At 42.4% G+C, this 60,948-nt stretch overlaps 5 protein-coding genes and 1 long non-coding RNA gene across 10 annotated transcripts; 3 read left to right on the forward strand and 3 right to left on the reverse strand.

The window, feature by feature from the left end:
* Positions 1-3,634: 3,634 nt before the first annotated feature.
* syt5a (synaptotagmin Va) lies at positions 3,635-8,647 on the forward strand. The gene is made up of 10 exons (XM_070847995.1): positions 3,635-3,708; positions 3,796-3,887; positions 4,206-4,220; positions 5,261-5,442; positions 6,359-6,445; positions 6,567-6,734; positions 6,900-7,067; positions 7,171-7,288; positions 7,396-7,529; positions 8,438-8,647. Exons 1-10 carry the CDS (start codon positions 3,635-3,637, stop codon positions 8,645-8,647), a joined length of 1,248 nt encoding a protein of 415 aa, XP_070704096.1.
* A 6,671-nt stretch (positions 8,648-15,318) lies between these two features.
* LOC139216871 (ferritin, middle subunit) lies at positions 15,319-17,223 on the reverse strand. Its single transcript, XM_070848100.1, has 4 exons — positions 16,894-17,223; positions 16,257-16,403; positions 15,902-16,027; positions 15,319-15,774 (listed from the first exon to the last, which is right to left on the reverse strand). Exons 1-4 carry the CDS (start codon positions 16,993-16,995, stop codon positions 15,619-15,621), a joined length of 531 nt encoding a protein of 176 aa, XP_070704201.1. The 5' UTR covers positions 16,996-17,223; the 3' UTR covers positions 15,319-15,618.
* Positions 17,224-20,058: 2,835 nt separating this feature from the next.
* aldh16a1 (aldehyde dehydrogenase 16 family, member A1) lies at positions 20,059-28,289 on the reverse strand. Its single transcript, XM_070848560.1, has 17 exons — positions 27,946-28,289; positions 26,786-26,885; positions 26,532-26,658; positions 26,277-26,434; positions 26,104-26,181; positions 25,452-25,639; positions 25,200-25,358; positions 24,931-25,089; positions 24,639-24,795; positions 24,297-24,372; positions 23,947-24,052; positions 23,624-23,751; positions 23,266-23,436; positions 22,168-22,360; positions 21,853-22,038; positions 21,568-21,693; positions 20,059-21,408 (listed from the first exon to the last, which is right to left on the reverse strand). Exons 1-17 carry the CDS (start codon positions 28,033-28,035, stop codon positions 21,229-21,231), a joined length of 2,382 nt encoding a protein of 793 aa, XP_070704661.1. The 5' UTR covers positions 28,036-28,289; the 3' UTR covers positions 20,059-21,228.
* Positions 21,364-26,282, forward strand: LOC139217246 (uncharacterized). Of its 2 annotated transcripts, XR_011585598.1 has the most exons (5): positions 21,364-21,439; positions 23,259-23,420; positions 24,671-25,133; positions 25,219-25,649; positions 26,119-26,282. It is a non-coding gene; the product is annotated as an uncharacterized lncRNA (long non-coding RNA). The 2 variants fall into 2 exon arrangements; XR_011585597.1 differs by lacking the exon at positions 26,119-26,282 and having other exon boundaries at positions 25,219-25,726.
* LOC139217245 (histone acetyltransferase KAT7-like) lies at positions 26,856-48,925 on the forward strand. 4 transcript variants are annotated; one of them, XM_070848563.1, is made up of 16 exons: positions 28,267-28,860; positions 30,594-30,738; positions 32,245-32,490; positions 36,550-36,831; positions 36,955-37,037; positions 37,434-37,520; positions 39,433-39,531; positions 39,633-39,743; positions 39,849-39,893; positions 40,540-40,731; positions 41,400-41,489; positions 41,691-41,831; positions 42,329-42,422; positions 42,676-42,822; positions 45,048-45,154; positions 45,317-48,925. In XM_070848563.1, exons 1-16 carry the CDS (start codon positions 28,846-28,848, stop codon positions 45,413-45,415), a joined length of 1,983 nt encoding a protein of 660 aa, XP_070704664.1. In that variant the 5' UTR covers positions 28,267-28,845; the 3' UTR covers positions 45,416-48,925. The 4 variants fall into 4 exon arrangements, with proteins under 4 accessions (XP_070704663.1, XP_070704664.1, XP_070704662.1 ...); XM_070848562.1 differs by lacking the exon at positions 28,267-28,860 and adding an exon at positions 26,856-26,929 and having other exon boundaries at positions 39,633-39,893; XM_070848561.1 differs by having other exon boundaries at positions 39,633-39,893.
* Positions 48,926-50,255: 1,330 nt separating this feature from the next.
* On the reverse strand, positions 50,256-52,027 carry LOC139216316 (protachykinin-like). The gene is made up of 5 exons (XM_070847409.1): positions 51,905-52,027; positions 50,778-50,874; positions 50,595-50,627; positions 50,394-50,447; positions 50,256-50,290 (listed from the first exon to the last, which is right to left on the reverse strand). Exons 1-5 carry the CDS (start codon positions 52,025-52,027, stop codon positions 50,256-50,258), a joined length of 342 nt encoding a protein of 113 aa, XP_070703510.1.
* Between the last annotated feature and the right edge of the window lie 8,921 nt (positions 52,028-60,948).

Genomic DNA, 60,948 nt, shown 5'->3' on the forward strand with positions numbered 1-60,948 from the left:
TAGGATGACTCATGATAAGACTTCATGATATGGTCTTGCATGATAGTATGTAGCATCAAGTGACAAAGTTGGTGACAAATAGTCAAGTTAAAATCCAACTTTTTACTTAACACTTCATCACAGAGGACCAGGTCAGCGTGTTACTGAGCCCTACAATTTAATCTCTGCTTTAGTGATCATATTTTCCTTATTCTGTGTTACAGACATGGTTTTCAAGATGTTTTCTATTCTGAACATGAATTATAAAATTTAAAGCAAAAGTTCCACCTTTGGGGAAATGGTCTTATTTGCTTTCTTGGCGACAGTTAGATACCAGTCAGATACCACCATCTGGTTGGACCTATAGTTAGCAGCTGTTAGGGGGAAACGGGTCGAAACAGCTAGCCTAGCTCTGTCCAAGTGAAACATAGTCTGCCTACCAGCACCTCTAAAGCTCGCTAATTAACATGTTACCCCTTTTTTGTTTAATCTGTTGTTGAGGTGTTCAAAAAAATAACAATTTGTCATTTCTCTTTGGGTCATGGGAACCATTATGGAAACTGTAATTCAGAGCGCATATCCTTGCCCTGTGGTGTTCCACAAGGGTTAATTCTCGGCCCACTTCTGTTAAGCCTGTGCATGCTCCCACTTGGCCACATAAGTCAGAGCACCAGCCTTGTTTGTCATAGTTATGCAGATGACACACAGAACTAATGTCTCAAAAGTTCTTGCAATACATTCATGCTGTTGGTGTCAAGAAGCCACTGAGTCTCACAATTTAGCTACGTAGTGAGCAGATAACGTAACGTCAATGCAGGAAATGTGAGACTGTTGTGGATATCAAGATTTTCCTCAGACCTGAAGTTACTAAGAAACTAACATTAAAAACTAGAAACTAACAACTAATTTGTATTATTGATGGTTTATGCAGTTAAAATGTATTATTTTGGCTTTTTATAGTGTTGTTTTTAACTTCTCTGTTAAATTGTGTTGTTTTAATGTTATACTGTGTTGTCTTTAACTTTAACCATATGTACCTCTAAAGCTAAAACAGATTTGGATACACTTTGACAGAGCCGGGCTAGCTGTTTTTTTCCAGTCCTTGTGCTGAGCTGAACTAGCTGGCACCTTTGTAGTAGCTCCACATTTACAATTTAATATAGGCACAACAGTGGCATCAGTCTTTTCATTTAACTCTACTGTCAGTTAACTAGTTGTCATCTATCCACACACTCACACACATTGAGGTCTCCCCCTCTAGTCCTCTACTTTTGCAACCCAGGGAAATAAAGAGATTAATATAACACAGCTCGCCGCCTACATCAGGTCTCACAAGGAAATGCAATGTGTATGTACATCTGTGTGTGTATGTCTCTATTTCAGCGGTCATAAGGGAGGATAAATAACAGAGAGGGAGACAACAGAGGGGAGGAGTGAGGGAGAGATGATGGCAGGATGGGCGGAGAAAGGGGAGGAGACCCAGAGAGGCAAACTGTCCTTAATTTGTTTAAGCCGAGGGATTTTTGGATTACCTTTGGCAATTAATCTTGTTACATCGCTGCACAGCGACAGAGGGATGTCTACTGTGGGTGGGGCTTATGTGTGTGTGTTTTAATGTCAGTATGTGCATGAGTGCACATACTGAAAGGTTGAGCTCTTTAGTCTTTAAAGACAATAACATGATTTACAGAAACTGATATAGATATATATTTATATCTTATTTCATTGCTGCTATCCAGGGTCACAAGCAGGGATTTGGCAGAGGGTAATCTCATGTTTCTGTGTGCTCTTCATACACCTTTTAGCCCTGGTGCTTTACTGAAGTAAATTCACAGGGTTAGGGAATTCATGATTTTAATAATTGTATAAAGGTAATAATTGTTCTATCTTGTACAGGTGTGAAGATCTTTCATGGAAGACATTTTGACATGTCACAGTAGAAGAAGCTCAAAGTGTAAATAATAAAATCACCAATAGCTGAATTCCATTTAGCTGCTTCAGTTTCAGAGCCCTGGTATTGTTCATGCTTGGCCACTGTCACATTGCCACAGCTTACTGGGACATCTGAATGGTGCAGAAACATTGTTAATGTTGTTAGTAACACCTGTGCTTTTCTTGCTATGACGAGTCAAAATGCTGCCATCTTGGAAATCAAACAGGGAGGAAGGAAAGGTAGAGGAGGAAGAGAGAATGAAGGAAGCAGCAAAGGGAGTAGGGGCAGACGTAGGAAGATGAGGAGGACCAATGAAGAAAGGATGCAAGGGAGGAGATGTAATGTAATTACTGTGTTTATGTAGTAATGAAATATCATAGATTAAGCTTGAAATCAGAGAGCTGGTCAGACTTATGTGTACATATAGGGAAGCATAGATATTTGGAGCTAACGATGCATTATTTCAAGGTGGTTAGCCCTCATGCTAACCCTGGAGTCACCAGACAGAAGCCTAAATTAGATACCTGTGTTGCATCACTATTTGTACCGGAAACAGTATAAGTTATAGCACATATAAAATTAACTGAATTTATTGTTTTAGTGTTAATATTGGATTTTATAGCTTTAGAGCCATTCTGCCAACAATGTCTTGTTGTAGGGATGGTTTAGAAACGAGATGGGGTCATTTTCTGTATCTGTGTCATGGGTTTCGCCACTGCCCTGCCCCCAAGGAGACTAGCAGCAGGTCCTGAGTCATTCCAATGGGAGAAGTGAACGTGCGCACAAAGTCTTTTGTCCCATAGACACTGAAGAAAATATTTTTCCCCAAGTCACATATCTTCCAAACTGTCTTACACTGCATTGGCATTTTTCAGGAGAAAATTAACTTTGGTCGAGACTTTTCCAAGATCAGGCAATGCAGATTTCATTTATGAACTGTCCCTGACGCTATGCTGTTGAAGTATAGCATTATTCCCTAACAGTTTCAACATTAACCAAAAAAAAAAAGAAAAAAATGTTCTCATAGTGTATTTTGAAACTATTTCTAATAAAAAGCTGCAATTCTACACATGCTCAAACAGGTTATTTTCCCATTATTTGATGAAATTGCAATGGAATTGGAATTGCAAGTTGAAGGTGCTTTCACGTTTTCCGACTCAGCTGCTTGTAAATACAGTTTAAACATCATAATGTGAACAGGTGAAGGCAAAATAAAACCTCTCACTCAAAGATTGAGTATAAAATCATGTTTTTAAAATGTTTTTTATGTTTTATTGAAGTACAGATGTTACAGATGAAACAACCCAACAGTATAGAAAACAGTTGAATGCTTATATTCTATAGTATTTTATTGTGCTGTTGCTACTCTTACTGAAGGATGTGAATACTCCCTTCACAACCAGAATGTCGCACCATGATGCTACTTCTCTTTCTGCAAAGCCTCAATAGAATAAAAGCACTCGTTCTTGATGAGGATAGATTGTCTTTGTGAGATGTTTCAAACTAAAAAGTGAATAAATGGTGGAATGAATGCGAGTGAAGCGACTGAGAGAGGATTACAGAGATTACAGGCGAGTGAAAGGTCAAATAGGATAAGTGTTTGAAAGAAGGACACATCTGAAGAGAGCACAAATGTGTTGTTAGCTCCAGGGGGGTTCAGGGTTTTGTGGTGGTTTTACTGACCATTTGTTTTCTGCTGTCCTTTGATTTCACAGAGCAGTGATGCGACTGGTCAGCGTGGCTGGGATGCGGCACCGCAGGGCGGCCGAGGAGGAGGAGAGGGAGGAGGAAAGGGAGCGGGAGAGGGACAGGGAGAGGGACAGGGACAGGGACAGGGACAGGGACAGGGACAGGGAGAGGGACAGGGACAGGGAGAGGGAGAGGGAGTTCCAGCCACCTCCCCCTTCGCACCACTCCAACCACCAGTTCGTCAGCATGAAGAACAAGTTCTTCAATGAGCTCACGCACCTGCCAAGTGAGCACAAGCACATGCGGATACACACACACATACATGGAAAACACACACATAATGTACACCCAGCTGGGCCCTGGGGGGTCAGCTTATTTTACACATACAGGTCAGTTCACTAGTTCACTAGTCATGATGAGCAATTCTGTAAAACAGCAAACTGAAGCAGCTCACAATGCAAACCTGTGCATCCAGACACACATCTATTAACAACAGACCATCATCTGACCATCCTGTCATCTCATATTCAACTATCATATGATTCACGTCTTTATTTTGTCCTCTCTCATTTCCTCACGTGACCACTCTTCTCTGCTCTTCAAGATCATAAACTCAAGAGTAAGTCCATCTTTTGTCTTCTACCATTCTTTCCTGTTTTGAAGGAACATACATGCCTAGAGGTGGCAAAAAGTAGCTCTGTTGAGGTTTAAATGACTTCTGCAGGAGAAGTTCAATGGAAATTATTGTAGAGGAGTCTTGTATTATCGATACGCATCTCTCACCAGCCTTAAAAAAAAATCTTTGTTTAGGCTCCTTTGCCAAATACACGAAAGCTACTTCCATAAGGAAAAGACAAAATTATGAAAAGGTGAGACTGATAAAAAGAAAAATAACTTGAAGCTAGATAATAGATAATAAGTCGTAAAGGATTAACCACGGTCAGGCTGCATCAAGTGAAAACGTATGAACCTTTCAGGAATTTGAAAAACAAATCCTTTTTTAGCATGACCCAATAGTCTTTCAATAGTTTTATAATAACTATGTATCTAATATAAGAAGAACAACAGCAGACAGATCCAGTTAGAGACTAGCTGGGGAACATAGTTGGAGCTGGTAGAGACTGTAAGAGAATAAGGAGTCAATAGAGTGAATATCGGACTTAACATTCATGAGATGACACTAGCACAACTCAACATGTTAACATGTTCATGTTTAACAGGTTTAATGTTTACCATGCTCACCATTTCTAATTAGCACTAAACATAAAGTACAGTTGAGGGTGATGGGAATGTCACTACATTTGCAGGTATTTGGTCATAAATCATAATAGGTCAAAGAATATATAGTAAATCATTGGAATTCATCCTCCATAAACCATAAATGCATGTCCACAATTCCATGCTTATCTCTTCAAAAGTTGAGATATTTCAGTCCAAAGCGGAGGCCAAGCTAGAGATGAACATTCTAGTAGCGCAGCTGAAAAGTTTCAGACCTATTTACCACCATGGAAGGCTTTTCCGTTACTTAGAAAGGGTTTTTTTGAAAATGCCTCACAAGTCCAGCTTACCTCAGAAGGAACTGAACCCTTCACCCAGGCAGCATCACCGCTGACTCTTATCAGACTACACAGCGCCAACATACCTGTCTTCTTCCTCCAGTGCCCATGTGGGCCGTGGGAGCCATTGTGGTTGTGGTCCTCGCCCTTGTCGCCTGTCTGGGATTCTGCATCTACAAGAAGTGTATCAACAAGGACAAGAAGCCCAAGAAGGCCCGTGAGAGGAAGGCAGGACGAGGGCGCAGGAAGAAGGACAAGGAAGGGGAGGATGGAGACGACAAGAAGGTGAGAAAAAAATGGTACCGCGCAGATAACTCTCAACTTTTCCCAAGTTAGCAGAGCTATGAAGTAGAAGTTGAGAGTTATGTTTTAAAGTTTGACTGAAAAAGCTGGAGCCGGCAGCCGTCTAACTGAGCATAGCAAAGAAGTGCTTCTCACCTTTGACCTGAGTCCTTTAAGGGGTCAAAGAGACAACTGGGGAGATGAGCACCAGAGGAAGTACTGTAGGTCTGACTGCATCCTCCACAGGCCAACAGATGGAGCAGAGCCGAACTGTTTTGTGCCTGAATGCAAGCACTGCTTCACCGTCCACAGCTGTTTGGACTTTATCCAGGTAGAGACTAGTAATGGATGAACTGACAGCTTAGACTGGGTCAGAGCTGCTGTTCCCTTGTGACTGGACAGGGCTTGGAGAAGCTATCGTAATAAGCAACAGTGTAGAATGTATGTGTCAAGCATTTAGTTAAAGCTTTACTTGTTGCAAAACTCTGTTGTTGACCTGTCTGTGCTTATGAACCCGAAGCTTGTTCGTGATTAAAATTAGTGTGATATTTAAAAGGTGCCTATTACGCACAAAATCACAGTGAAACCCTCAATTTTGACCTGTGGAGTGAAAAGTAATGTTCACATCCACTGATGAACATGTTGGCTGCATTTCCTTCCTCATAAAACATTTTCAAAGCATTCCTTTTGAAAACCTGTTGAAGAAGTCCGGGCCCACTCATGAAAACATAGTAACCCCACAGGGTCCTGTTAACACCTTTACCTTATGTGGGTTATGTTGACTCTGAACACATTTGCCTTATATCAGGAACCACAGTGCTTTGCAGAGACTGCAACATACCACTGGAGCTTGAATACAAAATATGTGAGCTTAATAAGCTCTGTCTGTTAATTGCAAACCTTGCTGTGTGTCTTCCAGGAGGGCGAGGAAGGGAAGGAAGAGGAGGAGAAGGAAAACTTTGGCAAACTGGAGTACACATTGGACTATAACTTCACTGACAACCAGGTACACACACACACATGCACTTTGTATTTTGCGTACACGGAAAAAATGAATGAGCCCATTATTTCGGGATTTGGGAGCCATGAATGCCTCCGCTTAAACTCATCTCCCCCTTCTTCTCCAGCTGATAGTAGGCATCCTCCAGGCTCAGGACCTCGCAGCCATGGACTTAGGTGGGACCTCGGATCCGTATGTCAAAGTCTACATGCTGCCAGACAAGAAGAAGAAGTTCGAGACTAAAGTCCAGCGCAAGAACCTCTGTCCTGTTTTCAATGAGACCTTCACCTTTAAGGTCTGTGCAGTGATCCTGGAGATGATGATGCTGACTATAAAACACTTAAATGAAAATGTTTGGATCATATCATCAGTGGCATTTTGACAGTATTCATCATGAACATCAAACAAGCGTTCAAAGCACATTAGAGTTTATCTTTTTGTTAACTCCATCCCTCTCCAGATACCCTATACTGAGTTGGGTGGTCAGACTCTGGTGCTGCAGGTGTTTGACTTTGACCGTTTTGGTAAGCACGACGTCATCGGTGAGATCAAGATCCCCATGAACTCCATAGACCTTGGACAGCCAATACACGAATGGAAGGATCTGGTTGGAGGAGAGAAAGAGGAGGTACATGATGACATCCATTGAAACATACAATAAATGTAAGCAGCATTTAAAACAACCTGTGAAATATGACAACTTGTCCGTGTGTATGCTTTGTCCCTGACAGCAAGAGAAGCTGGGTGACGTCTGTATTTCCCTTCGTTACGTCCCCACGGCCGGCAAGCTAACGGTCAACATCATGGAAGCCAAGAACCTGAAGAAGATGGATGTCGGAGGACTGTCAGGTGAGATACTTGCATGCATGCTTGCAGTTAAGACTGAGACTGGTAATGGACAGCAGTTGTGGGTTTCCTGCCAGGATCCATGGTCTGATATCACGCGTCTCTCTCAGATCCTTTTGTCAAGGTGGTGCTACAGCACAACGGGAAGCGGCTGAAGAAAAAGAAGACGTCAGTCAAACAAAACACTCTGAACCCTTACTTCAATGAGAGCTTTAGCTTTGAGATCCCCTTCTCCCAGATCCAGGTTTGTATACTTACTCTTTTTCAGACATTCCAATAAAGACTTGAAACACGTAGCAGCATGGCTCTAGGTATGGCAGTGGGTCCATTGAGACTGAAATATCTCAACAACCGTTGAACAGATTGCCATGACATTTTGCACATATTTTCCTCGTCCAAAGAGAATGAATCCCACTTACTTTGGCAATCCCCTGACTTTTCCTCTGGCACCACCATTAGGTTGAATTGTTTGGCTTTTAGCTAAATGTCTTCACAGCTATTGGGCGGACATACCTGAAATTTGGTACAGACATTCATATCCCCCTGAAGATTTTTCTAATGCCGTCATCAGGTCAAAATTTCAATTGCTCCAATACTAATGGCAATGTCATGAGCCCCAGCTGTACTTGTTTTGAGTTTTATCAAATTATAGCATTCTAATACGGTAAACTAAAACAGAGAACATAGTTAACATCAGCATGTTATGATGGCCATTGCAAGCATGTTAGCGTTTAAATCAAATTCTATAGCTCCAAGTCTGCAACACAAGCTTCATGTAAAAAAAAAAAGAATGGAAAAAAAAAGTGAAGACCATGCAGATATTTTCAGACTGTGGTATTCCTCCTAACAAGTAATTTTACCTCCATAAGTAAAATCAGTGGAGCATCCCTTTAAGCATCTACTAATATAAGTGAATACAGCTCCCCTTGACCATTTCTGGAGCTGAATACCCTTCTGAAGGGAAAGCTGAAGTTAGTTGCTGAGAGATGCATGACTTCTACCCTCCAGTAAAACAAGCATAAATCATTCTTATTGAATTCCACCAGCTTAGAAGAACAATTCACCTCCACCTATGAGCCTGAATGAAATACACACATACAGGAGAATCTGTTCTCACTGTAGCTTCTCTTCCTCTGCTTTCTCCACCCACAGAAAGTCCAGTTGCTGCTCACTGTGTACGACTACGACAAGCTGGGCAGCAATGACCCCATCGGCAAGTGCTGGATCGGCTACGGCGCCTCGGGCGTCGGGTTGCGCCACTGGTCAGACATGCTGGCCAATCCCAGACGTCCGGTGGCCCAGTGGCACACGCTGCAGCCAGAGGAAGAGGTGGATGCTGCTCTGAAAGCCCCCATCCGCTAAACACACTCTCACACACACACACACACACGTGTATACACCACCATCTACCAACAAGCGTGCTTCAGTTTAACATCATCATTCATTTTGTAATATTTAATTCTGGGATGTCTTCATATGCTTACATGTGTGCTTTATATTGTTTTGATGGCTTACCATAGGAATGGACACAAACACACCATGTAAACACACTCAAACACAAACCTACAAACCTTTACAGCTAAACGTGCACTGGGTCATACATACGCTGAAAAAAAAAGTTAAATGACTCAGCTGTTAATATAATAAAGGGGTATTCCAGCAATTTAGTATTCAACTTTCATAAAGTTGAGGGACTCACAAGAGACAGATAATAAAAATCAAAGCATAGTTTTACTTCCTAAAACCCTTGGATATCACACCTCCCATAATGCAGCTTGATAGTCTTGGAAAGTCTGTCTTTATGCCCTTAATGCTTCATGAGACATCATCAAGGTTGTTTGCTCAGCAGTTGTTTTCACAGGCCGAGTAGCTCTCCTTATGACGAGTAAGCTAAACATCCTGAATCATGTAGTCAATGTCCTGAGGTTTTTTTCAGCATAGGTTTAGTGTAGTACTGTCAAATTCATTTTGATACTATGGTATAAAAAAAAAATCAATTCTCTCTGTCTGAATAATTGTAAACTGCTGTTGCAGAGCTGAAGTTTGTATTTTCCTTATTTCCCTTATTCTTCATGTTGCCCTCTTTACCTTCTTCACCCTTATCTTCCAGTCAAAACTTGATCTTTTCTGTGAAATGTGTTGTATTTAGTTGCATATTTTTGCTGACTATTGGTCGGCCTCTCCTCCTTCTGTGCTTGTGTTTGATTGAGATCCTGCCTGCAGTGTGCTGATTGGGCATATTGATTTGTGTGTGTGTGTATGTGTGTGTGTGTCGTATGTCATTATGCTTGTGGTCCACTTTCAATACATATTATGTGATTGTAAATAAATAGCCGAATAAATAAAACGTTTCCAAACAACGACAGATGGCCTGGCGGATGGATGGATTTGCATGTGCACATAATACCCTCATGTGCGAACATGATATTCTTTCATTTGCACACAAGCAGAAAGTCCCACGCACACAAGAGTTAAATCAGTTAAATGCATCATTTATGGGTAAAGTTCTCCTTTGAAAAATCAAGCTGAAGCATGAAACATTCATGATATAAAATGCTTCAGAATGGGATTAAACCCTCTAATACAGTTAGTGGCATAGTTACACCAGCATTCAGAAGAACTGAACCATTGACTGTCATTTTCTGAGGGTAACTAATCCCTCACCCTGTGATTATTCCTGTCAATTGTCCCAGTAATCCAATTAGTCGGAATTCTGGACAAATTGTCGACTTCACGTTCCAGAGGCGTTGCAGCCCTCACTGAGAAATTTGATTTCAGTTCAGTCAGTTTGCGTACATGTGTGTGTACGTGTGTCCTGATTCAATGCAGTGAGTGAAAGACTGGATTAACAGTGTGTCCTCTTTAGTCCTTGTCTCACGTAGCGAGCCAAACATGTGAGGCAGGAATTAGAGAGGAGGGGGGGTGGGTGGGTGGGGCGTACAGGAAACATAATTACTACAGACAGAGAAGAAGAAACAGAAGGAAACCACTGCTTAAAAACACTATAAAATTCATTTCATCCATTCATCCATACAGACGCCTTGGAAATCAGTTATCAAGAAAATTAAAGTCCACATTCAAGGTTAGAAAATTGGTGAATTACCCAAAGATAAGAGAAACACTGAAACACATTCATGAAACAAATAAATAAAGAACACACCACTGGATAAAATTGATTACTTTTCTGTACTTCATTTATGACCCAAAAGAAATGTAAAGATGATATAGTACATAGAGTAACTAAGTATATAGAGTAACTAAGATGGATATTACATAAGTATTTCACCACTAAAATGATTGCCTTTTCATAAAACTCAATAGAAAGGTGCAAATATTTTTGAAATAGGTTCTACATGACCAAAGAAAACAGAGAAGAAGGACTTTTTGCTCAAAAGGTAGAAAACCTACAATAACCAGAATGCACTGTGCTGCTATCCTCACCAGCTGGCGGTGTTTGACTCTCTGTGGTAGCAGCCTCTTCCTCCTCCTCCTTAACCACAATTCATCCACACTGTATTCCAGCTCACATAAGTAGCCCTCAATGACTGATTACAGTATGAAACTATTAAATGGCGGACAGACAGAAAATCTGTCGTTCAAACAACATCATTCTGCAGGCTTTTGCAAACTGGAAAAGGAAACATGGACGAAAGTTAAACACTGTTCATTTGCATATACAGTCGGCTGAAAATGGGCAAAATGTCCCTTTAACTGTCACCTAAAGGATAGTTACATTATAACATCAACATGAATTATTGAAACTGGACAACAAACAGCCATCTAAACTTCAGACATAGGTGTCGCTTCCATCTCTACACATCTGTGCACTCTATTTTGGGGGGGTGACCGGGGGGGTGAACTCTGATAAACCTGAAATCCACCACTAAAGCTGCAAGCTTCACATCTACCATTATGCAACACTGTTACACTATGATTTAGGGTGCCATAGATAAAAAGGTTCAGCTAAAAAGTAAAGCATACCTTCCTTAGAGACATAAACCCCATTAGGCTCCTGGTGACTGTGGATGGGAATGGGTCAGTTGTCTGTATTTGTAGAGCGCCTTTCTAGTCATTTCGAAAGCACTCCATCCTCATTCACCCATTCACACATCATTCACACAGGCAGGAGGAATCTAAGTCGGAGGAGACTATTCTTTCACACACTGAAGCTGCTTCAGGAGCAACTTGGGGTTCAGTGTCTTGCCCAAGGACAAGGACATGCTGACTCATAGCCGGGGATCGAACTTCTGACCTTGTGATGGATGGACGACCTACTCTACCTCTGAGCCACAGCTCAGGAGAAACCAGCAAATTTGCAGAATAACAGTAATTAAAGCTGCAAGCAGCGTTGGAGGGCCCTCGCACCTTCGTGCACGTTGGGGTGTGCGGCGGCTTCGTCCTGTTGCCGGACACCGACCCTTCCATGCAGCTCAGAATTTTCATGTATTTCGGACAGTGCATCAAGGAGTTACATGTCACTTCCTGTGTCCCCTATGTGGTGCTAGAGAACAGCCACTTATCACGTCCTATATTTCAGCATATGAAGTGTTGTGACAGCCTTGCTGATGTGTCTGCTACCCTGCTGGTCTCCGTCCTGACTCTGGAGAAGTGGGCGTCGAGTTGCCTGGCCACACCCGTAGGTGTGGTCCTACCTTATAAAAGGCCCTCTCTCTCGCTCGCTCGGGCTGAGTTGCTGAGTTGCTGGCTGGCCACATGGCCAGCAAACCTTTGTTGTTTAGAACGGTCATATTTCTGTTAAATTACGTTGTGGAAGTAAATATCTCCTTGGTACTTTTGTGTGTACTCTCTCCTTTGTTGCGACCTGTGAGCCAGGGTTGTAACAAATGGGGGCTCGTCCGCGACCTTAAGATTTCTAGTATAGAAATGTTTGGTGCTAGGGATTTGTAAACTTATGCAGCTAGGAGTTGTGTATTGTGCCTTTGCAGGAATTGTCTACCATGGTAAGTATGGAGACAGTGACTGCTGCTATTGCTTGAGTTTTTTGTGGCTGAAGTCTAAATAAGGCATTGGTTTTGGAGGGAGTCACACAAAGTTAAAGGAGATCGTAAGTGTGGAGGCAGTGTGAGTTGATGTTCAGGCTCAGTCTGGCCACACCTGTTGTTAACCTGCCTTTTTTTTTTGTTGTTTGCCCTGATCTGGTGTATGAGACAGCCTAGTGGAACTACTTTCCCGATAGGTATTAGAACGATGTCTATTCATGGACTCGTTGTTTTAGTTTGTTATTTTTGTGCATTAGTACGGCCACAGCATTTTGCTTTGGGTACACCTCCATGACAGTCTAGGTAGGTCACCATTTTGATGGTTGCTTGGCCAAGTCATTGGGCTCTGTGTATAAGTTTCCCACCAACTCTGGTGCACAAAGACTAGGGTTGAGACAGTTAAGATTCCTGGTTAGGTAGTTAGCCTGAGAAGAGGATGTTCTACATTGTGGCTGCCGCACTGGGTTAAGGATAAACTTTTGTGGGTACATTTTTGTGGCAGGTTAACGGAGGTTGGTTTAGCCCTGGGTTTTTTTGGCAGGGAACATTTTTCAGTTAACTATCTAGTCTGTGGTTTAGCTGTTGTTGGTTGAATCATGTCTACTTTTGAGGATTTTTTGCAGAATCCCAGTGAGGGTCTGTTAAATGCTGACACTAAGGATCAGTTGTTAAAAGTGGCAGAGCATTTTGAGATTGATCTCCCCAGTCAGGGACGTAAAGATCGTATTCTGCGTATAATAAAGGACAGTCTGGTTCAGTTGGGGATTTTGTCTGCTGCAGTTAAAAGTAGTGACACTCAGAGGATGTTTTCTCCCCAGGTTAGTCTTCCAGAGCAATCTGTGAAATTTGTAAGGCTTGTTGCTGCGACAGGAGTGCCTTTAACTTTTGAACAGCAAAAGGCACACAAAGACTTTACAGCACAAATTGGAATTGGATAGAGACCAAGCTATTCGTGCGCAGGAACATGCTGTTGAAATTGAGAGGTTAAAGTGTGAAGCTGAGCTACGGCAGGAGAAAGAACATCAAGAGTTTGAGCGTTACAAGTTGGAATCAATTAAAGGGCAGGATTCTTGATTCTCTAACAGAGAAGGATCCAGATACATTTTTCTTGCTTTTTGAGAGGTTGGCTAAAAAGAAGTGGAGTGATTCGGAACAGACCCTGCTCCTGCTTCTGTGTGTTTTGACTGGGAAGGCCCGGGAAGCTTATTCTGCTATGCCTATAGCAGACAGTGAAAACTATCTTAAAGTGAAAATGGCAGTGTTAAAGGCGTATGAACTAGTACCTGAGGCTTATCGGCAGAAATTTAGGAGTGTAAGAAAGTCTGAGAAAGAGACCTATGTGGAGTTTGCGCGTGAGTTGTCTACTCTCTTTGGTCGATGGCGGCTGGCTTCTGAGGCCCAGACTTTTGAACAGTTGTGTGAACTTGTTTTGTTGGAACAGTTTAAAGAAACTCTTCCTGAGCGCATGGCAATTTTTTTTTTTGAGTGAGAAATGCTAAAACTCTAAATGATGCTGCAGTGAAAAGCAGATGAGTATGCCTTAACTCATAAAATGCGAGGTGACTATGCCCGCAGGGATGGTGTTGGTAGTGGTCATCAGAAGGGTTCAGGAACAGATGTGTTTTCAAAATCCGGTAGCAGTGGTAGCAAGTCAGATTTAGGTCGTACTTGTAACTACTGTTTAGGGAAAGGTCATTGGAAAGCGGAATGTCCATAAAACTGAAGTCTCAACCAGGTCAAAGCTTCAAATGATGTGAATGAGTTAGAGACATTTGTATGAAGCAGGTAAAATGGCTAAAACCAATCTGAAAAATTCAAGGAAAAATGAAGCGCTTGTATGATCGCCAGGCTGAAGTGCATGTCTTTTGTCCAGGGGATCAAGTTCTAGTAAACCTCCCTGTGGTGGGTTCTCCTTTTCAGGCAAGGTTTTCAGGTCCTTATTCTGTTGTGAAACAGGTTTCAGATTTTAATTATCTCGTTTCCACTCCTGACAGATGGAAGACTACACAATTGTGCCATGTAAATATGTTGAAACCTTATTTTCCTCGTTCCAGTGAGAGAAAAAATGCTGAGCCAATTCACCAGGTTGGAGTGGATTGAGTACTCTTTGGGCTCTCATCTTTATGGGAGGGGGTGTGACGGCCTTGCTGATGTGTCTGCTACCCTGCTGTTCTCCGTCCTGACTCTGGAGAAGTGGGCGTCGAGTTGCCTGGCCACACCCGTAGGTGTGGTCCTACCTTATAAAACGCCCTCTCTCTCTCTCTCTCTGGGGCTGAGTTGCCGGCTGGCCACATGTCCAGCAAACCTTTGTTGTTTAGAACTGTTTCTGTTAAATTACGTTGTGGAAATAAATATCTTCTCGGTACTTTTGTGTGTACTCTCTCCTTTGTTGCAACCTGTGAGCCAGGGTTGTAACACTACACTGTGAAAATTCATGCAAATCAAATGATTGCCAATAGGTGGTGCAATGGCTGCAGTCGCTAATTGGCATGTAGATGTCTTTAGGCCAGGACTCTTAAGCATGACAAGTTTGGAACAGATTAGATAATGTACACTGAAGTTACAGCAAAATCCTGTTTCATGGTGAACACGGTGTAGGCATGCGCAATGAGTGTAGTTCAAAAATTGTTCAGTAGATGTCCTCAGACTGGGACTGTCAGACGTGTTCAATTTGATAAAGATAGTCAAGTTACAACACTTTGAAGACTTAATAACTTTTCATTGTTAGTCTTTTCTACATGCTGATCAAGTTTGAAGTGGATTGGATCAACCCCCTCAGACTAGTTCATTCATTTACAGCCCCTGTAAATCGCCAAAAGTTGCACCACTTGGTGCTCAGGCCCTAATTAAAACTGGCCCCATATGTACCAGCTGAAACATTGAAGTTTCACGTACACACCAATGTGTTGATAATAATGCTCCAATAATGGAACACTTACTACATACATGGGGAAGATGTCGGTTCTGGTCACCTACAGATTTCAGTTCAATATGTAGACTGATGTGGTAACTTAATAGAACAGATGCAGACAGTCCAGCTCAAAAGGTTTATTCAGATTAACAGGTCAGAACAGTCAGTTGTTAAAATGTCACAAAGGCTTATTAGGTAATGAAGGCAAACCACAACCTGATACACATCCATCCTTCAAGACATTTAAAAAGAATGGCGATGCCACCAGGACATACGAGATCTTATCAACTTCACTGTATAGGTCAAGATTAGATAGCATTACGTTTTAACAGATGAATCAACAGATGGAGCAGAAAGGTGTGTTTATCTTAAAGCCTGCATGTTGTGAAGGTTCACTCCAGGTTCAAATTGGGACTCTGCATTTAGCTCTGGCCACCAAGGGTGTGCTTGTCAAACAGGTACTCTGCCATCTTGTTGGTGTGCGCGTCCATGCGGGTGAGGTTGGAAATGTGGTCACCCAGCTTCTTGATCGCCTCTACCTGCTCGTTCAGGTAGTGGGTCTCCAGGAAGTCACACATCTGAGGACAGGATAGGAGAGCATGCGTTTAGTAAAAAGACAATTTAGAAAGCTTCACACACACGTACTAATAGTTTACCCCACTTTTGCAAACATCTAAGCATTAATAGACTCTTCATACTACTTACATGAGGGTCTCCATGTTGAGAGGCCAGCTTGTGCAGGTCCAGCAGAGCCTGGTTGACGTTCTTCTCCAGCTGCAGGGCGCACTGCATGGCCTCCAGCCCGCTCCCCCACTCATCACGCTCAGGTTTCTATGGAGGGAAGAAGAAAATTAAGCCTTGTGTACATAAGGACGATGACCTGAGTCACCAGTGCTACTGCTGTCCATCACGCTGTCATAACAAGCTCAGAGGATTAGCTCTGGCTCGTCAACCAACACCGTTAGCCGACACATCAATAGAGTACAGATATTGAACAAATCAGGTAGCAGCAAATGGGAGGGAACAAGTCAGTCAAAGTTTGTTTCCATCTGTAACCAACCTTGACGTCCTGGAGGAAGATGCGTCCTCCTCGGTTGTTCTGGAAGGCAAGCAGCTTCTGAGCATGCTCCCTCTCCTCGTCGCTGTTCTCCTTAAAGAAACTGGCGAAGCCTTTGAGGGCCACATCGTCACGGGAGAAGTAATAGGCCTGCGAGGGACAAGAGGATGAAAACGGTGATTAGGACACATCACCCATCATTAGTTGAAAAATAAGGTTGTGACAAACAGTAGTTATGCAGCCAGGCAGTGGTCAGGCTGCATGAGTCATGACTTGACAGTCCAGCCAATACAGACACAGATAAAGGACTGAATCTGAAGACCATGGAGGGGGGGGGGGTTTCAAAAGAGGCATCATAATCATGACAGCGTTTTCTTCAGTGGAGGAGGTGGGGTCTGAAACACTCCTCATCTGGCAACCTACCAATCAGTGATAAACAACCCCAGACATGCAGACGAAGCTACTACTGAGCTGCTGCTTTACACAAGTGTTACACACAGTACACTTACAATTAGCTAGCAATTATTCCTTCAACGTGGTGTCTGCCAGCCAACGGAGGTGAACGGTAAACTCATCACTCACATGCCTATACTTGCACATTTCTAAGTGTCATGTTAAAAACAACATCGTTTTTACTCACCATAGAGGTGTAGGTGTAAGAGGCAAACAGCTCCATGTTGACCATCCGGTTGACGGCGGCCTCGCAGTCGCGGTGGTAGTTCTGACGCACTTGGGACTCCATTTTGGCTGGCGTTTGTTGTGCTTTTTCTTAACAAAACGGTACAAAAAAAATAGAGCTTAACGACGACTTTTGTTTTTCAGTAGTGTTCAAGTAGAAAAGGTTTCTTGTGTCCGGAATGTAGAGTAGCTGGAATAAGAAGCGGGACGAAGGAAGAAGTTCCGTTCAAACACTGTTGAAGCAAGAACTCCTTAAGGTTTTCTCCCCTGGTGTGAAATGGCAGAGCCCCTCGCTCCGTGTATTTATACGCCAGTCCAGACCTCGTGACGGACGTAACGTCTCTCTGCACATTTCCGCCAATCACTGAGCTCGGATACACGTGACAGTGACTCAATGGTGAAGTTGCATTTTTTCTTCCTTATTCACGCAGTAAGGTTCACTTGAAGCACATTCTCTTAAAGCACATGTCTGACATGACGAAGCACTTTTCAAACTACTATGACAGTGGACAAACGGCAATATAGTTCAATTGAAATTCAAATACAGGATTAGTTTCAGTGTATATTTGCTCATAGAAACAGCATAGAAATAAGTAATGCAAAAAAGAACTTCCAAGTAAGTCATTTGGTAGTATTTACTATATATGTTATGCTATAGTCCTAAATTAATATTGAAATAGGAAAATATTTCCTCTCAAAACACAGTTTCCAATGATTTCCTGCTGTACGATCATTTGTTTCCATGCAGTTTCAGAGTCTCTGTTCGGTTTATAGTGTTCTTTAAAATTTGATAGCATTTTTATGGATGTAAGCTGACTGGATTGTTGGCCAACACCACCCATACATCTAGGTAATCTATAGCACTTTGTTAGTGATATTGTAGTTAACTTTGGGCCTTTAGGTATACACTGAACTTGCGTGAACCTTGTAAATACAGCAAGACCTCTGCAAACCGCTGATAAGACAAGTCCAACCAAAGTGGTTTTTATTGCATCAGTCAAGTCCACGGCAATGTCGCGAGACACTGCTGAGCCTGAAAAGCCTGAGAAGACCTGTCACTGCTGAAACAACATGGAGCCCAAAAGCAAAAACGCTTTATTTACATTTTGTTTAAGACCAAAACAAGTCTACAGGGGTAATTCTCACTATCTTTTCAGTATATGGTAAATACATGGAGGGAAAGATTAGACTAAAATAAACCGGCACAGCACTTTGAGCCAGTAATTTTCCACTTGTAGATGGAACCTAAAGACCTTGTCAGTCTGGACAAACGCCTTGTTAAACACCTGTGCTTAAACACAAGGATGCTGCTTCTGTTTACGTGACACTATTCTGGGTTCGAGGTGTTGGCCAAAGAGGGCTAATGTGTGCATATCGGGCTCATAAAGTTCAAGGTGCAGGCAAAGTTCAGGTCTTAGAGCAGTTGCTTCTTTTATAGCTTAATGTCTCTATTCACACAAAATAAAGCATATATAAAGCTGCTAAAAATCAAAGTTGCACACTCTTTTCTCTGCTGAAGAAAATACTTTTCTGCAGAAAAATGTGACCAAGAAAAAGATAAACATTGTACACACCTGTAATGTACACCAGACCTGCCACTGAGGATGCATGACAGACAATAAGTGTGATATGTTCATATTTTAATACATTCTTCCCATTGTTGCTAGTAGTTAGAGCTGGAGGAGAGAGCCAGCGCCACATTCCGGCAGATGTTTTTTTTAGACGACTAACTCTGTATGGTTATGCAACACATTTCTGAGTTTTATAAGCTTAGTTTCTACAGGAGTTATGAAAACAGCACGGTCCAAAGAGCCAACCTTTAAGATTCACTCTTTGTGGGAAAGTTTTCAACCTGTGTTGAAAATTGTTAATTTCAGTAAAAGATGCAATCACTGTAAGAGATCCTATCACTGTGGGCTAAATCCTGACATGACCATGCTCATACCTAAAAAATACTGTGATGTGAATAGTTAAATTTTGTATACAACAGTGACAAATGTAAGAAATCATGGCATGAAGACAGGAGGACATGCAGAGCTTAATGCTATCAGATTCCCTATCGGCACACAGTTTGTTCTTCAGTCTAATAAGTCAATATCATCAAACTTAATGTGGCTCTAGCAAGATAAGAACTTGTCCTTACAGCACAATGTTTTATATCACACATTCTCTTGCTTGAGAAAAGTGACTCAGCAATTTAGGCATCCTTCTTTTGTGCTGCGTCACATAACACAATTAGTCTTGTGCAAAAGTAGTACAGGGTTCAGCCGAGGATTACGCCGTGTCATTGTTGTGACTCAGCATCCCACAGTTTCAAGGCCTCGTTCCTGGCACTTTGTTCTGCTTGAGCCTGAGCGGCACTGAGAGGGAGGAGGTTGGAAGTTGACGGTTGTGCTGGCTGGAACCAGTTTAGGAAAATAGAAAAAGGAAGTGAAAAGGGAACCAATAAGTGGACATGATTTACTGAAAACTTTAATTAAAGTGTGTCCACTCCCATAATTACTGCCCTTTTTACACGTTCCTGTGTGCATGTGTGTTCCTAGTTATTGTTACAAAATGAGTCAAAGTCAAGTTAAAATTGATTGAAATAACATGAAGAATGGATGGATGTTTCTTTTCATACAGTTGTCATTAGTTAGTTCTATGAGAGTGAAAAACTTCAGTTAAATTAGTTAAATCTGCCAGGGTTTTTAGAGACTGCCCAACAGGCATTGGACTCAATAGCAAGTTAAGCTTTTGAGTGTCAATAATGTTTCCATGCTAAGCATCTACTATTTTTCTTTTGTGTGAAAAGTCTATCAGACTTGTCCTTCATGTTGTTTTCTTCCTATAATGATCTCACTAATGTCGGTATGCTTGCTTTGCTAACAATGAATGCTGTTAAACATGTTTACTATATTCACTATCCTGGCATGTTAGTGTGCACAACACAATGTAACACAATGCAAAGCTGAGGCTGATTGGAATGTCATAGGTTTTGCAGAAATTTGGTCTTAAACTATTGTTGAGAACACATAAAGGAATCACCAAAGGTATTATAATTCATCCTGAGGGAGGCAGGAATGTCTGCAGTGGTTGAGAGATTCAATGAAATAAATGAGCAAAAAATGACAAAAGAGTTTGTAACTTCATTTAAGCATCTTCTTTTTATTATGGCTTCTACAGAGTGAGACCTACAGTGTTATTCTCTGGACACACACATACAGATTTGAAAAACTAGATTTCACTGGGAATGTTTGGCAAGTAAAGCTACAGCATTATTGTACAGTAATAAAGATAGTGATTTGGTACAGTACGCAAGTATATTTAGACCGAGCTGACGCAATCGATTGATTTTTGCTCGGTCATCGGCAGAATTCTAAGGCAGATAAGGCTTCAGGTTGTAGGCTGAAAACAGGGATGCATTTGTGGGAAAAAAAAGAAAAAAACAGCTGAGATATTTTATTGAAACAATGATGGATTCTACCATGTCCCTCATATTTTATGTCACTTCCAAATACCTTCTAAATACTCTCTGATCCAGGGCTCTGACCTTAGAGCTGAGATACTTACTACTAATAAATCAAGCAGAGGGGTAATAACTGATTAAAGAAAGAAGTATACAAGCACAGGACAGAGGTAGAGAGTCAGAGGGTCATGTGTTTATGATTGCAGAAATAGCATAGCAAGTCATAACAAGTTTGACATGTGATCGTCATTAAAGTAAGTATTGAGTTTTTAGTTAAATCCGTTCAAATCCCCTGCCTGTCTGTTTTAAGTGCTCTATAATTGTTTTTTTTTTTGGGTAACGTTCAACCCAGACAGTCCCTGTGGCTTCTCCTACCATGACCCCAAAATGATATCTGTATTATATATTTAATCTCTTGTTTTCTCATTCGGCACACTCACTCATAAACTGCTAAATAAATCCCTGTTGTCTAACCGGGGGCCTTCACTGCTGTCCCTGAATTCACCTTTGTTCATTCTGACAAAAACAGACTGACTGCTGTTTAAAGGGATACTGGTGTGATTTTCACATACATTTTGATGCTCTTAAAAGAGAATTTACATTGTGTCAAATATTTTTTAGTGGTAAATATACCACCATTATTATAAACTGCATAAGAGCAGAATAAGTTTGACAGGCATAGCAACAGTAACTAAGGAGGGTGGGTCAATTACAGAGGGCATTTGTTGTCCGTTCATTTCACAGTCACGGTTAATGTTTAATCCTTCATGTCACAGTTTCACTCACAGGCCAATGTTAAAACTTTCTTTCTCGTCTCTTTCATCATTCATTCTTCCTCCCTCTGTCTCCTTATGCGGTAGGGATCCAGACACTCTTCCACTGGACGGCATTTCTCCACATCTCTTCGAGCAGCGAGGGATGAGACTGAGTCCAGTCCCTCCCTCCAGCTTTCCCCTCCTCATCCTTCTGGCAGAACAGGCGCAGGGTTTTCAGGGGGCTGGTGCAGGTGTGCTGCAGGTACTGGCAGCCCTATGGCAAGACACATCAGAGAGTGACGGTAGTAATGTGGAAAAAGGCTGGGGGAGGAGAGTTCGCTTCGAGTTTTAGGTGTCCTGTTCAGTTGAGAGTGAGGACTTAGTTGAATCCTCATTTAACACACTGGTGTACGTGCTGGTGTTTAGCCCTCACCTCAGCGCTGCCCCAGTACCAGATGGCCTTGATGACGCTGTGATTAGCCAGAGCCACGGTCAGTTGGTCTCTGTTTCCTGCTACAACATTTACCAAACCTGCAGGCAGGTCTGACGACTGGAGCACCTGAGGATGAGATTAGTGTTCACAGGTACATAGATGGGTGTACACAGGTGTTGTCAGGAGCGCTTAGTGAGCCCACAGCCAACCGTGCTCCATAAGTCCACATGCCCTCCTCCTGCCTTATCCAACTTGCTGCTGGCACATTTAACATCTTCAACTTACCTGAACGAATGCCAAGGCTGGAAGCGGATACTTTTGACTGGGGACCATAACGACAGCATTCCCGGTGGCGATGGCTGCACCGAGAAGCGTTACCATGGAGAGGAGGGGATTCTTGTCGGGGAGGACGACCCCTACGACTCCCAGGGCTTCAGGGAGGGAGAGAGCAGAGCCAGACTGTGGCAAGGGCTGAGGGAGCGGGACACAACAAGACGTGAGTTTAGCAAACGCTACCAACCTTCTTGACAATCATCTCATTTGCTCATTATTGGAGAAGTTTTTATAAACTTTGTATAATATTTTAAAAAAAAGCCTCACCAGCGCTCCTCCTTGGATTTTGTCACAGTAAGCTGCCCAATCACTGAGCCTGGCGATGCTGAGCTCCACCTCCTTCTCAGCCTCGTCCATCTGATTGCTGATTGACGACGCTATGTCTCGCCTCTTTGCCTCCAGGCCCTTGGCCAGAGAGTAGAGAGACTGAGCCCGTACAGACGGACTCTTTTTCATCCAGCTAGAGGAGGGAAAGAGAAACACTCACACGTGATCTTCTGTGTTTCAGGTTTAAACTCTAAAGGCTGGGAATGATGGTTAAAATGTAAAAGTATGAATGCCCTGCAGGAAATCCACATTGCATATGTGTGCTGTACAAAAAGACAAGAAGAGTAGTTTCAATGTAATCAAACTCTGTTGATACACTTTGTTGACATACTGCGAATGACTCAGCTAATTTGGACTGAAGTTGGACTTGACTGGTGACAAACACACAACCCCTCTGGGTTGTGAAACAGCTTGCTGCCTATCTGGATTGTACACGTGAGTCCTTGTGAGAGTTTGAGCTGCTGGAGCTCTATGTGTTACTTATGGTGGAAACGTTGAACATGACGATCTGTCTGTCTCTGTGAGACTGATGCATTGTAACATGCACATCATGTACAGTTTCTATGGATAAAAGCTCAGGGAATAAAACTGTTCATCAACTTAGTTCAAAAACAAAATTTATTTGGCATTGTTGAATAGTTAAGGCAGAAGCCATCCCATAACCACCACCACCCACGATTTGTCTAATGTGAATATTTGTTTTTTTTTAGATTTAAGTGTACTGAGAATCATCAGGATCCCAGTGTTCTGATTCTTTTCTCAAAGTTTTACTTTGTTGTTACGTTCTTTCATTTCTACACAGTTATCATTTCTTTTATTTCATTTATTTCTTATTTGCTTTTGTATTATTACTCAGTTTATTATCTATATCTAATCTATAGAAAGTCAATTCTTATTAAAATGACTGAGAATGAGAATTTAAACTAAAAAAAAATAAGTGTGTGAAAACACAACATCTAGCTATGGTATTTGTATTTTTGGCTGGACTTGCAACAGTTTGAGTGTAATTTGTGTGTATTTGTGTGGTAAAGTTCTCACCCAGGTTGGACTTTGACAGCAGCCTCCACAGCGTTACGGATGTCTTTCCGGCCTCCATCGGGATAGTAGGCTGACGCACCGTCGCCCCACTCTGACTGCACCGCCACACTGCAGCCAGACACTGATTTACATGCCTTACCCCCGACAAAGTGCAGGTAAGATTTAGGGGCACTAAGAGGAGAAGAAGAAGGGAGGACAGATGTGTAAAAAATTGGTAGAGGCTCATCTCCTTAACTCTGAATAGATCATATCATGCTGCTATGTCAAAGCTTCCAATATATTATATCAATAGCGCTTATTATGCAGCTATGATGCCTTAGAAACATTACTTAAGGTAAATAGAGCATTCCAAACCCACCTGGCAGGGTCTGAGTTATCGGGAATGATAGCTGGGGATGCTGCTGTTCCAAACTTGGAGTAGTCCATAGAGACTGGGGAGGTGCGAGGGAGAGGAGAGGAAGAAGGGCGTAGAAACTGGTACAGACCCTGGCAGAGTGCAGAGAGCAGTCAGCACACAGTACAGTACCAGACTCTGTCTACATATTGGCTAGTAACTGTAAATGCAGTGCATGGAACCCCCAAACTGACAAAAAGTACCAAAAAAGGTGATCAAAGCCAGTTTTGGGGCTCCGTATGCGTCTCCTGTGAAAGAGTTAATTGTGATAAACGACTGAAACCCACCTCCTGTCCTCCGTCAGTGCAGGTGCCGCTGTCTTTGTGACCAGAGATGGGCAGACAGGGGTCAGACACAGAGTGGGAATTCACACACACTGAGCCGACTGACAGACTGAGGAGGGAGGAAGAAGAAGAAAATATCAGCAGGGAGTAATAGACCCTTTTTGTGGCAGACATTCTGACTTTTGGAGAGAAACCAGGCGGGAGAGATATGAAACATTTACTAAAATGGAGGTTTACCAGTAAAAAAAGAAAAACGGGCAAAAAAGATGAGCAGGCAAAGAAACATACAAGGAAAGTAGGTGGAAGACAAAAAACAAATAGAAGAAAGGAGAGCAGAGGAAGAGTTTCAGTACCTCTTAGCTGTCTCCAGAGCCAGGGTGAGGTCTTCAGTCCAGATGGAGGCTGCCTGGCCATGAGGACTGTGGTTTCCTGTGTAGAAAGAAGACTGTTAGTGGGGATGAAGTGAAAAGTCAATATCAATTTGAAGTGTAATACTTGAACGGAGAAACAATGGAAATCCAATGTTAAGGCACTATAAGCTCATCTATTTTTTTTTTTTTTTTTTTCATTTCAATCACTTTGACAATACGTCTCACATAAAGCTGAAAATTAACTGTTGATGTTCAGAAGTAGCAGCAGCAGCAGTAACTGAAGTGTCTAAAATCAGATAACTCCATCCACAGAGGCTTGCTTACCCAGTGCCACTGCTTCTGTGTTGCTTCTGAAGGTCATGAGAGGCAGCAGCGGTCCAGGAGAGGGGCTGACTATGAATGGAGAGGAGGGGGCTGCCCCGCAGAGCACCGTGGGAGGGTACTGAGCCCCTGAAGGTGGGGCAGCGCAGGACTGAACCAACTGGAGACAAGAGAGAGAAAAACAACTGTTCACAGCTCAGTATCATTTCCAACTCCATCATGTTCCTACTTTATCGTCTTGGCACACGCTGAATGATTCATCCATGAGCGCTGCTGCTTTGTGTTTGTGACTTACCGAGGCCCCCTGCTGCTGAGCTTCCTGCACCGCAGTGTCCACCAGGGCCCGGTCTGCATCGCTGTGCAGGGCCACACACTTCATCCCTGCCATGCGGAGCCTGAGACGGGCCACAACACTGTTCAGCACACTCTCCTGCACGCACAACACCCAGTGGACCTGAGGGGAGGGGGCAGGAGAGGATCGTTCAGAGAGACGTGGAGGTATGATGGGACAGCATGTGACACCCTCCGTCCCTTCTGTAGCAGGTACTTATTCATGTGAACCACCTCTCTTTTCTTCTTGAAGGCGGCCTCTATCACTCCATCCACTGCGCTGTCAATGTCAGCTGACTCAAAGATGATGAAGGGACACGTCGCCCCAAGGCAGGGGGAGACGGAAACGGGAACGCCCATCCCTGCTGTGGCCTTGCACAGCATCACCCCATCCTGCAACGGAAGCGAAACGTACTTCTTGGTAACATTTAAAACAGCGTAGAAAGCTTTCTAACAAATGTGACACCAACTGTTCCGCACACGCACCTGCTTGTTTCCGCTGTAGGCGACGTAGCTGACGGCGGGGCTCTGGGCCACTTTAGCACCCAGCGACATGTCACTTCCTGTTAACACATTAAGAGCCCCGGCAGGAAGTCCTGCTCCCATAAAAAGCTGTGCCAACAGGAGCATTGGAGGGGCGCTGCTCTGACCAGGGACAACGATGACAGAATTGCCTAGAAGAAGGTAGGATTCAATTAGAACTAAGGAGACATCTTAGAATGCTTTTGAACAAAACTAACAAACTACATTTTGGATTTGACTTTTATCTGCAACTATTTTGATAAGAAATTCATTTAAAAAAAAAAAAAAAAAAAAACTTTTTTGGTTTCAGTCTCTCAAATGAGACAAATTGCTGCTCTCCCTTGTCTTCAGTTTTTATTATTGAAACATCTTTAGCCTTTGGATCATTGATCAGACAAAACAAGATATTTGCTGGCATCATCTTAGGCTCTAGGAGACTGTGATGGCCATTTTCCACTGTTTTCTGGTGTTTAATAGACCAATTAGTTAATTTATCAATCAAGACTATGAATTAATCGTGAAGGTATCCTTAGATTTTATGCTAATATACAAGGGAGCTCATAGTGTATCTATTTAATACAGTGTGTGTATGTGTGTGTGTGTGTGTATGTGTTACCCATGGCCAGTGCAGGTAGGACTTTGAGCATAAGGGAATAGAGAGAGCAGTCATCAGAGACAACAACCGCCACCACCCCTGGGAAACAGGAAACACAAATAAACAACATTAAAAACAGAAACTCTGTTAAAACCGATGCTTTTTCTTTCTGCACACGCCCCCGTTAACCTCACCCAGTGGTGTCCAGCTGGGGATGAGAGTGTCTCTGAGCTGGGCCCAGCTGCTGTAGTACTGCAGCAGTCTGACGAGGGTGGAGGGCGAGCAGGAGGCCCCGCACAGCTCGCCCAGCTCTGACACACACTGACTGTGCTGCCCAAGAACACTCACCAACCTGTTGGCAGAGGCAACACGGACATTGATCTCCACATCAGGACAGCGCTTGAAATGTTCAGAGGCTCCTGAAAAGTGTTAAAGTGAGTTTGTCGTACCTGAGCAGCACTTTGGCCCTCTGGTAGCACGTCAGGCTACCCCAGGCCTCGTAGCCGCTAGCAGCAGAGGAGGCACACTGGGAAACATCGTCGTCCACAGCGCACACTGTGCTGCACACGGTGGCACCTGGAGACCAGCAGAGTGAATCATCATCCGATTTTAGAAGAAGAAGAAGAAGAAGAAGAAGAAGAAGATGAAACAAGACAAGATGAGTTTAACATAAACTGTCCTCAGATACTCAGGCTACTCTTACCTGTAGAATCAGGCAGGGAGCGAGTCTGTCTGTCCGCTGGCTGGACAAACTTGCCATCGATGAAGAGACCAAGACAACGGGAATGGTGATCCAGCCAGGCCTGAGAAGAAAGTAACAGTCAAAGTGGAGAAAACCTAAAAGATGGTAACCAAAAAAAAAAAAGGGGTTCCGTGTACAGCATGACAAACCTCCTGAAGACGGTTGGATACAGTTGATTTGCAGGATGAAAAGCTGAATGTGCAGTAAAATTCACATGTGGCACATTTCAATTGCTGATGACTGAACTCCGGATAAGCATGCAAGACACACGTTTCTCCACAAAGTGTCTCCATTTTGAAACTTTCTTTCAAAAACTGACTTTTTTTTTTTTTATGTGTGACAGGATAGGAGTGTTTCTTTACAACTGCAGAAGAAACATAAAGCCGGGCATCAGGCTTTGAGATTCATCCCACTTCATAAAAAGCTTGCAAACTTTTTGCCACAGCGCCTCTAAATGAACTTGTTCTGATGCCGTGCGTGAGATACCCAAACTCACGGTCACATTTTATTGGTCAGGAAAAACGCCTCCTCTGCTGGACAGTGACTGATAAAAGGCAGAGTGTGTCAACTATTTACAGACAAGAAGACCAAAGTACAGAGGTGATCTTCTCCCTGAACCACACATTATTTTATTTGACAGCTACACGGTCCTTGATTCCATTAACTCATTCTGCTGTTACTGCATAAAGACAGGGATGAGTTTCTGTTTCATCAGCCTTAACACCTGTCAGGACATTATGACAGCACAGGTGACTGCACTGGAATATGGGGAGACCTTTCTTCTCCTTAAACATCACCTTACACATTATCTGAGCAACTACATTTAACATCTGCTGCATCAGGATTACAAACCTCAGCGTTCTTTACTTAATTATAACAACTTATAACTTTTCCTCTTAAGAGGAGACGTGTGTCCAAACATCTGGCTTCACCCATGACCTTTCTTAACTAGCTACTGTACGGTGTTAGTCACATGTTTGTCTTGTGAGGTACAGTTAGCTAACAGTTAATGAACTTCGCATGGGTCACATAGTCTTACATGGAAAGTGAGCAGTAAAACATGCTAACATTTACATGTTTTATGTTCAATCACAGCCTGTGATTATGGTTGATAACTTTACCTGTGCGGTGATAGTGCTGGAGGCTGCTGCTGGTCCGTACTCCATGCTTTGAAAAATATCCTGCACTGTCTTTATGCTGCTGCCAGCCATAATAGTTTCAAGACAGAAAAGAGGCTTATCTCCCCAGCGCTGCGTATTCGTTTCTGGGTGGCGTTCGGGTGGAAATTCTTTACTTTGAGGCTTGAAAGGTGGTACCTGCACGAAATTAAAAGGCGGATATGAGGAAGTCCCACTCCACGTCAAAAGCAACGTGCTAGCTTCCCACCTACTAAAGGGCCCTGAGACTTGCGCTGTGGAGATGACTTCACGGACCTCATCGGAGAGAGCGAGACAATTCACTCCCGCTTACTTCCGGTGTCGTGTCCGGTTTCTTAAGGTTCATTTGGACTAGATTTAAGCAACAATGTATAATGTTTACTGCTTTTATAAGCTGACGACGGCAATTTTAGATATAGGTGAAATTCCAAAGGTAAATAGAATTATTTTAATCTAAAAGTAATTAAGTAAATCGTGTTTAAACACTTATTTGGGTAGCTTAGCTAACATGGTGCGTGTTAATGAACGTAATTATTAATGCGAATCCTTTAATAACCAGCCAAACTAAATTATAACTATTCTGTGATTCTAAAAATGTACAACGTTGAGATAATTCACCGCTTTTACGCTGCTGAAATATGATTTTCCACACGGAGGCATTTTGTCAACGGACCCTCAAAAAACTAACGCGCTTGCGCTGTACGCACGAGGAAGTGCAGAGAAATTGATGCGCTTTTTTCAGCTGAGTTGGCTCATATCAAAAGCTGGCAATTTATTGTTCGTATCATTTAAACCACCTGAGATAAATTGCCCCTAAAGTAGGGAGTGATATTCTGCCAGAGGCGAAACGCCCCACCTTTGAGAATGCCCCGAAGAAAGGTAAGGCGGTTCTCTGCTGCAGCCTGAGCCGTTAGGGCGCACAACAACATAACGTCATAGCTAATGTTAGCCAACGGAGAGGCAAAAATTAAACTGTTTAAAACAAACCTTTGACCTCCCGCGAGCTGAAGTGCGACTCTACAAGAGGCCGTTGATAAGTTGTAGATGTATGTTGAATTAATGTTGGTACATTCACTCAACTGTTGTTGTTTGCGCTAAAAGCTGAGCTAGTCAATGTTTATTGCTGAGTTGCAAGAATGCGTTGTTTAACGTTGAGCGTAACTTCTTGAGGGAGCAGCTCGGGAGTTAGAGCTGCGGAAATAAGGGCTTTGTGAATTGTGATCAGGTTTGTACCAGCTGGTGGGGAGCATGGAGGTGTTGACCTCCGCTCACGGCGGTTACGGCAGCTGTAAAAGGAACAGGCTGTTCTCTGACTGAGTGGATGGAACGGAGCGACCGTACCAAAACAACGCTGTGATTGGACAGAATCCTCAGAAGCGTTGCGTTCATTGGTCTGTCTCTCTTAAGGCCCGCCTCTCCTCTCATGTGATTGGCCGTATGTAAATGAGGTGGTCCGCTTTTTGTTGTGAAGTTGTCAAACACACTGAGCTGTGATCCATGCTGTGGTGTAGATATATAAGATACACCCCCTGATTATTTTCTTGAAACTTGTGTCCTGTGTTGAAGTGCTATTAAAATGTACTTCACCTTTATAACTATTAAGACAGGGAGCCCAATAGTGATGTCATCAACATTAGCTATACCACGTTAATGCACATAAAGCACTTTACAGCGTGCACAGGCATATGGTATTGTATTGTTTGAAACATTCTTATTCTGATTTATTATATTTATATATAGATTCATGGTGTACCTCTCCCAATGTCTACCTATCCCAATATATATAAAGTGTTTCTTGTATCTTAATATTACTTCTTGGATGGCCCTGTGTGCATCAAATGTGGAGATATTGTAAAAATAAATATGCTTGTTTGTTTATAATAACAATAATAATACACAGTAATATGTATTTTATTCTTTCATCATATTAATTCATATTATACAACTGTAGTTAACACTGTAATATCACATTTGGCGTATAATATTAGAGGTGCCCCCATTATGTTTTCTGTTCAGTGCAAATGAAATGTTGGCTGCTACTTGAATCCCCTCACCCCACCCCCACCGTGCCTGATGTTGGTCTCCGGTGCAGGGTGAGCTCTCATATGGCTCGGCATCACCCCGTTCATTCTGCGGCAGGCACACAGGCAGCCTGCAATTTCGACAAATCATTCAGCAAAACAAATTCACGGGACATTTAATTACTTGGTTTGTTACACTGTGTTGTTGGGCGCTCCTAGCAACAGTCCTCTAAATAATTAGTCGACTTAATCGAATAGAAACTGGGAATTGACGCGCAGGGAGCAGCCAGGCGTTGTGGCAAAATTGGGTTTGTACGATATGTGCAGTCGGCGTTATTAGGATCATTCGGTGGTGATGCTGATTATCATTATGTGTATTTATTGACTGGTCCGCCGTGTCAAGAGGGGGTGCAGAGCCGGAGGAGATGTGAAGGGGGTGATGCTCCTCCCCCAGTATGGGATCTTTGTTGAATTATCCGCTGGTAAAAAAAAAAACACAACCTGTACTGTTGTCAGTCTGGCAGAATTTCTCTATGTGATCTCAGCCTCGGTTCAGTCCGCCGCTCACCGCCGCTTGCTTGTTGTTTCCAGAGGACCGCTGGCAGCAGCTCGGACGGGACGGAGGACTCGGATTTTTCCGCCGACCTCGAGCACAGCGAAGCCGCCGACAGTGTGCGCAGGCGCAGCAGCACGCGCCTGACCCGCGCGTCTCTGCGCCTCAGCCAGAGCTCCCAAGGTAAAAAAAAAAAAAACACGTGGGAAAGCATGAAACATGATCTACAGTGGGAAGAAGACAAATTCACACGAGACAATTATGTCATACGTAGCCGGAAACAACAGGGAGTTTGAGAAATAGTGAAATAAACAATATTAGGGACGTTTATAGCATAGGTAGGAATACAAATGATTCATTTATTATGTAGGTTATCATCAGTAGACTACATGCTGGAAATAGTTTGGGGTGTTCTCCATTTTAGAAGAAAGAAATCTTCCTGATCTTGTAACATTCTGCCATTTACGATGAATTTAGATTCACTTAATTTAAAATATAAGGTTTTGGATTTGTCACAGCGTCTCTCAAGTGACACCCATGCGGCGTGGTTGTATCAGCCTTTAATTATTATCATTATTTTAATTATTATTATTATTTCAAAGCTTTGGGAAGAGCTTTCCAGGTAAACCCTCTTTGCCTTCTTAACTTGCCTTGAGCTTTAGTACCATTTTATTTCCACTTTTCCATGTAGATATAATTAAGCCTATTTATTACATTCAAGTTTTGTTTTCTGCTCCTCACCTGCAGTGATCATCTGTGGTAGCACTCCTATCTATTATCATGCCAGGTATTTCTACGTGCAGTATAATTTAATTTATATGTGTCAGTTGAATGAGGATGGATGCTTTCATTCAGCGGGGACCACAGACAGACTTCAAACCCCCCTCAATGCAACAGTTCAGCGGTAGCTGTTCTGTATGAGCAGCCTTAGAGCATGAATGGGTTCAGACAGCCTGACCTCCCCCCACCACAGACACACAAACTCCACTCCCACCCCCTGTGTGACCTCTTTCTGCTGTGGCTGCCAGAGGGGATTTACAGCCGCGAAAGAGAGGCTGACACAGTTTCCTCTTCTTTTTGTTACTGAGTCAAGTTGGCTACGCTGTCCTAGTCCTCAGACAGGCTTAGAAACAGCACAGCAGCTAGTGTTCTCCAAAAAGAAGCAGATTCAGAGGCTCACTCTTCTTTTCTGTGGCGGGATAAGTCTCTTCATAACCACTGAGGCCATTCGTAACAAGTAACTTCTTCTTTCTTACCTTTTTTGCTTTGAGTTGCTCAGTTACAGACTGCTCGGGGTCAGTGCTTTCTGCAGCTAATTTTCCATTTCCATTTAGTTTCCATTTAGACAATTAAGTAGGTTTGCAACTAATGATTATTTTCATCATCATTTAAACGGTTTTCTTGGTTCATCGTTGTATGATGTCAGCTGGAACTAGGAAATGGTTGTCACTTTTGCTTGAAAGATGATTTGTTTATCAGAATAGTTTCCATTATTTTCATGTCAATCAACCAATGGCTTTTGCTAATATAGTTGTAGCTTTGCACTGAAGGCAGGTAACAGTAATGGTGAAATGTTTTTGATACTCTAATTAGAACATATAAAGCTGGACACTTTAATGCTAATGCATTCTTTTACTTTTTATATGTAAAACCCTGTTGGAAAAAGCAATTTTGTGTCTTCTCCTCTAGATAACTGCAGCTCACTACGGAGCAGTTCTCCTGCCGTGGGTCCTGATGAAGGCGTAGATTCAGCAGCAGCAGCAGCAGCAGCATCGGCAGCGGCAGCAGCAGCAGCAGCAGCAGCAGCAGTGGCAGCATCCGTCTTCTCCTCCGGGCGCAGGATCACCCGCAGCCAGCAGGGAGCGACAAACGCCACGGCCAAAAAATACCCACTGCGTCAGAGCAGGTCGTCCGGCTCAGATACCGAGGCTAATGGTGAGACCAGTGGTGTTCCCTGTTTGTATCAGAGATGAGATCTGTATATTACACCGGGGATGCTTACACCATGTTTCATCAAAAGTGGACACTGTTTGCTGTATTCATGCGCCTCCTCTTTGCTGAGGGAGGAGGATGAAAGAGTAGAAACAGAGGCACAGATGAAGGAAGAGATGAAATGAGGTGAAAATAGGGAGGGAGAAAAGTAAAGGGAGCAGTAAAATCAGGGAAGGGTGTGTAAAAGAAAAGAGTGATGACAAGATGAGAGAGTTGAAAAGGAACCTGAAAGGGCAGAGGAAAGACGGAATGACACAAAGATGAGGTGCAGAGAGGGAACATCATCTATCTAAACGTTTCCTTCATTTATTGTAGAGCCGTTCAGCTAATGTTAGGAGCCCTGTCTGTGATCACAGCGTGTTCCTGCTCATAAAGAAGACAAGCACGGCTCAGTACATATCCTGGTGTTCTGTAGCAGGGAAGACTGAATTAGCTTACAAAGACCAGGCTCTGTTGTCTAACTTCAGACACTGTAAGAGGTGGTGATTGGGGAATTGTGGGAATAAAGCAGCTGTGAGAGCCCCTTGCTCAGGTGGCATGCAGTATCCGCTCTGGCACCAGGACTTTCTATTTTGGCTGAAGCAAGCAGAGCGAGAGGCTCCCTTCGATCCAAGACTGGCCCCGCTCCTCCTGTCCTCCTCGCGGGCCTCGCTATTGTTTTGCCCATGCTCTTTTTTTATGTCACGTCTACATTTGTGTTCAGCAAAACTGAAAAGAAACAAAACCAAACAGGCTTAACATATAAATGCTCAGTACAGCTTTTTAGTGTTTCACTCAACATGTTGCTTATGATGCATCATGTTTCATATGCTGTCCATCCTTTCTGTCCGTGCTATCAGTACTTTCTCTTTCATCCACAAGTCCACAGTGGGTTAGTTGCTGCTCAGTGCGCACAAGAAGACACAGAGAGCTCTATCAGTAGTGACCACATTGCAGTCAAATGCCCAATGCCCAATGCGTCAGGAGCATCCAAATGTAATTTTGGTCATGTTGTGGGTGGGTGCGTTTGAAGCAGTGAAAATCAAGGCCAGTTACATTCACTTTCAACCCGCGTAAGCATGGGGTTCTTGCTGCCTCGAGGAACTCACAGTTTTTGGACTCCTGTGGAGAGTTTTTGTCAAATTAAGTATATTGTTGTCCGTTGTGTTTGGAGCAGCTGACATCAAGGAGATGGTACGTTTCACTCCATTGTTTAGATGGGTGTATTAACACGTATGGTAATGTGTGTCTGACACACACACAGCAGAGGACAGAAGCAGCACACCCGTAAATGACACCACAACGCAGTAGAGACTCTCAGTATAGGTCTTTATTAAATGACTATTTTGGTACAAACATTTACCAGCCAGTGTGGGTGGATGGCCTTCTGAGATTTATTCGCCAATCTGAAAATCCACCCATCTTTGGCACTTTGCCGGTTTATTTTGGATCCTGTCTAGAACTGACAAATCCTGCCATTTCCGTATAGTGTTTACTCACCCATGCTATAATCATGATAATCATAATAATAACCATGCCAAAGTAACTTGTAAAATCATGATGTTATATAACCACTATGTTGCTGAAATCATTTATCATCAGTTCAATCATTCATATTTAACGTGGCTTCCAGTTTGACTGGAGTTTAAGGAATCGTACTTCCTGCTTTCTCACAGTGCAGACACTGCTTCACTCTGGCCTGTACTTTCATTTGTCTGCTGATATTCTTGTTGTTCTTTTGCAAAAAGTATGAGTAGCTGCTCCTGGATACCTATATATCCCTGGCTCCTGCCATTTTTCAACTCTTCTATTTTGTGAGTGTGGCCCACCAATAGCATAATCCTGTACTGCAGTGACAGGATGCCCTACTGATCTACAAATGACTACCACAAACTTCTACAAGAGATGGAGTGCTGGAAACCAAAATTTACCGATTAGAAGACATGGACGTGAATGGAATATTTGGGCACTCCTATATATCTGGTACATCCTCCTGAGATCTTTATGATCTGACAGAATTGCCTGCTCCACCATCCATCCTCCACAGCCACTGTTTTTGATAGGACCCATAGCTCTGGACAGCTGCTGAAAGGGAGAACTAACAACAAGCCGTACCCCCCACCCTACTTCCATATTTTCTCCCCTAAACCCCCCACTGTGTCCACCCCCACTAGTGGCTTTAAATCCTCAGCCAGTCCTGTCACAATCATCACAGCTGTGACGCATAGTTATGAAGCCCATTCCCCGGCCACCTCATCAACGGCACCAGAATCATCCTCTGTCTCCACAGCCTGATGAAAGCACAACACGTCCACCTACGTGTAGACAAAATACAGTCTGTTGGGCCCAGGCTGCAAGGCTGAAGGCACTCATGACTCTCTTCAGGACAAGCCGAAGCCCACCAGCTTCCTCGCCTCTTGTCTTGATAGGTAGTTAAAAAGATTTGTGAATCTGATAATAAACTGGAAGCAACCAACCGATTCTGGGAAGCTTCCATTCCTCACTAGCCACTACCAGAGGCTGCTAACACACTAAATCTAGCTTTAGTAAAAGTCAGATATTTGGCATAAAGACATTTTTAATCAATGATTTTAGTATCAAGCACAATCATGATTTCAGCCGTTCTTATCAAATCAGCCCCTCCCAACTTCAGTCTTTTTCTGTTCAGTTTTGGAGTGGGCAAGACACGAGCAGGAGTTTCCATTTTGTTTAATGATTTCCTCCAATGCAAGCAGATATGTTACAGAATGTTCCTACATATCTACAGGTCTCCTGAAATACTGGGTAACCTTTATGACTTTGCTGGACGGCGGCCCATGTTCTGGATTGACTGTGTAGTTATCGGTGGTGATTTTAACATTCAAGTTGATAACCCCCAGGACAGAGGGACTAAAAGAATCAACCTAGAACAGAACCCAGCTCCGTGGTGGGCGGCTCTCTGTCGGGGACCGTGTTGATCTTCTGCTTTTCTATGAACCGTACTGCCCTCTTTTCTTATTGTCTCACCTCTCTCCTGTCTTTAAACATCCTTTAATAATTTGTTTCTTTCGCACTTTCTTTTGTTGTCTTTTTCTGAGTTATGCCACGTTTTCACAAAGTTGAGTAAATGTTGTTGTTGCCAATTAAAATATTAATTTAATGTCAACAAGAACTGAGTTAATTCCTTGGTAGGTGACAAATTAACCAGGACTTAAGTTATTTGATTAATTATTCACAATCTTAAACAGGGGCCTCTTTATGTCTGGTTTTTCAAGAAATTTGGTCTGACTATTAATTTAAGTGATAATAGGAAATGCAAAGTTAAAGAAATTGTTGAGCATTGGTTTGTAAGCACGTTTGCAACCTTAAAGTAAAACAAAAAAACATTGACAGATGTCGTTAGTTGCCCAGTGTGACTGTGAAAATGAAAGGAAATGGGCTGTAACAGTTCCTCCAGCTTCTCTGAGCTTCTCTGCTGGCCACCACTGCTGAGGGTGTTAACTGAATCTGCATCAGCCGACAGAGATTTCCCCCAAGATAGATTTGAGGCAATGATAAATTCTTTTATCACGGGAAAAGTGGTAAAACATCTATTCAACGACTATTTAGGCTACTTAGGGATGGATACTGATTTTTAGATAATCATGTTATTCTGTCAGTGGTGCTATTGTTGCTGTATTGTTGTCCAGCCCACAGTTGTTGAATTTCTTCTACTACTTTCCAACTTCCATGAAATCCATATTATTTATCATTCTGTGTTGTCTGTGCTCAGAAATCTCCCTTTAAAAGGCACAGAGACATAAAATGCCATGGATTTCTCTGGAAAAAATAGTGCAACTACCCAAAAATGTAACCAGAACTAGATCATTAGGGACCATGTTAATTTATGTATTATCTCCATCAATAACGGTCTAATTTAAAATGTGTGCAATTTTTGACTTGTCATTTTACAGTTCTGCTGATTAATGCCCAGCTGTAAGTTCATATATAGCAATTATTTGCAATTATTCCATCTCCTTCCCTTTGTCCTGATTGGCTCAGCAGACCTGAAGCAGGGAGCGGAACGAGACGAGACCCCTCCTCGCACCCCGACAGGTAACGCCCCATCCTCTGAGTCAGACATCGAGGTTTCCAGTCCCAGCAACGACCTTGTGTCTTCTAGCAACGATATTGTAGTTTCACAAGAGGACGACGAGAGACTGGCCAAAGAGCTGTCACTCAAAGAGGCTGCCGCCCATGACCTTTCCCACCGCCCGAAACGACGGCGCTTCCACGAGAGCTACAACTTCAACATGAAGTGCCCCACACCCGGGTGCAACTCATTGGGTGAGGGTACAAACACGGCAACACTTTTCATTGGGTCAGTTCTGCTCCTGTGCCCCAGCCCTGAGCTCTCTGTGTATATGTCTCTCTCTTTCCCTCCCTATCTCCCTCCGCCCTACTTCTTAGGTCATCTAACAGGAAGGCATGAAAGACATTTCTCCATATCGGGATGCCCTCTCTACCATAATCTCTCCGCTGATGAGTGCAAGGTATGCACACACACACTCAAAGATGTACCAAAAGTAAGTCTGGGGTAAGAAGTGGGTGTGAAACCATGATGCTAAATGCTATTTTAAAACTACTCTAAAACTCCCATTATATGTGCTGTCTGTTAACTTACAGCCATTCTTCATTTTGTAATATGTTGCATTTTTGCAGCTTTTATAGTATTACTCATTAGCTAAACCACGTTTCCACTGTGGGAACATCTCAGCCATCACACTGTGACCATGTGTCCTGTGCAAGAAAGTGAAGGACACCAACAGACTCAAATTGAAGTTGTCAAGCTGCGAAGCCTCCAGGAACACGGAGGTAGTTGCTGCAGTGTTTCTGCTGCGGGGGTGGTTATGAGTCGTTGGTGGTAGACAGTGTTGATGTTTTGTTAGGGCAAGGCATCGACGCGCGACAAACAGGCTGAGGAAAGGACGCTGTCACACCGCCAGGACGAGAACAGACACTCCACACGAAACCAGGTACCACACAAGCACGCATACGCATAAACAGCACACAAGTGCATCAGACAAGCACAACACATGGTGACACATGCTCGCACCTGAAACAGACAGATAGATGTACACATATACACTGCCTTTCTGTGAGGGTACAGAGTATCACTTTACTTATTCACTTTATCAAGTGAGCCGAGCATGTGAATCCAAGTGAAGGCTGTGACCTGTCCTTGATTTCACCTATCCAGTTCACTTTATCATGAACTCTGTGTGTGTGTGTGTGTGTGTGTGTGTGTGTGTGTGTGTGTGTGTGTGTGTGTGTGTGTGTGGAGGGATTTCCCACACAGTGCAGATGCTCTCAAAGCAGCGATACCTCAGGTCAGAGATCACACTGCGATTCCTCCGTGTAGCAGGGCCAGGGGCAAAGTGATGAAGGGCTGCCGTAGTCACAGTTAGTGTGAAAGGACAAGAATAGTGGCCATTGATTAACAGAGAAAAGACTGCAAATGAGCCAGAGTGAGCTTAAAAGGATAATTTTCATACATTGTCCTTGGCCAGATGGTAAAAGGCACTTTAAAGCAGAACAAAATGATGTATATTATTAAATATTTGTGAAATATGCACAAAATACAACAGGACACATCTACCATAAAGTAAGCCTTAAGTAATAAGTCAAGAAGAAACAAAGCATGCAAGGCCACAAATTCCCAGCTCAGATGTGATAATTATTTAAAATGTGACAGCTTTGAAAGCCATTTGGCTTCTGGTCCATACAATTTAAGGTTCTGTGATGAGATTTTGAACATTAATATAGCAGCAAACAAGTATTTGCTATGTAAAGATATCGTGGAATAATGGCATCCAGAGCAAAGAATTAAGTCCCACTCCCATAATCTGAGCATCTCTGTACTTTGCTGCCACACATGTACATTTGTGCACGTGAGGCCTTCCTGTTAGCAGCGCAAGCAGGATAGCTAACAAGCTAATAATTTCCTTCCATGTTTGTTCACTTGGCAGATTGAAGAAATAGCTCCTGTCCAAGCTGAATGTGTTGTTAATATTGCTAAAAATATATATTGTGAAATCAATGTTCCAGTAAGCAAAGTACATCGTCTAGCTTGTGTAGTGTGCTCTTTATTCTGCTGTTTATCTCATTGTGGGTTCAGGGTCCGCTTTCTCTCTGTTTCACAACACCTTGCTGAGTACACAAAGGGAGGATGAGGTGTTTCTGATGTTTAGCTTTATGCTTTGGTCTGAGGTGCTGGTGCTCTAGTGCTATATGTAGTGGTTCTGAATGTCGTATATATAGCACCTTTAAGGTGATACTCGTTCATTTTGTTAGCTTGTGGCCAGCTCGCTGCTGAAACATGGGATAATCATAGCATTCATATAGTAAATAACAGCTCTTTTGGAGGTCATTACAATTCCTACACATCTATTTTTTTTTTCAAATGAAACCCAGCTCCTTGGTTTATTTTTTCAAATAAGATCTACAAAACAGACTACAATTTATCTGAACATTGATATCTTTATATGGGTTGCATGGCCTTTTTTGATAGGAACATACTCACAGATTTTGATAAATGAATTTAAGACATGATTGGTTTAGGCACTCTTTAATATGGCTCAATGCATTAGTAGGTCTAGAAGCAGGTTGCTGCAACCATGTTTATGGATCAGTGTATCATCAGCATATAGCTGCATTTCTTCAGACAGAAGGCAGTCCATTTATATACAGACTACACAAAAGTGGTCCGAATGTAGATCTCTGTGGGATGCCAGTACAGGTTGTAAAACCTTTAGACTTACATTTCTGAATCTTCACATTCTGGGATCATCTGTTCATTTCATCAAGAAGGGGTACAATATCAATATAAGTTAAGTTGAGCCATACTTCTGTTATATCAACAGAAATTTAAAATTAAGTGTGTCTCAGGCCCCTACAGAGCGTCAGTTGCGCTACAAGGAGAAGGTGACAGAGCTGAGGAGGAAGAGGAATTCTGGCCTCAATAAGGATCAGAAGGAAAAGTACATGGTAAGTGGGTGAGAAAAGAATGTGTCCTTTATACCCCGCCCCCATCTATCCCATATTATATTTTGAAAGTCTTTCTTCTTTCTCTTCAAACCTACTGCCAGGATCACTGCCAGAGCCACGGAGCAAGCAGGGAGCCGCTGCTGGAGAACATCACCAGCGACTACGACCTCGAGCTGTTCAGGAAAGCGCAGGCACGTGCCTCGGACGACCTTGTAAGAGAGAAAACTCATCGTCATCTCCCTCCCTTACTCTTATCTCCTTCCCTTTGTTTTTTGTCTTCCTCCTTTCTACATTATTCCTCTTCTTCTCTGTTTCAGTCAACAAACCCTTTCCAGCCACAGGAGGAGTCTGAGATATTTTTGGTAGTTTGGACAATCACTTCCTGTTACTCTGTTTATGTTTTTTCTGCTTCTGCTCTGTTACTTTGTGACCCATTCAGATGTGAAGCCATTTTTTTAAAATCAGCCTCACTTAAAACAATCACATACATGTGTTTAGGTTTGTTAACTACAAAATACTTTGCACTGATTAACTGCAGGCATTTCAAGTTTCTATTGACTTTCTCCTCATTTATGGTCTTCAATTGTGGTTACAGTAAGTCTTCAATTCAGTTTGAGAGATTTTGAGAATACTGTAGTACAAAAAGTACTTCTGTTTGCTCCTGAAAAGGTCTTAAAGATCCTTGCAGACGACACGTTAACAGAAATATTCTCTGAAGGAATTTGCTCAAACCTCCACGTAAAGCCTTTTCCTTTTTGTCCCTCACCTTAGATTTTCTTCCTGTGTCTATTGTTTTGTTGTTCCAATTTTTTGTGGCTGGTTGCCTCCACTGAGGTTTCCCTAAGTGGGATCTTTGCTTCAACTGATCCCCTTCCCTGAGTAATTGAGATATTTCCTCTTTCTCCTCTCTCCCCTCTGCCTGCTCGCCTGCCCTCTCTTCTTGTCCTGTTTGTACCTTTTTCACTTCCGTCCCCCATCCCCCTTCCACTCTTGTCCTGGCCTGTGCAGGAGAAGCTTCGTCTGGCCGGCCAGGTGGCGGAGGGCAGCAACATGATAAAGACCATCGTGTTTGGTCGCTATGAGCTGGACACCTGGTACCACTCTCCATACCCAGAGGAATACGCCCGCCTGGGGAGACTCTACATGTGCGAGTTCTGCCTTAAGTATATGAAGAGCCAGACCATCCTCCGTAGGCACATGGTATGGCAGCCTTTTCTATTTATGGATGCATCTACTTGTGACTTGCCTTTGTAATTCTAACAAAAAATATGAACACAAATGCACATCTGTATCAAACATGCTCTTGAATAAGGGAAGCAACACAAAACACCACTAAATACTGCAAATTCTTCTAGGTGTGGTTAAGGAGTGGTACTTTTTACTACCTAAAATGTCTGTGATTGATATCCAAAAAGACTGAAAATGACTGCGGCACAAAATTACTCAGGGCTATCACTGTGTCTATATTGGGGTGAGTGTGAAGAGGACTTTTTACCAGACTGTGCTCTGTTAAGCTGAATTGTTTGGATGTCAAACAAATTTATGGCCACAACACTGTTGTCTGAGGTAGACTGTGGCAACTTTTGCAAGGAAATATTAAAAGAGAATTAGAATTTCTGACATCCATTAGGGCAGTCCACTGGGATTAAAACATTATTGTGGCGCTTGGCCCATAATAAGGACTACAAATCAGAATATTTCTGCCTCTGCCGCTATGATTTTGTCCATTTTTTAAAAATTTGTCTAGACTTGAAATGAGAATTGAACTTTGATAAGAGGTTTTCAGCCCATAATGGCCACTATGTGAAACTAAAAGTGAACTAAAGAAATTAACATCTTCTCCTTCTTCTTCTCTCTGTTGCATTAAGGCCAAGTGTGTGTGGAAGCACCCTCCAGGTGATGAGATCTACAGAAAGGGGAACATCTCTGTCTTCGAGGTGGACGGAAAGAAGAACAAGGTAAAAGCGCTGCTTGACTCATCCTGACCTTACCTCAGAAGGTCCATGAACCATTGGGCCTCATGCAAGAATTCATATTCTTATTTGAAACCTTTCTTACTTCGTTTTTGTCCCAGTGTTCCAAGTCAGATTCACCAAACTCTGCTTGTTTTAACTGTGAGCATTTATAGATTATAATGCATATGATGCTCTTCCCCACAGATTTACTGTCAGAACTTGTGTCTGCTGGCAAAACTCTTCCTGGACCACAAGACTCTGTATTATGATGTTGAACCTTTCCTCTTCTATGTCATGACTGAAGCTGACAACACAGGGTGTCATCTAGTTGGATACTTCTCCAAGGTAACTTGGGAGCCAGTTACAGCTGGATTACTTGTATACGTCCACTGTTTCCCAGATATGGGATATATGAGTGTTTGGATTACAATACATTTGTAATGTTAGTTAGAATTAAGCTCTATCCCTGTAGGGATCCTAATGTTGTCAGACACTTCAAATGATCATTTGAGCCTGTGAGGGGCAAAAACTGTTTTGTTGGACGATTGGGCACAGTTGCCTCAAAAGATTATGTAGCAGCCATTGCAGCCAGTCATTTAAATCCTAAAATATGTAAGAATAGGGCCCAGGTTTAAAATGACCAATGTTGTCCTTGCAAAAAGATTATACTATGATGTTTTTTGTAACTAATGTATGTGGCGTACATTGAATAGATAAAATCGTGGTTTGCATTTAAGATGTAAGGGGCTGGTAAATATTAGGCCCTTAGATTAAAACATTTTAATACTCATATCAACACAGAAAAACCTTTTCATTTATACGCATTTATTCACCTTCTGCAGGAGAAGAACTCTTTCCTGAACTACAACGTATCCTGCATCCTCACCATGCCACAGTACATGAGGCAGGGCTACGGCAAGATGCTCATAGACTTCAGTGAGTACACACACAGACCCAGTGTGTATTCCTTTTTGTGTGTCCTTTCACGTGTGTGTTTTAGTCTCATAAACTAACACTGACCGAGGGATTCTGCACAGCGCAATAACACTAGATTTAGGAGGCCGTCCGAAGCACTTGCTCTTCTGTGGGAAACCCTGCAAACTCTTACTGTTTTATTTGGGTTAATTTTTTATTATATTTCTATATCTGTTTCTATCTAGAAAAAGCTCTGTCTGATTTGTCCTTTAAGGTTACCTGTTGTCCAAGGTGGAGGAGAAGGTGGGTTCACCTGAGCGCCCCCTGTCTGACCTGGGCCTTATCAGCTACCGCAGTTACTGGAAGGAGGTGCTGCTACGTTACCTGAACAACTTTCAGGGCAAGGAGATCTCCATCAAAGGTCAGAATTGGACCACAGTCCCTAAAATGTTTGGAAGAGATTTGGGTAAGAGGAAGTGGGCAGTGGTGGATCTGGACCTCACGATCGTTGTTGACCAAGTAATTCATTAGAAAAAAACCTATCAAGTAAAGTGTGAGGAAGCAATCTGAAAGCCGCAGAGAGGCCGACAATTCTTGAAACTGTGTGTGTGGTGTGTGGTGTGTGTGTTTTTGCGTGTGTGTTAATATGTGCATGCATGCATTCATGTGTGTCCGCCAGTGAATGAATCAGAGAGCACAGAGGCCGCTCCAAGTCGGTGTTCAGGTGATGAATGAGGGTGGATGCTCACAAGTCTTGCACTCGAGCAAAACTGGGTCATCCCAAACATACTCAGAAGGCTGAGGGAACATCCTGCTTAGCACATCAGATTTGTCCCCGCTGGTTGTATCCATTCCAGAGGAAAGCCCTGCTGCTGTGATGAAAATAGGAACTGTACAGCCAGACACAGGGGTGCTTCGAGTGAAATGCTCACAATGACGTTGGTGGCGTCATAGCATAGCATTTGCCATCTTAGTTTCGAGTGTTAGCATGCTGACATTAGGTAGTTGGCACTAAACACAAGTACAGCTGAGGCTGATGGGAAGTATTTCTCTTGCGTTTCACCAACTGTCAATCAACGGAGTAATGTGGAACCGATGAAAGGAAGGTGTATTGCATCGGCCACTTTCTCACTTGTGTGCACTGGTGTCCTCGTGTTGGTGCTCGGTACAGACAAAATGGGGACTGGCTTGCCTTTAGTCAGTCTCCAGGTGTCGAGCTGTGTCTTGTTTTCTGGCTCACTGCCTCTTCACTGAGAATTCATGTTCTTCTCGAATATGGACTGGTGAGATTTTCAGCATGTAATGTCTTAGATGGTCATCCACCCATCATAATTTTAACAGCACTAATTATACACACCACTGTACGCACTTTAGAGTTTTAGGTCATTTCAGTTTGACTAAGACACAATATAGAATAATATATAGAATATAGAATATACAACAATATAGAATATTTACTGTTCATAGCTCTGATTTACCACAAAAATCTTTGCCACACTTAATGAAGAGGCAGCGGAAGCCTCATGTAATAAATAGATAAGTGTGTGTGTGTGTGTGTGTGTGCTAGACAAAACACTGAATAGTTCAGCTATAACACTCTGTTCCTTCTTGTCCAAGCCTCTCTTTGTCCTCCTTTTTCTTTTTTTCCAAAATGTACTCATTTTGAATTTAGAAAGATGTTTTCAACTCACACAGAGTAATAATACAACTCTTCTCAGCCGTCCCAGTCTTCCCTCTCACAGTACTGCCATGGTTTGACTGCCATTCTCTGCCATGGCTGCAGGGATTAGCATTGTACAAGTACAAAGCCTTTGTGTGTTTTAGTCTCATAAACTAACACTGGCCGAGGGATTCTGCATTTTCATTACTTCTAGCCACACTGTTTGGTGGTTTTCCAGTTGCATAGGAACAGCACAAGCCACAAAAAATGATGCAACTGTTTAGCAAAAACAAAACGAAATTCTCTCTGCGATTTCAGATTTTTTTTATACACTTTTATACGTCTTTTTTTTCCTCTAGATTAAACAAAGGTGATATTAAAGTGCTGTGGATTTCATTGACTTTAGACAGAACCGAACTACCGGTTTCCCCCTGTTTCCTCTCTTTATTCTACATTAAGCTAACCAGCTGTTGGCGGTAGCAATTGGGACATAGTTCTCCATCATAGTATTATACCATGAACTTTGACCCTCGTGCTCATCCATTGCAGTACTGTCTTGTCCTGTCTGTGGTGTGTCTTCCACAGGCTCTGCTCAGGCGTTAACATTAACCCATTAACACGGCTCTTGGGTGATCTAATAGCAAGTGAGCAGCTCTAAGTACATCACTTCACACCTAGCATTAGAATGCGTCTCCCCATGTGTGTAAGTTAGCTGACAATTACCTCAACATCAGCTTACGCCGAGGACGTCAGTTGAGTAGGCAGTCCTTCGTGTGGCGTAGGAGACGTGGACATAAACTGTGCTAAAAGGATGTAGTCATATGCGGCCCAGACCACCTCCAAATGTGATGAACAGATCTCAGTGCAACCTGTGCTCATAAATGTCCACTTTATATCCCCCAAGATGGCTGTCAATGCCAGGCAGATGCAATAGGGTCCTCTTAATCAGACAGTCCTGATCCGTTTTCCAACACTTATGTTCACAGAGATCAGTCAGGAGACGGCAGTGAACCCAGTGGATATTGTCAGCACCCTGCAATCCCTTCAGATGCTCAAATACTGGAAGGGAAAACACCTGGTTTTAAAGAGACAGGTAGGACACAAAAGAGAATTGAATATTGGCTGGTTGCTGATTACATCTAACAGTCTTATTATGCTCTTATGTGTCTGTACTATACTGAGGACAGGCATGTTTCTGCTGTATTGCGTAGCTCTACAGTAAATTAGCCAACTAAGGCGCTTTCTCTTTGTGTAGGACCTTATCGATGACTGGAAGGCCAAGGAGACCAAACGTGGTAATGGCAAGACCATTGACCCCACAGCCTTAAAATGGACACCGCCTAAAGGGACGTAGAGGAGCTTCCTTTCACACTCCAAACCCGAAACACACACATACACAGACAGATCCTCCTCCACACCCTGGCATGCTCAAAGACCCTGAGCCTAAACCCTCACACGCACACACACTCTTGTACAAAACGCTTTCAGCAGCTCCAGCACAGTCAGTCACTCACAGAGTTACTTTGGGTTCAGCAGTCACTGTCATGACGTGGGGAATTGACTTTAGTCCAACAACTTCAGCAATAGCTCACTGATATAATGCCTGCTGGTGAGTATATAACTTCAGTTAGAAGGAAATGAGGCGAACGTACATGAATTAGGGTCTAATTCAGGAGTAAATGATCAACCAGTGATCTATATAGTTTCTATTTTTGGTTTCAGCCTCAGTATGACTAAAATGCAACATAACAACAGCAGCCAGTGATATCAGTCTACGTAGGATCAATACTGCTATCTCCTCGACCTCATTTGTCATCTGAAAAGTGAAAGTAATTGTGCATCGTTCCCAGACACCTGATTAGTGCAGAGCACCAGGCACACCCACTAATCCAATCTGCGACAGCCGGTGTGCCGCTTTTCACTCTGTTGTCAAGACGGCCGACACAACGCAGGTCGGCAGCACGTTGACTCATGCAACGCATTTTAGGAGACACAGACCAGCCGGCTGTGATTAAACAGGACAAGGCCAGCGCTAGGGGTGGAGTCCTGTCTGCCATTCTCAAGTCACATACAGAGTTCCCACACTGACTGGAAAAGACTTCATGCAATTAATGAATTAATTTGATGCTGCCGTACATCACGCATCCCATCAACTCAACTTTTTCTAATTCTGTCTTGGAAAACGTGTAGATATCCGAAATGGTGTGAGGACGTGCGGTAAGATGGTCTCAGGTCAGATCTTTGAGGTCTTCTACAGATCCTGTCACTGTGTTAGAAAGAGGTGTCGGAGACGGCAGACAGATCAGGGTGAAGACACTGACGGTGGCTGTTTGAACCCAGAGCAAATGAGCAACTCAGCTTCTCACTCACGCAACAAACACACACATTGTGTCCAGTGTTCAAACCCATCACACCAGTCAGGCACTTCAGTCAGAAAGCTATAGCTGCCATTGGCCATGTTTGGGCCGTACCGTGTCACCAGGATGGGACCTACCTGGATGTGTTTTGTCACAACCCGTCTTCCCTTCTTGTTTTTTAACTGTTTGTCACACTGACGGCCGTGTTTGTTTTATGATGTCTGCACTTATATTGTGGACAGTATAGGTACATAGGGGAATCTCAGCTGTTAAGAGTTAACATGTTGCTGTTTTTTCTGTGTCATTTTTAGTGGTTTTGTTAAAGTTCTCAATGATATTTTATACTTTTTCTACCTCTAAGGTTTACCACTGTATAAAAGCTAGAACAGCCCATTTTAAGCTTCTTTTATTTACCTTTTGTATTCTGTGTGATAACATGTGAAACTACGTTTTTTTTCGTTTTGTTTTTAACTAGATTTTTTTTTTGTGTCAAAATAGGCTATTTATATTCTTAAAAATATATGTTAACTGCGTAGAACGTAAAAAAAAAAAAAACAACAAAGTCTGGTAGAGGAATGTCTACTCAGTAGGACTGGCTTCCTTGTGAATATAAATATTTATCACAAAATTTTATGTGGATTTGAACGTGTCTAGAGAATCCAGGGTATTGCCCCACCAACAAAGATAATGACAGAAGTCATTCACATTTCAGAGATCAAAAGTGACACCATTGAATCAAAGCATGTCACTTTTGCACATTGTCACTACTTGTTACCACCATGATTGCTGCTGCAAGGAGCTGGGGAAAATAAAAGGCACAAGCTTTTTGTGTAACACCTGTAAGCATGGTTGGCGGCATTTCATATTATTTGTTGTTTACAGCCCATTGTGTTTGATTTATTACTGATTTTATTTTATTGACAATCTTCATATTTATTGACTTGGATCAACATGCTAGGATTGTAACCAGCTTTTAAGATTCGTCTGTAATAGTTCAGCATTTTGGGAAATCCTATATATTCGCCTGAAGATTTGATATCACCCTCGCAAAGAGAGGAAACAGGGAAGCTGCTTGCTTCGGCTCCAGCACATAACACACACACAGCACAAGTTGTTTGTGCACTCGCTTCAAGTCTTTATGCCAAGCTAAGCTACCTGGCTTTGAATATGTCGGCCTTCTCATCTGACTCTCGGGAAGGAAGCAAGTTAAGTGTATTTCTCAAGAATGTCGAGCTATTCCTTAAAACGTTGTGAATAAGCTTAGACAGCAGTTGGCTATGAAATTGGAGGTGTGTGGCCAACAGTGTCAGATTGAATCAACAATTTTTTTCAGCCTAGAGTTACATTTGCTTTCTTTCTTTCATAGTATGAGAAATGTTGCCTTTTCAGTTGCGTAAGTTTGAAGATGTTTTTCTTTCTGGCTTGTTTTTCTTGTTTTGTAAAGTGATGTCTTCTTTCTACCATCTGTGGATTTATTTATGTGTCTAACACGTTAGTATTCTCTCTAATCCCGGGGTTGCTTTCCTGACTCGATTTGGCCCTAACACGAGGCGGCTGGAGAGTAACATCTCTGACCGGCAGACTTAAGATCAATACAAACAGGCCATAGTTTTCAAAGGACTACATTCATCCTTTTAGCACTTGTTCTCAATAAACCTCCCTGAAATGTGCCACTAGCCGAAACTACTCATGACTGTTGTGAGTGCAGACAGCGTGTTATTGTTGTTGGGTTTTTTTTGCCTATTCTTAAGTGCATTTACAGGAAAGTGCACTTATTTTTGAAGGACTTTCAAAGAAAAATTCCATCCTAAAACACAACTCTAGGTGATTATGTTCCATACGTGACTGGGCCAGTTGATAATGACTTCATAGGTATGATGGAGTGGAGACGGAGGTCTTGGTCCCTCAGAATGAAAGAAGGTGGGCGTCTTTTTAGGACTGCCATTTTGTACTGCTAATTAACATATGATTGGGAAAAAAAGGATATTTTCTATTCTCACCGTTGCAGGAAAGGGACCTGAATGTAACCACAATTAACCCTTTTTCTAAAAAAAAAAAAAAAAAAAGACGCCTGGAATGTGTTTAACATCGCAAATCAATCATATTTAATCATGTTAGTGATCAAGTATCTGAAAGTGATTCGGAAAACCTGTTTGTCTTGATCCATTTTTATTTCTCGTTGGTTCTCCATCCTGTTGTCTTTCAATTTTCCTCTTTGCCATTGGCAGCTATAGATGGGCAGCTTCAGAGCACCTTTACTGGTTATTAATACACCTCAAGTGTCACAGTTACTTAGAGACACCAGAGGCATTTTATCACCTTCTGTAGGCCACCAGTGAGCTGTTGTAGTACTGCAGCACTTCAACGCGCCCTGCTTCCCATCTACACTACGCACTCAAAGCAGAGACACACAAAAGTAGCGTGGCATCGATATGTAGCTCAGTTGTGCTTTTGTACTTGCTTCTCCCCTTTGCTTCCTCTTCAATAAATGCAAATGGTGAAACACATGGTGAGCGTTCTCTGATCCGCTGTTTGTGTGTCAGCCGTGTCCCCTGGTCGCTCAACGCAGCGAGGAGGGGAGTGTCATTCTTCATCTTGCATCCTCTCCCAGAGATCTGCTCGGCCCGACAAGCTTCCACTCGTGTCTCTATCAGTTTCAGTGGTGAGATATAACGGAATGTCATGATGTGCATCTACAGCAGAGGCGTTCATCAGCGGTCCCTAAAGTGGACTTAAATGTGGAAAGCAGGCCAAGTGTCAGCACGCATAGAGTGCTTATTAGAGTTACCTCAAGAGGGATGTGTTGTCTTATTCTCAGGGTGGCACATTTCTAATTCTAAGTGATCTGATTTGGTCCCAAACAGGAGCTCCACAGGTCCCCTGAGTCATTTAGGAGTGAATTATGACATAAGCTAAACTGAAGAACACATTCATTTTGGTGAGTTCCGAGGACAACGGAGGACTGAACACACAGAGGTAATAAATGAAAATGATTCTACAAACGGCCCCTGTGATCACCCCACCAAGTGTACAGGTCAGTTTACTCTTAATTGGTAATACTATTCAGCCTGCTAAAAACAGCTCTCCAATGTCTTCAGTGGCCCTGGAGGAGTTTTATTAAGGCTGACAACATAACCTTGATGATGTTATGGTGGCGTTCTGATATCTCTGATGATGTCATGGTGACGCCATCAGAGTTGTCTCAGCATGTACCTGGAGATGTATCAAAAACAACAGACCTTGAGTCTGACGCGGGTGTTGCTGCAGGTGTTTATGAAGCATGAAGGCTTTGCTGTTGCATCATGGGGAATGTAGGAAATTGTCAGGATATCTTTGCCTCTGCTGCTTCAGTTGACTGTCTGCTGTTTGCTGTACTAAATCACTTTAAGGGACATGATGCAAGAAGTAGAAGTAAAGAGAAATATTTAATCACTCAGGTAAAAAGCATGTGCAGATAACTAGTAGTAAATACTATTCAGATTTACTCACGAACTTTTAACCAGTAACTAACCAGTTCAACAGCATCAGTCTTCACAGTGGGACCACGGAATAAACAGACACTTCATTAATGTTATCAGCTTTAATGGATTTCACAGAAATAAAGAAACATGTACATAGCTTTAAATGTAACCATTCAAAAGTGATGGATAGGCAGTGATGTCAGTGATATGCAGCAGCTTAAATCAATTTCAGTTAATTGCAAGAGGTGTGTAGAACATCCGTCCTGGTCAGATTGTGTGACTGTGTCCTGTTGATCAACAACATGGGACAGAATAAGACAAAGTCGACTCTGAGCTTTGATTATCGTTGTTAAGGTATTTTTTCTTTCATTCTTCTTTAGTAAGAGTGAGTTTTCCACTCCTCTTCCAAATCTGAAAAATGGAGAGAAGAATATTAGAGACAAACTACCTATTCTCAAGCAGGAAGACTAAAAAAGATGATGGCGTGAAAGACGCGGTTTTCAGGAGGTATTACCTTCACCTAAACTCCTTTTGCCCATGAGTCCGACAAACATCTCCCCTTTATTTCCTGATGGAGATACAGAAGGAGAGAAAAGGGGGAAAAAAAGATTTTAATGACAGACAAACCTAATGATCTTAAAACTGGAGGTAATCGAATGAGAGAGAACCAAGTAAGACACAACACGTGTTTTTCTTATGGTCTAAATATACTTACTTTTCCTGCCCAATCTCACAGGCTGAGATGTACCTGAAATAAAGGAAGGATAAATATGTTAGTGATGGTAAAAGAAGTGCATTAGAGACACCGCGAGTTCCAGTTGAGACATCATACAGATTTTTACTGAAGATGAAAACAATATGACAAAGTACAATACAGCTTATTGATTTGTTTATTTACCTGAGCTTCTTCCCATCAGGCCATGGAACTGCTGTGCTTTGGACCGCTTAATGAGGTCTGCCAGCCGGATGGATATTCCTTTCTCTAGCGGGTAGCCCTGCACACACACAACAAAAGGCGGTCGAGTCATCACAGCACGGGAATGTTTGAAGGTACTCCTGACTGTAAATCACCCAGAACCCTGCAGAGAGCTGGTGCTGACAAAACTGAGCGGGAAGAAATTAATTCATTTAGATGTATTTAAACTAAAGGGAAAAGTAGAGTACTGCAGAGTGTACAAGGACACAATTTTCACTGGCAATGAGGAAGACATCTCTCTCCGTGTCACTTTGAAATCCTATTTCTTTTCCCCTTTACGCTTTCAGTTTAATTCATTCACTAAAATCCCTTTAAACTATTTCTTCAGCTGTCAAAGAGAGAAGAGAGGAGGTGATAAAAAATGGATCTTGTGCTAGAACTGAGCATCAATCAATTATCAGGAATTAGGCAGCATGAGGTCTAAAGCAATGACTGTGTGTGTGTGTCTGCCCCACTACACCTTCACTGTATGCACTCTGAATGTAAGTGAGTGGATGCTTCCCACACACTCAAATAGTAATCAAATATTTTAAAAGGAAGTTTTCTCAGCGCTTCTTAAAAACATTTTTTATCTCCATTTTCTTCTTTGGGGGTTTTCCACATGTCAGCTCTGTGGCTCTCCCACTTCACTCACTGCCTGTGTGTCTGACAGTGTCGCTCTCCGCGGTGCTGAAATGTGAGCGCGTCCAACAAACACAGATAAATAAAGTCAAGCAAAGAAAGGAGGTTCCTTTGTGTTTTTGTGGAGATTTCACCTAAATGTAGCATCCTTCTTGTGCATGTCTCTGGCTCCTTCTCAGAGTGCAGGGAGGAGGGAAGTCAGAGGGAAATAGATGATCAGATTAAGCCCTAAATTGGTGCGACATGATAGTTGAATTGATTGATTGACAGTTAGAGTTAAATGAACTCACTATAAACCTCCACATTAGAGAGAACATGACGCATTCCATGTGTATTCTTTTCTCTTCTCCCAGGATCTCTTTCTTAAAACAGTGCATGCAAGTATGTTTTATAATATATATGTATAGTATCATTTTTTTTCTTTTTACCTGCCAGTTATCCACCGTCCAGATCTCCCCGTCTTCGTTTTCGCTCAGGGGGGTTCCCAGCGCGCCGAAAACCTGCACGAACACGACCACCAGCAGCACAGCTACAAACTTCAGAGCCTCCATCGTCACCTAAGGGTGCCAAAATAAAAGTGGCCGCGGATGGTCAAGAAAAACGCCCCCGCTTTGGGATCATACAGCAGCCAAATAACTTCTAACTACCACAAATGTGCGCTTTGTCCTGCACTTTGTTGGTCCTGAGTGAAGGTCTCCGTTTGCTCTTATAAAGCCCCCCCATCACCCCCCCATGCTCGCTCCTCCCCGCTTCCTTCAACCTCATATTAAAGTGAGTTTATCCTGCAGGCCAGCTTTTTTTTCTCCCCCCTTTGTCTGAATCAGACGTGACGTGCGGATAAACTAAAGCCAACTGACCACTTCCCAAACTGTGAAGGATGGAAGTGTTGATTCGTTTGTTTCTCTTACTCACCTGTGGTTTCTCCTCTGCCCAACATGATTGATTGACGAGCCAATTATTCAGCTGAATGGGGGATAATAAATGAACAGAGTGGGTCATGAAACCTGATGTATGCCACCCCAGTGTGTGTTTGAGTTATCGGGGTAATGAACCACACACAAGGCAGAAAAAAAAAAAAAAGGCTAAAAACTGCAAGTTCAGGTGCATCTCAACCCAATCACCAAATTATACTGACACGGTTATATTTTCAATTTCAGGCCTGCCCTCCAAGCTGGACCACATCACGATTGTCTCATCTTTATGGCTCGTGTCACCTTCTCCAGGTGCAATTAGATTTTCAGCTGTGATGTATTCACGCTTTGCTTGTGCAACTCTGCAGGTGGGTGATAAATTTATACTTTGAATAATCACTGCAGCTACAGCCTCTGACAAGAATTCATCTGCCCCTCCCCCCGTGACCACTTGGAAAATAACCACATTACATTTGGCCTTTTTTTTTTTTTCTTTTTTAGATTCTCCAGACAGTGTTTCTGGGTTGTCAACACTGTAAGCACTGTGACTTTCTTTTGTTTGTGCATTCTTGTGTCCTCCGTGACTCACTGGACACAGGCTAACCACACAGCCTCCCAGCCTGGGGGTCGGGACGCCCATCTGAGTTGCTGGGTGAATCTTCGGGGTCACAGGATGATATAAGTGGTAAGGGAAAAAAATCTGTTTTTTTCTGACATTTCTGTAATTTGGATTCTTTTTTTCTTTGCCATACTATTCAGGCCTCGGAAACACAAAAAACACTCTTTAGTTTAACTGCTGAAATGTCATGTTCACACTGGACATTGTAGGACATTGTAGACACTGCTTCGTCTTAAGGGGCACCAGACCACAAAACATTGGGAACTGCCGGTCTGACAAGCAGTCTAATCCCCAAACAGAACAACAGCATATCAGATGAAGGCTGCAAAAAGCTGCACTTGAATGGTGAATAGCTTTGGTGCAGAACATCCTGCTTTCAAAATGCAACAGTTTTAGCTGTGCTGGCAGCATATGGCTGTAGGGTCTTCTCATCTAGCGTCATCAACAGGTCAACATTTTAGTTTGTCCAACATGTGGGAATTCTTGAAACCTTAATTTTGAATTCCTGAATCGTTGGGTCTCTCTTAATTAAAGAGTTTGGTCTAGACCTGCTCTTTATGGACAGCGTCTTGAGATAATGCTGTTATGAATTGGTGCTATATAAATAAAGATTGATTGATTGATTGATTGATTGATTGATTGACTTTGGTTTATGACCAAATACCTGCAAAACTAATACCATCCCCATCAGCTCTAGAGTCCATGAAGCCTTGAGTTTAACATTTTCAAAATCGTCATCTATCTCAATTTTGATGCCAGAAGTGATGCATGCATAGACTGTACAAAAGAAGTGGGCACCATGATGTCACCCACTGGTTTGTGGACTGTCGACTGAAGCCTCAAGTTTGGTATTTTGGGCATTACCATCTTGGTTTGAGAACCAGAAGTGATGTTCACTCCGTGAAGTCCTCCACTTTTGATTGGTTAGGGTTTGGCATTACATACCTCTGATTGGTTGGTCACAAAGTAGTCCCGCCCTCTAAAACATCCCCTGCTTCATTGTCTATTTTACTCTAAATGGGATCATAGTTTACAAAATCAACATTACATTGTGTTATAGAAGGCTTGAAACTAATGAATGAGACCATAAATTCTTCAGGGAAATGTTTACTGTGGTAAGAAATCAAGTGAGAAATAGAGGTTATTTTCTTATAGACTTCCATTCCATTCTGGCTTCTTTTTTTAGTTGCCCGCTGCTGTCCATTAGAGAGAATACAAGTTTAAGGTGCTTCTGCAATGCTTAAGCTTTTCAGACTCAGAAGCTGTATTCACTTCTCTTATACAGCCTATGGACGCATGCCTCTGATTGGTTAGGTTTAGGCATGACCTGCCTCTGATTGGTTAGTCACAAGGTAGTCCCACCCTAAATAATGCCCTGCTTTATTGTCTAGTTTACTCTGAATGAAACCACAATTTACAAAATGAACATCATGCTGTACTGACCACTTCTTGAAACTCGCAATTGGGACCATAAACTCATTAGGAACATGTTTGCTGAGGCAATAAATCAAGTGAAAAGTAGAGTCGTTTTGTCATAGACTTCCATGCAATTGGACTTCTTTTTGGAGCAGGTGGAGTTGTGTCCTGTTGGCTGTTAGAAAGAGTGCAGATTTACGGCACTTCCACATTGACTTTACTTGTCAGAGCTTCTCCACTTCTTCTTTTCTTTTTTCTTTTTACAGTCTATGGTTCAGTGCTATAATTAGCAAATGTTAGCGTGCTAACATGCTAGGTGAATATTACCCTCCAAGCACTAATATGTTAAAATTGTCATTTTGAGCACATTAGCATGTTGATGTTAGCATCTAGCTTAAATCACAGTGTGCCTAAGTACAGAATATGCCATATACAACGCAATGAGTGTTTAGTGTTTCAGTAGCGCCATCCCATTATGTCATTATCCCATGTGGGCTGGTGAATTACTTTTCTGCACTTTTTTGGCTTTGAAATATACGATGCAAAAGTACTGGTAGCATGGCCGTAGTCTTTTTAAACTGTTTTTACTTTTGCACTTACATCTTTCCAAGAATCAATCCATTTTGCTGGTACTACAAACACACTCCTTCCCTTCACGAGGGCTTATCTGTCTACATAAACAGCTCTCCAGTGATCAGCCACGCTATCCCTTAACCTTTACGGTCACATGGGAGTTTTCTGGACTTCTCCAAAAGACGTAATTCCTCCTGGTGCAATATAGGAGTCAGGGCTGAAGAAGGATGGAGGAAATTAGACCTGGGCTCCATAGAGATCTATATACATACAGTAGAGTTAGAGTATAATTCCCAGAAGTAGATCAAACACGCACACAAAAACGCACAAAGACATACACACACCACGTCTTTATTAACACCTCAGCACACAACCTCAAAAACATACATACACAAGTGTCCAATCCAATCAGAATTTCCCCCCAATCAACTGCTCCACTAGTGAATGGACGACCCACTGTTCGCCATTCATGTCATCAAACACCCTCTTACTCATCTTATTTAAATCTTCTTTATGATATGTTGTTCGATGAAGGCAAGAAACTGGTAACCAAGGGTCTCACTGGGGGGAAGGAAATGTGTCACACTTCCATGTTATGAAAGCGATGTGATGTGTGTGCTTCAAGCATGCAGGTATGTTTGTCAAAGAACTTGTGAGATGTTCCTAAATGGCAAATACATTATCTCTAAATATAGTTGATGCGAAATTACACTGTCTGTCAAATGAGAGATCTAGAGATTCATAAATATGTTTTAACTGTGGCGTCCCTTCCCAAATTATAGCTGACCACTGATTAGTCTTTTACAATCCACGTCTTTAATCTAATGACAGTAGCTGGGGTTTCATTTTGACCGTAGCTCCTGTCAAATTACTAGCTGCAATCAGTCTCTTTTGACAATCAGGAACTATTGAGAATCAAAGAGGGAACATTATTCTGCAGTACTTCCATGCTGCCAGCGTAACAATTAATTATAAACATTAAGCATTTATAGGTGCATTTTGTACATTGGAACGTTGTACACATCAGCTATTTTGCTGCTGCTTATTTTAGCAGGAAACATCCAGTTGTGATGTCAGATCCTAGTACCTGGTTTAATTGCCAACTTGTGAGAAAAATATTTGACCCTTGTTTGGCTCGCTAATTTTTCAACACTCCTCACCAGCCCCACATTTGCATCATCTTTCTGCCGCTTCATGCTGAGCGGGAGGTGTGCAGCCTCTGCGCTGGAAGCGGCTGCGCATGGTTTGACATGAGCCGGCATTGTCTTGGATTAATGAACAGGTGTCCTGACAAATAGAGCTACTGCTCACGGCAACATGATGCGTGCATGTGTGCACATGTGCCGCATGTTCTCGAGGGGGAAAAAAATATTTCAGATGAATGTTAAACTGCCTGGGATTTTTCATGGTGGAGAGAGCAGTCTTCTATAGAAGCATTCAGTTATAATTAGATTGCAATGATTTCTCTCAAATTTGCAAGAAAGTTGAATGTTTGCATGCATGAACGCAATATGTTTTTTGTGACCCTTTTGCAAGAGCTCTGACAAATGTATAGAGTAAGGTAGTACATTGACTGTTTCGCCACTGTTGGTCTTTCAGTGCTGTATATACAGGTGGATGGAATGCAGCAGCTTATCCAAACAGGGCGCCAACATACAGAGTTATCACAATGCTCCCCATCATGATGTCTCTCTGGGGCAGACAGAGAATCTCCTCTTGTGCTACTTTTGTCTTTGTAATAGCCATAAACAGATCAATGCATCCTCAGCATTAAGGAGCTGTAGGGCAGGGTGCACAGCCACGTTTAGTTTATGATGGTCTTCCTCTGGTGAGCACTGATTGACTTCCTACCTCACAGAATATTTTCTTTGTTTGCCCCCCCCCCTCCCCCCGGTGTTTTGGACAACACGGTGAGCAGAAACGCCACTGTGGGCGCTCGTAGCTTGTGTGCCATCTGTGGAGGGGACACAAGTATGTCTGCTTTTCATACATGTCTGACTTGAGTAGCAAACTAAACAATATTTTTTGCAGGAGTCTGCCAGATGGAGGCTTAGTTCATCAGACCAGTCTGATAGGATGAGCTACTGTTGGGACATCTTGGGTGTGATTAACACTGAAATTATTCTAACTTACTTGTGTTACAGAGGTTTTATGAGGTAAGTGAGATACTGATGATCCTGATGTGGCAACCTGATTAATGATCTTCTCATTAAATTATTGTGTATACCAACCCTGTCACCAGCCTTTGCAGCCAAACAAACCAACCTAACCCACCTGGGATGTGACAGTGTCTCCTGAATATAATGTAAGGCCTCCATCCCCACCCTTCACTGTCTGTCTGCTTTTGTGACAAATAGGTGGAAAGAGTACGCAAATTAAAAATCACAATTACAAACAGCAGTGATGCTGTTTCCAACAAATACTGTGGATTTGTGGGTTTGTGAGCCAGCTGTGGAGCTCTGCACCGCCACGCCTGCTGTCTGAACAGCCCAACTGGTTAACATGGACACCGATAGGAAGCAGCGCTTAAAAGTGCTTCCATGTCCCCAGTGTAAAATGTCATCCCATTATCACTGTTGTAATAATGAAGGTTGAATGCTAAATTGGACTGGATCTGTGGATGGGAATGATTGATTTAAACTGGGATACAGTGAGTAAAACAAATGTGGGCCTGGGCTGTAAAGTGGGTGTTCTTATTTCCCACCTCCCTACATCTGGCTCTATAGCTCGAACCACACCTATTTTCTAACTAGGCCTTCTGACAGATGGTATCAATCTTTTTATCTAACTTGCAACAAAAAAGAACTTAATTACATTTTCCAAAATTTTCTTTACCAGTTTTCATGCTTATAAATGCTGATATTCGTTAAGGCATGGTTTTCAAACGATTAGCGTTGGGTATTATAACAGATACTGTCACATTTCAGCTTGAGTTGAACATGCACGCAATGAGAGAAATGTGAGGGCCGGCAGTATCTAATATCTGCATTCCGACAATGCTTAAAGGTCATCTAATGTGCAGTGCTGGTCTATGCCCCCTGCCTTCAGCACTAAAAACCTAATTAAAAGTGTGTCCAACAGCCCCAATAAAGTGCATGTGACGTTTTTTTTGTCCTCTGTCCTCAGTACCGGCGACCACCCGCCTTGATGTGATGCTGTACTGCTGCATGGTTCACAGGACAAAATTACCGAGTCATTACCTCGTTATGTTTAAGCATTCTACCATGATAACTAAGTGACTCACATAATTGTTGAAGTAAATGCTCATATTGAAAATGACCACAAAGACTATAGAACATGGTTTGAGGATCTATGTTGGGCTTCGGTGATTCTAATAATAATATCTGTCTGTACAAGTATTACATAATGTTCCTCTGAATCGGGATATGTCCATCTGAAGTTACTGGAAGTCCATTAATAGCGTGAGGGAAATGCTCAGCGCTCCTGCCTCCTTCGCTGTGGTCAGTTTGTGAAAAGCAAGGCCCGATCACACTTGAAATTCATTAAAGTGAGAGATACCAGAGCCAAAAACCTTATTCAAAATTATTATTACACTTGCAGGCAGCCACCAGCTGGAGGTGGCCACAAGCTCCTTTGAACAACGTTCTATGGAGGATTCTGCTGGTCAGAAAAAGATGCAGAGAGGTAAGATTGCACCACTTTTAACACATGCTACATGTCTACAGCTACTCTAACGGCTCTTAGCTAAATGCTAATATTAACGTTTTGCAGGTATTTGGTCTTAAACTAAAACTAAAAACTATTAGACACATTTTGTCCAGATGATGGTACTAAATGAAAAGTTACCAGATCTCTGAGGTTACGATAGTTCATCCGATAGTTCATTGCATTCCATTCAATAGTTGTCACTCAAAAGCACAAATGTGAACCTTTTGGTTTTGCTCGAGTAGACGTTTCAACCCCCTGGACCATGAATTTCTGTAAAAAAAAATAGTGTTGCCAATCCATGTAGTCGATTTTGAGATATTTCACTGGATTAAAAAAAAAAAAAGCTGCTTGTGGCGCCAAATGAAAAGTCATGCCATGACAACGTCACCCACGTCATGAGAATCCATCTTCTGGGGACAATGAATGTCTGTGCAAAATTTCATAGCAATCCACACAACAGCTGTGAAGATCTTTCGGTCTGCACCAGTGACAGACAAAGCAATTCATTAACATTTGCGTAGTCTATAAAGGAAGATTTATGATCACCGCCATCTGAGGTAGAGACACCACAGGTCTGAGTTTGGAGCTTTAGATTAGATCCACTTATCAATGGCAGGAGACACGCAGATAAAAGGCCAGTTTCAGTCCTGTAAATCTCCATAAGCAGCTCCCTCAGCTGTCTCAGGCACCATATCAATGCCACCTGGTGGTCAATATCTACTGTGGAGACTGTCTTCTACTATTTTCAACTCCAGTCTGTCTCAGCAGCTGGTTGCCAATAAAGGTCTCAGAGGAGAACTTTAAGAACAGATCAAGCCACTAATGATAGCTGCATTCATTTGAGTTCTGCATCCACAGTCAGCTTAAACACAGCACACAGCAGTGAAGATTACATGGATATAAAAATTCAGCACCTCGTAATCTCATAAACTCGACGTGTGCTGTTTCCTACAGTTTCCCTGAAAGCCCAAGTTGGAGTAGTTTGAGCTCTGGGAGAGATTTGATGATTTAATCTATGGGGGAATGACGATTGGTTTCTATATGACAAATAAATGGAAGAGTTTTCTACAATAAATAGGTATTGTTATTTTCACTTATTTGACTTTTAAGGATCCAACAGAGACTTTGAAGAAATTTGTCACAGAACACAAGGTGATTGGACTTTTACTTTCTCTTTTCTTAGCTCCCGGTCTTTCCTTTAGTTTCTTATTGCTTTTGCTTTTTACAGTGACTCTTGTGAGCAAAGCTGAAGCCAAGCTTAGATCCAGTTTACCACCAAGGGAGCAGTTTCTGCTAAACAAAATAGGACACATCACTCCGATTGTCACCGCTTTCTCCAGGGATAAGCAAAGACAACACACCTGGTAGAAAGTTCAAACATAGATTTTTTTCGAATCCATTTAAAGCTAATTCCTTATTACTTTTTCCACCCATGTCCTCACGACTCTGTTGCTTGAAAGGAGCAGAAGAGCCAGTAAGATCCACAATTTAAATCACCATGATAATGACAACAGTAAATCACAATAATGATACCCGGCAGAAGAAGACGAAGAAGAAAAAGAGTGTAATCGTTGGACATTTAAATGAGCTGTGGCTGGTAAAAGTTGAAGTGAGCACCCAGGTCCAGAACTGGGGGAGGCAGGAGGCAGGTTCTTGTCATGTTGCCAAGCATTTTACTGCAAAGCCAATCAGCTTTTCTTTGTCTGATCAGACTCATCTCACCTCTCCCTCCGTCTCATCTGACCTGATTCAGCGTTCTCTCCGGCTGTCAGTCTCCTTGTTTATTTGAACACCACATACAGCTGCTGCAAATCCAAATGAGCATTAATCATACGACTGGTGGTCTGCTGTGGAGAGGAGCTCAGACCTCCACACTGCCATTTATACACTGTTGTCCATAAAGTTGGAATAAAATGTTTTTTACCTCTTCTCATGAAATGATTGTGACAATGTGATTTATTCTTGATAAATAAAGTGTATATCTTCTCAACTTTATTGATCAAACTCTTCCAAACATATCACAGTGAAAGTTAAACCACAATGAACCTTTGCAAACTGTGTATTCAGGCTTTAACAAAATTGGGGGTATTGAACAATTATTCCAACTTTATGGGCAACAGTGTATTTAGAATTGACTTCTTATTTGAACCCAAACAACGATCTTTTCCTAAACCTGACCAAACTGCAACTGAAAACTGTTAATAAGCTTAACTGTTAATAAGCTTAGTTAAGAAAGCTAAAATATATAAGTTAACTAATTTTATAAATTGCATTAGCAGTTGAA

The sequence above is a fragment of the Pempheris klunzingeri genome, chromosome 17 (assembly GCF_042242105.1).
Source record: "Pempheris klunzingeri isolate RE-2024b chromosome 17, fPemKlu1.hap1, whole genome shotgun sequence".
NCBI classification, from domain to species: domain Eukaryota; kingdom Metazoa; phylum Chordata; class Actinopteri; order Acropomatiformes; family Pempheridae; genus Pempheris; species Pempheris klunzingeri.

Coding starts and splice junctions, on each gene's coding strand:
- syt5a (XM_070847995.1), top strand. CDS start 3,635: ATGCGACTGGTCAGCGTGGCTGGGATGCGGCACCGCAGGGCGGCCGAG. Junction 3,709..3,795: donor GAGAGGGAGGAGGAAAGGGA/GCGGGAGAGGGA, acceptor GGAGAGGGAGAG/GGAGTTCCAGCCACCTCCCC. Junction 7,068..7,170: donor TTGGAGGAGAGAAAGAGGAG/GTACATGATGAC, acceptor TGTCCCTGACAG/CAAGAGAAGCTGGGTGACGT.
- LOC139216871 (XM_070848100.1), bottom strand. CDS start 16,995: ATGGAGTCCCAAGTGCGTCAGAACTACCACCGCGACTGCGAGGCCGCC. Junction 16,404..16,893: donor CTTACACCTACACCTCTATG/GTGAGTAAAAAC, acceptor TGTCCCTCGCAG/GCCTATTACTTCTCCCGTGA. Junction 15,775..15,901: donor CTCAACATGGAGACCCTCAT/GTAAGTAGTATG, acceptor TCCTGTCCTCAG/ATGTGTGACTTCCTGGAGAC.
- aldh16a1 (XM_070848560.1), bottom strand. CDS start 28,035: ATGGCTGGCAGCAGCATAAAGACAGTGCAGGATATTTTTCAAAGCATG. Junction 26,435..26,531: donor AGGGCCAAAGTGCTGCTCAG/GTACGACAAACT, acceptor CTCTGCCAACAG/GTTGGTGAGTGTTCTTGGGC. Junction 25,090..25,199: donor CCTTCAAGAAGAAAAGAGAG/GTGGTTCACATG, acceptor CCCTCCCCTCAG/GTCCACTGGGTGTTGTGCGT.
- LOC139217245 (XM_070848561.1), top strand. Junction 30,739..32,244: donor CCTCAGCCAGAGCTCCCAAG/GTAAAAAAAAAA, acceptor CTTCTCCTCTAG/ATAACTGCAGCTCACTACGG. Junction 45,155..45,316: donor ACCTGGTTTTAAAGAGACAG/GTAGGACACAAA, acceptor CTCTTTGTGTAG/GACCTTATCGATGACTGGAA.
- LOC139216316 (XM_070847409.1), bottom strand. CDS start 52,027: ATGGAGGCTCTGAAGTTTGTAGCTGTGCTGCTGGTGGTCGTGTTCGTG. Junction 50,875..51,904: donor GGACGGTGGATAACTGGCAG/GTAAAAAGAAAA, acceptor GTGTGTGTGCAG/GGCTACCCGCTAGAGAAAGG. Junction 50,628..50,777: donor CCTGATGGGAAGAAGCTCAG/GTAAATAAACAA, acceptor CCTTTATTTCAG/GTACATCTCAGCCTGTGAGA.